The sequence below is a fragment of the Ascaphus truei genome, chromosome 9, assembly GCF_040206685.1.
Source record: "Ascaphus truei isolate aAscTru1 chromosome 9, aAscTru1.hap1, whole genome shotgun sequence".
Lineage (NCBI taxonomy): Eukaryota > Metazoa > Chordata > Amphibia > Anura > Ascaphidae > Ascaphus > Ascaphus truei.
The window spans coordinates 41,953,019-42,025,107 of NC_134491.1; the positions used below are offsets into that span (position 1 = coordinate 41,953,019).

A 72,089-nucleotide genomic window follows, 5' to 3' on the forward strand; every position below is an offset into this window, starting at 1 on the left:
CAAATGACGGCTCATATGATGTAAAACCACAATTTAGTAACTGGTATTAATAGTGGTAATTCCAGTATACCAGTAATACCAGCAATTTCAGTACGCCAGTAATACCAGTAATACCAGTACACAAATAGCTTGGTTCAGCTCTGGGACCCCCTGGATCCCATTCTATAAAAAAAGGGGGAATGAAATGGGTGGGATTGCTGTTTTGTTATATGAACGTACTTCTCAATCAGCCATTAGAGAACAGTTACAGCTCCTACTGGGTACGAGGCATCACACCCCCTACTCCCTCCTCTGTTACTACATGAAACAAAGGACCGGACCGGCAACCCACCCTCCTTTGGCTCCTACTGTTAAACTACCAGTGCCTCTAGGAAGTTACACGACCGGCACATGTCAAACATTGAGACAATGCGGCAAAGTATCAAACAAAAAAAAGTGTGTTTTGCTCATAACCATATAAAATGTAAGAATGTGACTAGTAAAGTCAGGTTGTTTACCAGGAAGGGTTTAGCACAAGGGCAGAAGGATGAAATAATGCAACAAAGACACAGAATTCAGTACGTTCCATTATAATATGTGCGCAGAGTAACTGTACACACCCCCCACATCACAAACGGGTGCCCATATAGGTAGGCACTGTAACAAAGTACAGTACCGTGGCACATCTGCACAAACACATGCCAGGCGAATGTCTCTCTTTGCATCAGGTCTGTTCTAAAATGACTTTGCTACCTGAAACGATTCACATATAACAAGGTAATTTTATGCATGTTCTTCATAATAAGCAAAATACTAGTAAGTACTGTAGATTAGATTTCAATAGTGTTTCTGATGACTTTTATTAATTATTGAATCATTTAATAAATTATTCAGCTACATCCTGCAGTTTGCCGCATCACCCCGAACACCTAGGATTGAGTCTGTTGCATTGGTTTCTTGTTCTCCGTTATTAGTATATTGGCATGAACGATATGCTTGTTAGGTTGAATTCACGTGTTGATCTGCCTGGAAGTAGAATAGTTACAACGTTATCTCGCCCTTTGTACCATATCTGTTGTGATGCTTTATCAGACATCCTTCTTGTCTCGTGTGACTTTTCACAATTGGATTTAAGAACTTCAGAGAACATTTTAATTCCAAAATTAGGCAAAGTAACTCCAAACAAAGCGTTTCCATACACCCATCAGATATCACCAGAGATGGATGTAGAACTGGACAGCAGATAAGAACCATTTGGCCCACTTACTATTGTCCACTCAGTGATGACACCTCGGAACCCTACAGAGCCATCGGTTTGTCATACTTAGAAGAGACTTGTGTCTATCCCAAGCAGTTTTTCATTCCCTTACTGTACGGGTACTCAAGCTCCCCCCCCCCCCACCAAGTCAGGTTGTCAGGCTATCCCTGCTTCAGCACGGGTGGCTCAATCAGTCCCTGCTTCAGCACAGGTGGCTCAGAGGTTTAGTCTTTGACCTGTTGGGGGGCGGGGCTTGAGTGCCGGAGTGGAACACACCTGCCTTACTGTATTGGCCTCACTAACTCTGCCGGTTCCATGAATACACCACCCTCCCCTCTCACTCACGCCACCCTCCCACTGCCGCCACCCTCCCCCTCCCTCCCACTCCCGCCACCCTCCCCTCTCAGGGTGTTCTTGACGCCCTCTGTAATTTTAATACAGACATACAGACACCTCACATAATAGTACAGAATTGGGTTCCCACATTTTGGATGGCTTCCTCTGAAAAGGGCTTAATATCAGATGTATTTTGTTTATATAATGTGTGATTGATTTGAGTTTATCAGGCAATAGGTTGTGTTTATTTATAAACGTATAGTTTCCAGAGCACGAGAGAATAATGGATAGAAAGAGCTAGGGGAAAATGCATAAACGGTGTAAGCTCCGGCTGAGGATTCAGCTGATTACATTTTAGTCACTATCGTGTCCTTCATGAGATTAAAACATGTTTTTTATTTTCTTTTAGTTAGTATTACAGAACACAAATAAGTTTGAAGGTCACAACTTAAAGTCAATTCCTCCGAAGTACAGTCATACACAGCACAATCCCACAGTCCCCATTTCATTCCCAAAGCCAGATACGGCTTATGTTGTCACAACATTTGTCATTGAAGAGTGACAACAATCTGTTCCACCCCCGTTCAGCAGAGCCCCACAGTATCATTCTCAGCCACCAGGCCGGGGAGACCCGCTGCCAGCTGTCTGCATGTAGGATCTGTCAGTCGGTGCCTAAACGTAACTATTTTCCTTATTTATGCTCCGCAGTTTTACTGTTCTTAAAACACATTTTTGTATTTACGTGAATACTGTTATTTCCGTAGTACACCCCATGTTACTCTTTAACCTGAGCCAGAGTCATAATCTTCTGCTTGAGAATAATCTGCTGCTGGGGAATGAGAAATCACAAGCAGAGGATAACAACGTCTTGAAATGAGGATAAGACGCAGCAAATTAATTCTGAAAGGCAAATATTCTTGTCCCCGAAGGAAATGTATTGTAGGGAGAGCGCCAGCCGGGTCAGAACACTGAACACATGGATGTTCCTGGGCTCAAGTAGCGAATTATAGGAACATTTAGACGACCAACATCACTCTTATCAAGAACAGAAAGGTACAGTGATTCCAATAGTGCCCGACATACTCCACTGCCATAGAGGGATTAAGGTCCCTATTCCATGTACTGTGAAACCGTCTTCCTAATGCTGGGAAAGATGTCAGCTCCATTCAGTTGGAAGAAGAGGAAATCTGAAATCTTCCTGAGCAAGGGGAGACAGTCACCGCCCATTGGATATGGGAGTAAGGCGGAGATTCAGTATCCGGTGCGGATTTACACATTGCAATCCCACATGAATGGCAGATAACACAGCGCGTTAATCCGTGCTGCAGGTCTGAGTCTCTCGCAGAGCATGGACACTTCCAGTATCACAGAAATATGGCCCAGACTGGCTTCTGCTCCTAGTCTTTTTCAATTGTGTACATGAGATAGACTGGAACAAGTATTGCTAGACCTGGTGATTATTGTAGCTGCAGAGAAGTTAAAGCTGCAGTTCTAACGGCCATTAAAAAAAAAATCCCTTTAATATGTGCATACAATCCACACAATGATAAGTAATGAGCTAAATTGCCAATCGATCCATTCTGTGATCGAAGATTCGGCTCGGGGGTTCTCTAAATGGCTGTCAGTGCAGCAGAAGAGGACCAAAAATGCAAAGTTCTGTGTGGAAGATCATGTGACCAGGCAGTCACTAGATACAATTGGTGAACTGCTAGAGAGAGCAGGGCTCAAAAAGGGGTGTGCCAGAGCCTGTTTCAGAAGAGGAAGGGGGTGTGACTTTGTAAATGGTTGCTACAGAAACAAAAAATGTTTCTTACATTATAATACATAAAAAATGTAATTCAGAGTTGTTTAAAAATAAAAAAAAAAGCTACAAGTATTTTCTCACAAAAAAACCCCAAAACCCCACACTTAGGATATTGCTCGGTCTGCAGCTTTAATGGTGCTGATGGATAACTTTGGCCATTTCCAGCATCATTTGTAAACAGGCAGAGCAGATTAGGGTTGCATCAAGTGGTATACACACTGATGAAACAAATTAAATCACTCTTAAATTGAGATAATTGATGGATGCGTATAAATGTAATTACCAATCAAGTCGATGGTAGGTTACAAACCTCGGTAATCACAGAGGATGTCCTTGGGAAGTGGTCGTTTTCGTTATTTCTGATGTGTCCTTGTGCTAAACGCACCATAAAACCGTCTAGATCTAGAGTGACAGGCTCTGCTGTTCAAACCCATTCATTCCAACAACTGGGAAAAATATGAATGATGGTATTATTTCTGTTCATAAGGCTTCTAGTATACATAGCACTGTACACAGCTGAACAATACAACAGACACACAGTAATTTATGTTGCAAACATCTTCTAATCTGCACCTGAGGAACACAGAGAATAAAGAGGCTTGCCCAAGGTCAGACAGAGGCAGCACAGGGCTTTAAGACACGTTTCCCACTTGACATGCAAATACATTAAAGAAACAGTCCAAATTTCCAGGGTAACATGTTTCTATTATGCTGAGTGTCTCAGCACAGCTGTAATTATTGGAGCTGCCCTGATATGTAAACAGAAGAAGCATGTTGGACTCATAGTCGTGGTTACTCATAATACATTTGCTTTATATTACAGCGTGTTCATTTTCATGCCAGCTGCTTCAACCACAAGGCTCCACACATTCGTACACGGTGATAATCACCTTGGTTCCAGCAATGGCTTCACACACAAAAAATGGACATACAGCAATAGCATTCCAAGAGTGATATTTAAAAGGTCACTGTCTCTTATTAATATGTGAAATGTTTATTAGAGCCATTATGTACAGTTATGAATAATGCTGAAATTAACAGTTTGTTGCCTGTCTCATTAATCCCAATAGAGTAAGAAACGCCTGCTTTGCAATGTCTGGCAATGACATGGTTAACCATTAAATAGTGGCCAGGAATATATTGATAGTGTTATGTTATATCAAGAAGTAATTGTGTAGTGTGAGTGCTAGGAGTGTAATGGAACAGATTCTTACCTAAAACGTCCTCATTGATTCACACAGAACATGCATATGCTAATAACTGAAAAAGTATAGCCCATTAGACATGAACTCATTGTGGTCCTTGAATGAAAAGAGAACTGGCTGGAATATTTTGGCTTGGAAAGCCCTTCAGCCACGTTTCCTTTCATACAGAGCCACGTATTCAGATGGTGCATACTATTATCATCTGTGTCGTGAACAATTGCTGAAATACCTCCAGGAAATCACCAGCAAGCATGAAAAGCGTTCACATCTCGTGTCCACCCTGTAATAAAAAAACCTATGTAACCGAACAATCAAGATACATTAAGGCGATTGCACAAAATCCTTAAGAAATTAGGCAATTTGAACGTGTATTTTAATTGACTAAAAAACATAACCTTAATATTCCTGTTTCTCACCAAACAGAATTCTCACTTAGTAAATACAGAAATACACTATTCATTTGGAAAGCTTACAAAATGGTTTATAAGCTGTGTTGTAGAACAGAAATGTTGCCTGACGTGGATTAAACACGGCCCGTGGCATTCTTGAACCATGAAATATGAAGGATAATCAGGGAAGAAAGATAACGGTAAGCAACACTGCATCCAGAGACCCGCAAAGCATTAGACTAAGGCCCTGCACCCTCAGTCAGCGTGCCCGCACTGCAGACAGGCGGCGCGCTGACAGGCAATTGACCGCTACTTGCGGTCTGTAGGGAGCGGAAGATACAAATTTTCTGCCTCTCGCGCATCACCCCTTCCTCCTCCCGAGCCGGCCAAAAGTTAACAAAAAAAACCGGGACACACACCTGCAGCTCCTTCCCTGCTCCCCTCCACTCACACACACAGGCACTCACTCACACACAGGCACTCACGCACACACAGGCACTCACACACACACTCAGGCACTCACCCACACAGGCAAATACACACGGGGGGGAGTGAATCGGAGCAAGGGGGAAATCGGAACGGGGATTGGGCAGAGGGGGGAAATCGGAGCGGGGGGGAGCAGAGGGGGAACTCGGATTGGCTCCCTTGCGTGTCACGTGACGCGACACTCGCCGAAAACACAAGCTCCTTGTAGCTCAAGCCGGAAGGAGCCAGCGGGGACATCCAAAATGGAGGCAAGCATCTGGTGGCCCGCGGCCGCAGCGGGACCAAGGCCTTACTGTCACCTCCCAGGGACAGAGCCTGTTTATCCGTATCCAGCGTTTCGTGGCTGTCTGCCACGCATCCGATATGCAATGCTGTGTATTATCATTACAATGCCATTTGTTGGATGGATGAGGTAGATATATTAGTCAATCTAGTGACATTTACACTACATGGAGATTACGTTAATTGCCCAAACAGGAAGTGGCATTGCTTCTAATTGGAGAACCTGGTCCAATATAAGCCCGATACCAGCTCCTTGTGACCTTGAGCAAGACGCGGCGTGGCCTAACTTAAATGGGCCTGCGGGTTAGTGACGCTTGGCCATGTGTCTATTTGGGGTTCAGGCATTCCATATTATTGGGGGTGTACTGGGCAGCACCCTGAATATGGATATATGATACAACAAGCTGCCTCAGTTGCATGGAGTGTATGATTCTAACCCGGGGTGCAAGTGGCACATCCTAAAAAAACAAAACATTTATGGGGTTTATGAAGCTCGAATTGTTGCGCGAGAGAGTAAAATACCGACAAACATTAAACACACAGTATTCCCATTAGAGGTATTTTAGGTACAATCAGTGTCAGACTTCCCGTTATGCCCGGGCCTAAAACAGGAAAATTTGGGGGCGGCAAAAATTTCCACTCCATATAATTTTGCCGTGCTCTCGGGCTTAATGGGAAGGTACTTGCCTGTGTCGGCTTCCACCTTTCTGCCGCTCCTGCAGACACCCCCACTCTGGCGTCACTGACGCAATGCAGCAACCCGTCTGCATACATTGACACAAAGGGGCGCAAAGAGATACAATTGCCTCCTGTATTTGAAGCAGTGCCCCAATTTGCGAGTTGCCACACTTAGTAGATATCTCCCATACAACTCTAATAAATGTAAGTAAATATCTCCCTGATTGTTAGAAACATGTTCCTCAGAATGTCCCTGACTACAACACATCACTGACCCTCAATGAGTCCTCCCCCCCACCAACCTGCATGTGCCCCCTCCCCTCCACCAACCTGCATGTGCCCCCTCCCCTCCACCAACCTGCATGTGCCCCCTCCCCCCCACCAACAGCCATGTGCCCCCTCCCCTCCACCAACCTGCATGTGCCCCCTCCCCTCCACCAACCTGCATGTGCCCCCTCCCCCCCACCAACAGCCATGTGCCCCCTCCCCTCCACCAACCTGCATGTGCCCCCTCCCCTCCACCAACCTGCATGTGCTCCCTCCCCCCCACCAACCTGCATGTGCCCCCTCCCTCCACCAACCTGCATGTGCCCCCTCCCTCCACCAACCTGCAAGAACCCCCTCCCTCCACCAACCTGCATGTGCCCCCTCCACTCCACCAACCTGCATGTGCCCCATCCCCCTCACCACCCTGCAAGTACCCCCTCCCTCCACCAACCTGCATGCGCCCCCCCCCTCCACCAACCTGCATGTGCTCCCTCCCCCCGACCAACCTGCATTTGCCCCCTCCCTCCACCAACAGCCACGTGCTCCCTCCCCTCCAACAGCCATGTGGTCTCTCCCCTCCACCAACAGCCATGTGCCTCCCCCCACCAACCTACATGTGCCCCCTCCCTGTGACGATAGAGAGGATTTGGCCCGGGATTAAAGGGGTTACACCCCCATTTGGTCACCCTCTACTCTCATCAGGGAAGGAAGGGGTTAACTGGACTGAGGTCCAGTAATGTGTTTTGCCTTGCTTCAATATCCAAATGTTTATTCCCCTGTATAAATGTATTGTTTCTGGGCCAGTGTGTGCACCACACACTGTGGCTTATGGGGTTAATGAGCTACAGTTTAAGAAAATAGAAATGTGGTGTGTCTTTTCAGAAATATCTGGGCTTCAAAAGGTTTGATTGAAGTTTGGGTGTGAAAAGGTACAGAGGGGGTTTGGTGTATGTTAACATATATTGCTGTGAGACAGCTAGGACAGGAGGTCTGGGGCATTGGGTGTGAAATCTAACACCAGGTGACAAATGTCCACTACCCAGGGGTCCCTGCTTCAAAGGATGTATTGATGGGGGCCAGGGGTGCGGTTACGCAAGCAGATATCAGAATGAGTGACCTTATTAAATATAAGAATATTATGAGATGTCCTCGGCTGAACGTGCTAAAAGCTACATATGTGTATTCGTGGGACTGATTCGCACATAACGATTACAAACACATGATGTGTAGCAGGTCCTAAGTGACAGATATTAATATCTCTCTTAATTTTAGTATTACACGGTAATATTTAGTCTCATTGGGAGCGTCATGCGTGCCGGAATGTATTAATATGTCTCACGTGCCAGTAAGTATTACTGAACTGAAGTTATGAAGTTATTTAGATAGGAAAAGCAGTTTTTAAACGTCCTGGGTGGGAGGAGTTTTACTCTGAGGAAAACTCTCAACCTCACCACAGATTTATGAGAGGGGCTGGGTTTAGGTTGTGTTCAATGGGAAATAACTGTATAAGAACCAGGCTCAGCCTACGGCTATTGTCTTTTCGTGTCTTGGGATTATGAAGATTGCTGTATGAACTGCCAGTCTAGATTTGACTGTTTCATCATTCCATCTTAAGTGAGTGTCCATATTTTGTCTGTTATTTGTATATCTTGTGTGTTCACCTTTTTCAAGAAATGATATTGAACACACAGTGTACAACATATAACACAAGATATGGCACCTCCTCACTGTTCCCCTATTTGTGAGAAGCATTGCCTCCAGAACCAAAGTGCCGGCCATCCGTCTGACTGGAGCCAGGCACCGAGACCGGAGGAGTGCATCAAGTCGGCGCGGGGACCAGCAGCCGGCAAGGCTGAGAGAGAGGCAGCGATCGGCGAGCATGAAACCCGGCAGGCTGAGCAAAGATCCACAGCTGCAGCCACTGTAACCATCAAACCGCCCGGAGAGCAGGGAATGGACCCAGCTCCGGGACGGCAGAGACTTGTGGAGGGAGCGGGTAGTCTCGGAGACCACAGAAGTCTTGCACCAGGAGAGGTAACGGCCGTTGCGGTGGCCCGTCCATTTTCCCTGAAAGAGCTAGCACTGGTGTGTGTGTTGGGCAAAACATGGTTCCCGGCGAAGTGGACCCAGGTCCTGGCGTCGGTACCACACCGACCCGCTTATCCCCTCCCAGAGCCCGGTGCTCAAGCATCTCCACTCTGGACTCCGTTGCCCCTTACTGGGGTTAGTCCACCGGTGGCGGAGAAGCTCCAGCAGGCGCTGCGGCACTTCCAACAAATGGGCCACAATAATGCCCGGTGCCCGGACCGTGCGTGGTCGGGCAAAAAAGCCCCTCAGGGCCAGCGCTCATGAGCTGCGGAACAGATGACCCAGTTAGCGGCATCTTCTGATGGCTCCCGCCCAGCCAGGGCGACAACCCTCCTCGGGACGTCTCCTGGAGAACCTGGATGGGCTGCATCGGCAACAGCGGCGGAGAGTGGCGGCCATCCACCTGATCCCGGCAGAGAACCGGCGGCGGCGGAGAAGAAGCCGCCACTCCGGCATCCTGCCGGCGGCAATTTTATTTGGGGGGAGGGTTGGGGTGTGTGGGAGGTGGGTGTTTCACATTGTTTGGCAGAGTCGGCGATTCCCCGCGATGACCGGAGCCCCACAATCCACGCCGGCAACCCTGCATCAAAGCCAGGTACTGCTGCAGCAGCTACCCGGGGCTCGCCCATGGCGGCGGCGGCGGAAGAGCTGCGATTCTGGCAAAGTGCCGGAGCCCTTTCTGAGTGGGGGGAGGGACAGGGATTGCGGGAGGGGGTTATGTTACCTGGTTTGCATGGAGCTGTGTTTCTCCACAAAGACCTGGGACCCCGGTCCTGCATCGTTCCCCCTGTGCCAACCCCGGGCGCTGCTGCGGCGGCAACCCGTTGCTTCCCGGCCCAGATGATGCCGGTGGCGGCCACTCTGGTCCCCCTGCAATCGGGACCAATGAAGGCGGCGGTCTCTGCGGGGACCAGCGAGGTAAGCCAGACCAAGTCGCAGACTCACCCTGACTCCAGGGAGGAGAGTCAGGGGTATAGCAGAGCAGCAACAGGTGGGCACAGGGCCAGGGCAGGTAGGGTCCCTACAGGATAGTGACATAGCTCTTTCCCAGACTTGGTTGACAGGAAAGCGACGGTCTGTGCTTGATAGCTGGTCTCTTACTGGTGCAGAGACATGCCAGCCTCTGGGCAGTGTGCAGCCTGGTCTGCAAAGGGGCCCCTTCACCATGGACTTGGTTCACCAGGCACTGGGTGGGGGGCAGAGGGAGGCAAAGGAGAATACCCGGCGGCCACGGTGGAGCCCTGCTCCGCAGGATCTGGACTTCACTATCCACTGTGGCCAGGACAATGTACTGGACAATGCCGGAGGACAATTTTGCCAGGCCAACCCCTCAGGACTTATTGAGTGCTTCAAGGGTGCCAGTGGTGTCCCAGTGCCAGGGAAGGCAGCTGGGGCACCAGGCACCCATTGAGCAGGGGAGGTGTGACGATAGAGAGGATTTGGCCCGGGATTAAAGGGGTTACACCCCCATTTGGCCACCCTCTACTCTCATCAGGGAAGCAAGGGGTTAACTGGACTGAGGTCCAGTAATGTGTTTTGCCTTGCTTCAATATCCAAATGTTTATTCCCCTGTATAAATGTATTGTTTCTGGGTCAGTGTCTGCACCAAACACACACTGGGGCTTAAGGGGTTAATGAGCTACAGTTTAAGAAAATACAAATGTGGTGTGTCTTTTCAGAAATATCTGAGCTTCAAAAGGCTTGATTGAAGTTTGGGTGTGAAAAGGTACAGAGGGGGTTTGGTGTATGTTAACATATATTGCTGGGAGACAGCAAGGACAGGAGGTCTGGGGCATTGAGTGTGAAATCTAACACCAGGTGACAAATGTTCACTACCCAGGGGTCCCTGCTTCAAAGGATGTATTGATGGGGGCCAGGGGTGCGGTTACGCAAGCAAATATCAGAATGAGTGACCTTATTAAATATAAGAATATTATGAGATGTCCTCGGCTGAACGTGCTAAAAGCTACATATGTGTATTCGTGGGACTGATTCGCACATAACGATTACAAACACATGATGTGTAGCAGGTCCTAAGCGACAGATATTAATATCTCTCTTAATTTTAGTATTACACGGTAATATTTAGTCTCATTGGGAGCGTCATGCGTGCCGGAATGTATTAATATGTCTCGCGTGCCGGAATGTATTAATATGTCTCGCGTGCCAGTAAGTATTACTGAACTGAAGTTATGAAGTTATTTAGATAGGAAAAGCAGTTTTTAAACGTCCTTGGGTGGGAGGAGTTTTACTCTGAGGAAAACTGTCAACCTCACCACTGATTTATGAGAGGAGCTGGGTTTAGGTTGTGTTCAATGGGAAATAATTGTATAAGACCCAGGCTCAGCCTATGGCTATCGTCTTTCGTGTCTTGGGATTATGAAGATTGCTGTATGAATTGCCAGTCTAGATTTGACTGTTTCATCAATCCATCTTAAGTGAGTGTCCATATTTTGTCTGTTATTTGTATAATCTCGTGTGTTCACCTTTTTCAAGGAATAAATTATATTTTATCATATCTAAGTCTCGCACCAGTTCAACCCAGGTATATTTGGTGTAAATTACAACCTGTCATAAATTACCCTGACACTCCCCTCCACCAACCTGCATGTGCCCCTCCCCCCACCAACCTGCATGTGCTCCCTCCCCCCCACCAACCTGCATGTGCTCCCTACCCCCAACCAACAGAAATGTGCCCCTCCCCCCCCACCAACCTGCATGTGCTCCCTCCCCCCCACCAACCTGCATGTGCTCCCTCCTCCCCACCAACCTGCATGTGCTCCCTCCCCCCCACCAACCTGCATGTGCCCCCCCCCACAAACCTGCATGTGCTCCCTCCCCCCCACCAACAGGCTTGTGCCCCCTCCCCCCCACCAACCTGCATGTGCTCCCTCCCCCCCACCAACCTGCATGTGCTCCCTCCCCCACCAACCTGCATGTACTCCCTCCCCCCCACCAACCTGCATGTGCTTCCCCCCCCCACAAACCTGCATGTGCCACCTCCCCCCCACAAACCTGCATGTGCCCCCTCCCCCCCACCAACCTGCATGTGCCCCCTCCCCCCACAATGTGCATGTTCCCCTCCCCTCCACCAACCTGCATGTGCCCCTGCCCCCACCAACCTGCATGTGCCCCTGCTCCCCACCAACCTGCATGTGCCCCTGCCCCCCACCAACCTGCATGTGCCCCCTCCCCCACAAACCTGCATGTGCTCCCCCCCCACAAACCTGCATGTGCTCCCTCCCCCCCACCAACAGGCATGTGCCCCCTCCCCCCCACCAACCTGCATGTGCTCCCTCCCCCCTACCAACCTGCATGTGCTCCCTCCCCCACCAACCTGCATGTGCTCCCTCCCCCCCACCAACCTGCATGTGCTTCCCGGCCCACAAACCTGCATGTGCCCCCTACCCCCCACAAACCTGCATGTGCCCCCTCCCCCCCACCAATCTGCATGTGCCCCCTCCCCTCCACCAACCTGCATGTGCCCCTGCCCCCACCAACCTGCATGTGCCCCCGCCCCCCACCAACCTGCATGTGCCCCCGCCCCCCACCAACCTGCATGTGCCCCTGCCCCCCACCAACCTGCATGTGCCCCCTCCCCCACCAACCTGCATGTGCCCCTCCCCCCCACCAACCTGCATATGCTCCCTCCCCCCCACCAACCTGCATGTGCTCCCCCCCCCACAAACCTGCATGTGCTCCCTCCCCCCCACCAACAGGCATGTGCCCCCTCCCCCCCACCAACCTGCATGTGCCCCTGCCCCCCACCAACCTGCATGTGCTCCCTCCCCCACCAACCTGCATGTGCTCCCTCCCCCCACCAACCTGCATGTGCTTCCCCCCCCCCACAAACCTGCATGTGCCCCCTCCCCCCCACAAACCTGCATGTGCCCCCTCCCCCCACCAACCTGCATGTGCCCCCTCCCCCACCAACCTGCATGTGCCCCTCCCCTCCACCAACCTGCATGTGCCCCTGCCCCCCCCAACCTGCATGTGCCCCTACCCCCCACCAACCTGCATGTGCCCCTGCCCCCCACCAACCTGCATGTGCCCCCTCCCCCACCAACCTGCATGTGCTCCCCCCCCACAAACCTGCATGTGCTCCCTCCCCCCCACCAACAGGCATGTGCCCCATCCCCACCAACCTGCATGTGCTCCCTCCCCCCCACCAACAGGCATGTGCCCCCTCCCCACCAACCTGCATGTGCTCCCTCCCCCCCACCAACCTGCATGTGCTCCCTCCCCCACCAACCTGCATGTGCTCCCTCCCCCCCACCAACCTGCATGTGCTTTCCCCCCCCACAAACCTGCATGTGCCCCCTCCCCCCCACCAACCTGCATGTGCCCCCTCCCCCCACCAACCTGCATGTGCCCCTCCCCTCCCCCAACCTGCATGTGCCCCTGCCCCCACCAACCTGCATGTGCCCCCGCCCCCCACCAACCTGCATGTGCCCCTGCCCCCCACCAACCTGCATGTGCCCGCTCCCCCACCAACCTGCATGTGCCCCTCCCCTCCATCAACCTGCATGTGCCCCTGCCCCCCACCAACCTGCATGTGCCCCCGCCCCCCACCAACCTGCATGTGCCCCCTCCCCCCCACCAACCTGCATGTGCCCCCTCCCCCCACCAAACTGCATGTGCCCCCTCCCCCCCACCAACCTGCATGTGCTCCCTCCCCCCACCAACCTGCATGTGCCCCTCCCCCCCACCACCAACCTGCATGTGCTCCCTCCCCCCCACCAACCTGCATGTGCTCCCTCCCCCCACCAACCTGCATGTGCTCCCTCCCCCCCACCAACCTGCATGTGCTCCCTCCCCCCCACCAACCTGCATGTGCTCCCTCCCCCCCCAACCTGCATGTGCTCCCTCCCCCCCACCAACCTGCATGTGCTCCCTCCCCCCCCACCAACCTGCATGTGCTCCCTCCCCCCACCACCAACCTGCATGTGCTCCCCCCCTCCTGCATGTGCCCCCTCCACCCCACCAACCTGCACGTGCCCCCTCCCCCCCCCCGCCAACCTGCACGTGCCCCCTCCTGCATGAAGGGAGCAGCCCCTCCTCTCCTCCTCCCCTCTCCCCTCCACCTATCTAGGGACATGTGGCATTGGAGAAATGGAATAATAAACTCACAGTGAGGGGCAGGCACACGGTGCGCTCGCTGGGCTGAGGACTGGCTGCAGCGCGCAGGGGACAGCGCACAGGGAGGAGGTTGCGATCACGCTTTGCGCCCTGGTGCTGATTCTGCGCTTTATTTAACCTGCACTTTTTGTTTTGTGTTTGCCCTTTTTCGCAGTTTTCAGGGTGCAAGGGGTGCTGTTACCTTGCTGCGAGGAATCCCACCTTGGCTTTGCCCTGGAGGTCTGTGCTGGGGACTGTTGAAGGCTCACGTTGGGTGCAGACACCTCAGGGTGCATGTGCGTCTGGGGCGCTAGTTGTGCAGCAGAGCGGCAGGGAGAAGTGCACGGGCTGTAGCGCAATGCAGCCCAGCTCGGGTGAGGCTGAGATATGAGACATGGGAGCCCACCCGAGCCCCCTCCTCACTGCAAACTCCCCCTGGGGACAGGAGCCTGGAGTAGTATGTACCCGGAGAGGCAGCATGTGAGCGGACGCCAGGAGCACCCCTGAGGGTAAGGCGCACACAGCAAACACTTTGGGGGTAAGGTGCACACAGCAAACACTTTGGGGGTAAGGTGGGGGTAAGATGCACACAGCAAACACTTTGGGGGTAAGGTGCACACAGCAAACACTTTGGGGGTAAGATGCGGGTAAGGTGCACACAGCAAACACTTTGGGGGTAAGGTGCGGGTAAGATGCACACAGCAAACACTTTTGGGGGTAAGATGGGGGTAAGATGCACACAGCAAACACTTTGGGGGTAAGATGGGGGTAAGGTGCACACAGCAAACACTTTGGGGGTAAGGTGCGGGTAAGATGCACACAGCAAACACTTTGGGGGTCAGATGGGGGTAAGGTGCACACAGCAAACACTTTGGGGGTAAGATGGGGGTAAGATGCACACAGCAAACACTTTGGGGGTAAGATGCGGGTAAGATGCACACAGCAAACACTTTGGGGGTAAGATGGGGGTAAGGTGCACACAGCAAACACTTTGGGGGTAAGATGGGGGTAAGATGCACACAGCAAACACTTTGGGGGTAAGATGGGGGTAAGGTGCACACAGCAAACACTTTGGGGGTAAGATGGGGGTAAGGTGCACACAGCAAACACTTTGGGGGTAAGATGGGGGTAAGGTGCACACATCAAACACTTTGGGGGTAAGATGGGGGTAAGGTGCACACATCAAACACTTTGGGGGTAAGATGGGGGTAAGGTGCACACAGCAAACACTTTGGGGGTAAGATGGGGGTAAGATGCACACAGCAAACACTTTGGGGGTAAGATACAGCAAACACTTTGGGGGTTTGGGTTCGTTGCCCAAAAAAACAAACGCCAATTTGTCTATTTTTGCTGCATTACCAAATAACACATATTTCTATCTATTTTACCCTTTTCAGGTGATTTTCTGTTTTGAAAATCATCACTTTTTGTTTTCTGATGTTTTTTTAATGGTATCCGCCGTGAATCTGACCTTCTTTTTGATGCTGTGACAGAGCACAGATACATGTCATTTTTAAAATTGATTTATGGAAACATGGCACTGACTGGAAGGAATATTGCTTTTGATGCCCGACAATTAAAAAAAAATTAAAAAAACAACTCATTCTTATTCAATTAGCTGAACGTGGATGATAGTGAGTGGTGCGGAGTATCACCAGTTTCGCTTACGGTGAATGTAATGAGTATGATAAGTTTGCCACGCACTAAACCAGCTTCAACCTCACAGTAACTGCCAAACTTCTCCTCAACATATTGTCAGTGAAATGGTTAACAAACTTCTAAACGCACTTTATATGGAATGATTCTACTGTATATGTTACTGATGGCTTAGTTAGCGCACTGCGGGCGGGGGGGGGGGGGCGCCTCTGCATACACCCCTGCGTGTACCCCTGTGTACACCTCTTACCCCATTTACATTATTGCATATAAAGTAATCAAGGAGTGGCTAGGTACAGTATGTGCCAGCATCTCACAGCATTATTACATCCCATCAGGCACATGAACGCACATTTAAGTCACTTGCCATGATGTTTGCCAGCACCTCTTGTTTTGGCACTGCTAAATAGTCTTCTTTTTAAAAGAAAAATTACATTAGAAATCGGTGATATTTTTCAATATGATGTTTCTTCCTCACTTGGAGCAAAAACTTTAATTGATCCCAAAGTTTCATATTACTCCCTGTCACTAATATAGCGAGAGAAATATTGAACAGTGTGCGGGTATCCTGGATGCAGTCCAGTCAAATGTATTTATTTAGTGTCATTGAGTTACTGTATGCAATTATATAGCTTTTCCCTATATATCCTAATTGTGGAGGAAATGCAAGTGTATGGGCTATGTACATTCTGCACTAAAACAACAAATACTGTACAATCATTGTCGTGTATGCAGGACCACTTATAGCATGATATATATATTTTATATATATATACACATATATGTGTGTGTGTGTGTGTGCGTGCGTGCGTGCGTGTGTGTGTGTGTGTGTATAGCATGACATACTTATTTTATAAATATATATATATATAAATATATATATATACTGTATATATATATATATATATATATATACCTATACAAACATACATACATACACTGTTAGCATGACACACACACACACATATATATATTGGCAAATACATTATAACCAATAAATATGACTTTATGACTCCAATCTGATCACTGTAAGTTTGGAACCGTAATCTTTCATTAGGTGAGTAAAAGCCTTTTACTAGCTTCAGTGAATAGTACATTGTGTCGTATTTGTCACTGCGAGACATCCACACAAAACTAGGAAACATGTAAATAAAAAAAAACAATTCTGATCATGCTTAACAAATGGTAGCAACGGTGTTACATGTCTGAGTGCTTTCATTGTATTTAGTTAAAGTGGTAATGGGGTGAGTGGAACCAGCAACATACAGCTTTCCAACTGCATTACCGGCCCACTGGAAATCAAAGAGTTAATGGAGCACCATCCTGTTTCTGCTAGGTGATGGGTATTACTTCCAATGTTACCCCTCCCCCAATATTAAGCACTAGTTTCCCAAACAAATGCTGTTAATAGAAACAATTTTCTAATGATCCCTAGAGATACTCTGCTAATTGCTAATAACCCCTAGAGATACTCTGCTAATAACCCCTAGAGATACTCTGCTAATAACCCCAAGAGATACTCTGCTAATAACCCCTAGAGATACTATTCTAATAACCCCTAGAGATACTCTTCTAGTAACCCTTAGAGATACTCTGCTAATAACCCCTAGAGATACTCTGCTAATAACCCCTAGAGATACTCTGCTAATAACCCCTAGAGATACTCTGCTAATAACCCCTAGAGATACTCTTCTAGTAACCCTTAGAGATACTCTTCTAATAACCCCTAGAGATACTCTTCTAATAACCCCTAGAGATACTCTGCTAATAACCCATAGAGATACTCTGCTAATAACCCCTAGAGATACTCTGCTAATAACCCATAGAGATACTCTACTAATAACCCCTAGAGATACTATTCTAATAACCCTTAGAGATACTCTTCTAATAACCCCTAGAGATACTCTTCTAATAACCCCTAGAGATACTCTGCTAATAACCCCTAGAGATACTCTTCTAATAACCCCTAGAGATACTCTGCTAATAACCCATAGAGATACTCTGCTAATAACCCCTAGAGATACTCTTCTAATAACCCCTAGAGATACTCTGCTAATAACCCCTAGAGATACTCTGCTAATAACCCCTAGAGATACTCTACTAATAACCTCTAGAGATACTATTCTAATAACCCTTAGAGATACTCTTCTAATAACCCCTAGAGATACTCTGCTAATAACCCCTAGAGCTGTTGATAGATAATATTCTAGTAATAACACCACACATGTTTTGGGGCCACATCAATAAGTAAGCGTGGAGTTTGCATGGGAAAGATTGGTGTCACTCAGAGACACCCAAGCACCCACACACAATGGGACTTGTGTCCCTATCTGGCGGAGGATTCTGTTTGCATTATGCATCTCAGTCTGGGAGGGGATGTGCTTACACTGTATTTACCAGCGGAGTTTGGGAACGATTTTGCAGCATCATCTGAAAGAAATCACTTAAGAAGGTGTGGGGAAGGGCAGAACATCCGAGCAGGTGAAGTTTGTGCAATATGATGTTATCCGCTCACAAGCCGATACAGCCATCATTCCCCGGCAGGTCAGCAGCACTCAGCATCTTGTGACAGCATTGCATAGAAATAGGGATCCCTGAGGCAGGAAGGACTTGGCTCCCCAGCATGTGTATTTGTATGGAACTTGATATCTGTGTAATTATTGTTTTTGTCTACGAATATTTATAGGCTGACTAATGCGTGTTTTTTTCATGCTACATTTTTATTGTATAAATAAACAGCAGACACATGCATACAGTGTATATATATATATATATATATATATTTATATATACACAGTTTTTTTCATACAAAATATATATACAATTGTGTATTTGAACTTATTTCTTTAAGTATTTGATGGCCCGTCAATAAGTCTAAAATATTCAAATAGGTCTTTTGTACGTGTGTTTGTCTTGTGTATTGGGTTTATCAGTATATACATACATAATGTATAGCAGTGTAGATATTTCTGTGTATCTGATTAGCTTTGTTTCCCGTGTATAATATATCCCCGTATTTATGTTTAGTTCCATAGGGTGTGAGCAGAGCTAAGAGGAGTTATGCAGATCAGGGATGTGTTCCTGCCCTGCTCTGTCTGGCCGTCTCTCCTGCTTCACTCTCTGACAGTACCCCTCTTTGGATTCCTCCAGGTAAGGCACAGATGTGTATTTGTTTATTATAGCGCTATAAAATATTCATTTGCAATGTTTGCGGTGTAGAAATGGATTGAGTCTGCTCTTGTGAGCGTGTTGCATTATTTAAATTGAAAGTTTCTGCAGTGTAAGCAGTGCAGCAGAGGGATGGGGGGTGCATGCTCTGGGTATAGGTCTGTTACTGTCTCTCTTATCTAAACTGGCCACAAGTTTAACCCCTTCAGCACCTGTCTCTGTAATATGTTGCCTCTCCAGGCATTAAAAGGATTCAAAAGATCGTTTAAGAGACAAACCTGTAGGAAAAGAGTAAGTGACTCTTAATTATTTGAGCCACACTTGCAAAGATTAATCATTCAAAATAGTTATTTTCAATATATGCAGAATTTCTTTTGACAATACAAATGACTGTACACAATGTTACGCTCACAAACACATTGTGGAATACTCAGCACATAAGCAAGAAACTATAACCATGGAAGTGATAAGAATCCATAGATGAAGTACCCTTTTGGTATCAGAATAACAAGGCAATCTCACATATAATCAATTCACCCACTTGGCACTGTAGTAAGGTACAGGCATACCCCGGTTTAAGGACACTCACTTTAAGTACACTCGCGAGTAAGTACATATCGCTCAATAGGCAAACGGCAGCTCGCGCATGCGCCTGTCAGCACGTCCTGAACAGCAATACCTGCTCCCTACCTGTACCGAAGCTGTGCGCAAGCGGGGAGACTATAGAGCATGTTACACATGCGTTATTTACATCAGTTATGCACGTATATGACGATTGCAGTACAGTGCATGCATCGATAAGTGGGAAAAAGGTAGTGCTTCACTTTAAGTACATTTTCGCTTAACATACATGCTCCGGTCCCATTGCGTACGTTAATGCGGGGTATGCCTGTATACACACAATAAAGTGTCCAGACACATACAGTACAGTATATAATATAGCGTGATGAAATGATGAATGAGATATATCTCAAGGACTCACGTATAGTGCAGCATCCTTGGGTGGTATTCCACGTCCTCAGGTACAGGTGTGCTTCCGTCTTTCCTCGAGTACAAAAACAGGAACAAAAAGACACAGCACTACTTCACAATAGGATAGATCAAAAAAGGAGAGCGTTCCCAAAGTGGAAAAAAGCTAATTTATTAGAATCATGGAGAAAAAAACAGCATACACAGGCAGGAGGCTCACACCTACACGTTTCAAGCGTTAGCTCTTTATCAAGGTGGAACCTTGACCTTTTTGACCTTTTTTGATCTATTCTATTGGGAAGTAGTGCTGTGTCTTTTTGTTCCTGCTTTTGTACACAATGTTAACCTGACAATAACTGTTCTATGTAATATGTATGTGTATGAGTATCTGTATGTGTATCAGTATGAGTACAGGTAGTCCTCGTTATCCAGCGTTTCACTTTACAACGAATGGCACATCCAACGCTTTACAATGCCTCCCTATGGGCCGTTATCCGATGCCGGAATGCGTTATCCAACGCTCACCGCCACTGATTAACATGGGACTCGCTTTACAACGGTTTCACTATCCCACGCTACTCCCAGAACGGATTCATGTGTATGTGTATCAGTATGTGTATGTGTATCAGTATGTGTATGTGTATCAGTATGTGTATGGGTATGAGTATGTGTATGTGTATCAGTATGTGTATGTGCATCAGTATGTGTATGGGTATGAGTATGTGTATCAGTATGTGTATGGGTATGAGTATGTGTATGTGTATCGGTATGTGTATGGGTATGAGTATGTGTATCAGTATTTGTATGGGTATGTGTATCGGTATGAGTATATGTACGTGTATCGGTATAAGTATATGTATGAGTATGTATGTGTATCAGTTTGTGTATGTGTATCAGTATGTGTATGGGTATGAGTATGTATATGTGTATCGGTATGAGTATGTGTATGAGTATGAGTATGTGTATCAGTTTGTGTATGAGTATGTGTATGAGTATGTGTTTGTGTATCGGTATGTGTATGGGTATCGGTATGAGTATATGTATGAGTATGTTTGTGTATGAGTATGTGTATGAGTATTAGTTTGTCCATGTGTAGGAGTATGTCTGTGTGTACATTTATGTGTATGAGGACACAATGCTGTTGAAATAAATAAAAATGCTATAGCCGGTACACCTTGTATTAATAACCAAACCCTGTCTTTTTGTTTCTCTGCCATACATGCATTGCAGACCCCTCTGGCAGCAAAAGGTCTAAGAACATTTGTAAATATTAAAAAATATATATTATTTTCAACCACTCATGGGAAAAAAAACTAAGATGGATTGTTTCCGTAAAGCTCTGAAAATGAACAGAAACAAATTACCTTGAAGCTGTTAGATAAGGGGCAGCCGACTCCGGTCCTCAGGGGCCACCAACAGGTCAGGTTTTCAGGATATTCCTGCTTCAGCAGAGGTGGTCCTTGAGAACGAGTTGGCCACCCCTGTGTTAGATGGTCAGTTTATGATATACATATGAGATTATCCACAAAGCTTCCAGATATATTGTACACGGTACAGTGGTCTAGTGTCACATGGGTATTGTTCCCAGACGCTCTGTATATACGGGATTGTCCCTTATTTCATTGACGTGTCCCTTTGTCCCGGAAAGGTCGGTCAGGACGCATAATGATCCGTATTTTAGCGCGTTGACGTGAAATGCATGAACTTAAAATAACTGTAATGAAATCAGTGATAGAAATGTAATAGAATTGTACTCGGGTGTCATAATTACCTTTCCCGACAGATGACGCCTTACTAAATGATTAAAATAATAAAGTTAGGACACTTTACGCCTGTAGGCGTTTCTTTTTCTCCCACCGCTACTTGTTAGTTCAGTGGGCTTTTCCGTGCCCAGCCAAGCGCAAAGATGATAAAAAACAAAGCGGGAGATTTCCAGCTGGAAGCGCCAGTCATTGTGATGTCACACATTCATACGGGATTTCTACGTCCCGCATTATAACTAAATGGCGCGTACCCCCATGTAACACGCTGCGGAATGTGCTGGCACGTCACAAATAAACGATAATTGTAAAGTTATGGCGACCACGGGATTCGTGAAGGTGTATTCTCATAGCACCAAATCCGAACGCAATGAGAGATTTAAATATTGTGCGTTTTGTTGTGTAACGGTAACATATACATTCTATACCTTACATTTGTATTTTAAATATAATTTTAGTCAATTTATGCGGGAAGCCGTAAAAATGGCCGACTCAGTAGGGTGTCGGTTTCCTTTTAAGTTATAAGGTAAAAACGAAGGGGTAATTCCCGAAAGTGTGAGGCGCTGGGTCTTGTGAGAAAGACTGTTCAGATGAATGGTCTCACCTGAGTCCGATGGTTATAATACATATTCGTGCATGGAATATTCCAGGAATCGGCATACTTTCTACCTCACGTAACTGTTAGATAAATAAATAAAACATTCCCGTTAGGAAGGTGAGTGCTCTCATTGTCTCTCCCTATTTTTAAGAGTGGCGATTCTGATTCAGATTTTCTTTGCTCATCAAACTCTTCTTTCTGCTTCGATAAAGAAATGTTTATGCAGCTCACTGAAGAAACCTTCCCGTACTTTCTATATTTAACACGCAGTGTACACTTGGTCAGTATTTATATTGTAGCCTGTTATTTTTAACTATCGTCTTTTTTTTTTATTTGCCAAGCCTGCACTATTAAGAGCCAATAAAACAGGATCATTTGTTTAAATTCTCATTAAACATGTACTAAAAACAGCATTTAAAATATATACTCCCAGCACACCATAAATTGTGATAGAGACATAGAAATGCAGAGTTTGGCTATAGCCAGACGCACGCACACGCGCACATACACACACACACACACACACAACAGCTGTGAAGATGCATTGATTGTTATCACAGTTGTGTAGTTTGGGTTTTACAAAGCAACTTAGAGTGTCAGCTCTTCGGGGGAGGGACTCCTAATGTTACTTTTATGTCTGAAGCGCTTGGTCTTATTATGTGTTATATTATTATTTTCTGTGTATTACTGCCGCGGCGCGCTGTGTACAGGGATGGGCGTCTGGGCTGCCAACAGCTTTCCTATGGGGTCCTCTGGACAGCCTGCGAGGCCCCCACTCTCACCCCTCTATTTCTCTTCCCTCTCTCTCGCTCACTCTCCCCATCTTACACTCTTCCTCTCCTTACACCCCCGCGCCCCTCTCTTTTACTCCCTCCCCTCACCCCGCGCTCTCTTTCAAGCTCCACCTCTCTCTCTCACTCATCCCCCCTCTTTCTCCCTCCCCCTTCTCTCGCTCACACACTCTCCGCCACTCCTCTCACACTCTCCCTCTCCTCTATCACTCAATGCCCCACCCCCTCCTATCACTCAATCCCCCACTGCCCCCGCACACCTCCCTCCCCCCCCCCCCACACACATCCACACACCTCTCCCCCAGACACACAAACCTCTCCTCCACACACACACGCATCACCCCCCTCCCCACACACACACGCCTATTGCACGACTCACACACACCTCTCCCCCACACACACATGCCTCTCCCCACACACACACCTCCCCCCACACACACGCTTTTCTCTCCCCCGCCACACACACACGCCTTTTTCCCAACACACACACAAACCTCTCCCCGACACACACATGCCTCTTCCCCGACACACACACCTCTCCCCCAAACACACATGCCTCTCCCCACACACACACCTCCCCCCACACACACGCCTCTCCCCCGCCACACACACATGCCTCTCCCCCACACACACCTCTCCCCCTCACACACACACACCTCCCCCCACACACACGTGCCTCCCCCCCACACACATACACCTGCCCCCCACACACACATACACCTCCCCCCCCCACACACACCCACAATTCAACCCCCCCCCCAAACACAACTCCCCACACACATACAATACACACCCACACACACATTTACTTTGGAGGTGGAAGGCCTCCGGTGCCACGCCTGTCCCGCACGTGGATGCGGAAGTTGAGCCCGATGTCCAGGCAGGTCCAACTTCCGGTTTTGACTGGCTAGGGAAGGAGACCCAATTCAGCAGCAGCAACTGGGGCCTGGCATCAGAGGCCAAGCAGCTGGGCACAGAAGTTGGCCTGACCTCTGACCAGGCCCAACTTCCATAGTCACTGTGCCCAGGACAGTTGTCCTGGCTCTCCCCCTGTTGGCATCCCTGGATGGCGCTATACACACAAAGATATACGTACATACATTATGCTGCATGCTTCCATGACACTGAAGGACGTTATACAGTATATACATCCCTTACGCTGGCATCGGCCCTCTTCCCAAATCTTCACCAGTGCAGCTGGATCTTAGCCAGATAACCACAGTAGTTCACCATCAATCTGCTCTATTACACGGAGCTGGGACCTCTAATTGTAGTAAGTGGCCAGAGAGGTCTAACATTTAGCGTTTGCTTGTGACCCAGATGCAAGGAAAGGGAGTAAAAAGGATGGTCAGAATCGTGTACATGGCATTATAACATGAACCTGCCTTATTGACACGCACCCACATCTCAAGGGTACAGGTATAGGTCATATACCCCGCGATACATTGATGCAACGGAATGCACGGCCATTTGACACAATGAACTAACTATATATCTCGCATATTTAAGGTTTGCATTAGTACTTCCTACAAATATACAATAGTGTGTTATTAGGGGCATGTCTGGCCTGAGGGCCCTTCTAGAAACAGGACACAGTGATAAGCGGCTTCTCCTTTCTAGATCGCTCAGGCTGAGCTCCAGAAAACTTGCTCCAGATCCCCAGCTGAAAACCTGCCCAGCGGATGTCAACAAGTGTGTGAGTGCAGGCTGCCCCCGCTGCTGCCCCCTCCGCCCCCGCCTCCTCCTCCTCCTCCTCCTCCAAGGCTTCCAGCTCCCCGTGAGTACACCGGTTATCACTCTGCTTTATCTCTGATGTGTAATGCAACATAATCCAGGCCATGTTTACCAAGCAGCGCTCTGCGCTGAGAGATGCATTCGAGTCCTTCACTTGCATTTTGCAAACACCGCTTCTAATACACTGGAAGGGGTTTACACAGCGTCTTACCCCTGTATGTAACCTTATTGTGTTAGCATTCCTCTTTAAAATCATATACAGCCACATAGTTATTATTCTCATTGCCATTATTTGTAAGGTGCCAACATGTTCCTTAGCGCAGTACAATGGGAAATACATAATGATACAATAAATTCAATACAAATAAGTGTACAAAAGTAGACTAACCCATTATAGTATATAAGGCACGCCCTGTTCCACAGAGCTTACACTCCAGGATTACCAAAACATGCTTATATTTCTTTCTATACATGTTTTATTAAAAAATATATATAATTACACTTTATTTTAGGTGAAACACATTTAGTCATTGTTATTTTGTTAGTTCATGGTAAATGTTGACGTATGCAATACCTGGGGTAATAAATACATGCTATTGTCTGACTTCAAGCAGCCGTATATTTCATGTATTCATTAAATGTATAGCAATGACAGGAATTTGCAAACATATTACTACATTTATTATGTGTTCACTACAGAAATAATCCAGTTCCAAGCCTAACATTTATTGTCAATTAGTGCGCATGCAAAATCGTGCCTAATGCATCTCGTAATAAATGTTTTTATCTGCATATGTCCCAGGCAGCACTGGGAACAATGTGCTGAGTGTTCCCTAGTGGCTGCAGTGAGTATTACAGGATAATAACGCGAGGAGCACGGATTTTGCTCTGATACTAGTCCAGCACACAGTTACCATATGTCAGTTAGGAGCCATTGGCTATAAATTATTCATCAATTTCATCAGAATTCCTACTCGGCAGCTTAAAAGATATTTCACAGAAATATCCAGAGAATTATTTAAAAATCAGGTTGTAGACTGTAGAGGACACTTATAACCGTTGTTGCATTGAAACAGTAGATAACCTATCTTGGGTGCGTGTCAGGCGGTCATTTTCCACCTCAGGTGACCATGGGATCAGAAGAACGTTATCCACAGCCCTACAATTGTGTTCAAAAAGAAAAGTTCTTTATTTCATCCATAAAGATACGAAAAATATAACAAAATGGGCCATGTTTCGAGCCAAAGAGGCTCTTTCTCAAGCTTCAGAGTTTTATTTAATGCATAGAACAATTTAAATACATATTGTTTGTTGTAATTGTCACGTAGCATTCAGGAAATGTGCAGAAACAGCGACTCCCTTACCTAATCTCTGAGGTACAATGATACTCACAGTCACGCTGACACTGTTTCAGCGGTAAGGCAGTAGCCACAGCGCCAGTACTGCTTCCACTGACCCATGGAACCAAATTCTGCTATTTATTTCAATGTTCTTTTATCTGAAGCCGTTGATGCATAAAAATAAGGTAACGCGTCCTCTGATTTCAGGGGCTTTTATCTCACGGGGAATGTAAACATTACAGATACTAAAATATACAGTTTTGAAAGAATAGGAAAATACTTATGATTGCTTCTTGGAAGTGACGGAATTATGAAACTTCAGAGTCCAAGCCAGATGGGTTCTCTTGTGCTTGGAAAGTGCTGCTTTCTGGATCAGAGCATTGAACTATTTCATTTTGTTCAGAGGTTATCAGGTAGCAATAAAGGTTCTGGTGCTATAGAAATATCTAAGGAGCATAAAAATATCTTTAGTAGCTTAACAGCTTTCTGAGCATGTAAAATAATACGGGTGTGAATGTCTTCTTTCTTATTCTGTAATGAAGACACATTGGTTTCCATTGCGCCAGTTGTAAAGTTAGAGCAAATTTATTAAGCCCAGAAAACCTTGCAGTATCTAGTGGGGAGTGGGGTTTATCAAGATTAATCACAGTTAAATCTACTTTGCCCAAAATATCCTTTCTAAGTGGGACCTTAACCTTCCAGTTTCCAAAGCATGAACATACTGTACCATAAACCTTTAATAAATTGCATTTAAAGCTGCAGACCAAGCAATATCCTACGTGTGTTTAAAAAAATAAAATCAGTTCTGTACTATGAGAAAAAACTTGTAGCATTTTTTTAAACGGCTATGAATTCCATTTTTAATGTATTATAATGTAACAAGCATTGTTTGTTTCTATAGCAACCATTCACATCCCCTTCCTCTTCTGAAACAGGCTCTGGCACACCCCTTTTTGAGCTCTGCCCTCTCTCTAGCAGTGCATCAATTGTATCTAGTGACTGCCTGGTCACATGATCTTCCACACAGAACTTTGCTTTGGTCCTCTTCTGTTGCACTGACAGCCATTTAGAGAACCCCCGAGCCGAATCTTCGCTGATCGATCACAGGACAACGGATCAATTGGCAATTTAGCTAATTACTTATCATTGTGTGGATTGTATTGATGCACATATTAAAGGGGGAAATGAAAAAACATTTTTTTTTTAAACAGCAGCTTGGACGGCTGAATGAAAGCGTTTGTTGCCCCCTCTCTACCCACCTTTAAGACACACCTGCTTAAAGAAGCATATGAGTAGCGCTGTGGCTAATACTATACACCTGATACATAAATCTTGTCCCCTGCAGACGCACTTACCAGAATGCCCTCCTATTGTCTTTGTACGTTCTCCCTACCTACCAATTAGATTGTAAGCTCTTCGGAGCAGGGACTCCTCTTCCACAATGTTTCTTTTACGCCAGAAGCACTTATTCCCATGATCTGTTATTTGTATTATTTGCTATTTATATGATTGTCACGTGTATTACTGCTGTGAAGCGCTATGTACATCAATGGCGCTATATAAATAAAGACATACATACATACATACATACATACACACACATACATACACACATACACACACATACACACATACACACACATACATACATATACACACACACATACATACATACACACACATACATACACACACATACACACATACACAAACACACACACACACACTGTACATACACACATACACACGTACACACACTGTCCTCTCCTGAATTACAAGTACAGTCAAATGTTACATTGTTCTTCCTCTGTGATTAGTGTGAGGGCAGAGCGTAGTCATTTTGCATGGAGATGGTCAATTATAAATCAAGTTGTGGTAATCTACCCAGTACAAACAGGTTAATATTAATTCCTATAGTGATCGAAGGGTTTTATATTAAAGTCTGCAAATCTTGGATAAAAATCAGCACCAGATTTATTAAGAAATCCAATTTCTTTGAATGGTTAGTTTTAGCTTTGGTGCTTATTTTTGCACCAGTTTTGCAGCCAGGGGAGTTGAATAAATAGTCCCACTAATGATATCAAATGATTATTTCCTTAAATCTGGAATATTTTTAAGTCATGGTTTGAAGCCGAAGCAACATGTCCCCGATTGGGAGAGATCTGTAACTAAATGTTTTCTATGTGCAGCTGAAATGTTTGAAATGGGAAAGTTTGTGTATTGTGCGGAAGAATGATTGCTTAATTACAGCAGTTTATTTAATAAAGGGAAAGCTTCTTAAGCAGGTCTAAAAATAGCACAGAATGAAAACAAAGCATTTGGCCTATTTCCTACATACTGTAGCATACACCAGACTTGGACATTAATACTTTGTCTGCACAGTGACAACATTGAATTATGTTAAAGCTACAAATAATTCCGTCTTTTAGCCCGTGTAATTTGGAAACTCATTAAATTGCTGAATTGAATCATTGCAATAATTGCTTCTTGTAAGCAATAATAAACATACTTTTTATGCAACCCAATGGTCACATACATGTCTTGAAGAGAATAAAGAGTTAATCCAGTCATTTCTAAACAAATATCAAAAAAGATTGATCATGTTTTTGAATATTTGTAATTTCCCATCACTTGCTATTTATTAAGAGGTAGATTCATGTTCTGCGTTACATTATATATCCTTGTTAATCTATGTGACAGTTTGATCCGGATTCTTATTGTTACATTCACTGAGGCATGTGCATTGTAAGGCCTCGTTCAGGGTGCAGGCTTCGGAGGGAGGGCGTGCTGACGTGCGAGCTGCCGTGGGACACAATGTATTCAAATTGAATACTGGTTGTCAGGGTAGCAGCTGCCCTGTCTCCGAAGTACGGAGTTGACGCTGGCTACAGTTTCAATAAACAAAGAATTCGTTTTTTGAAGCTGCAGCAACGTCACTGGGACCTCGGCAGCCAATGAAATCATTCTTGAGAATGATTTCAAGACTGCAACTTGGATCCCTAACCTCACGTCTGTAGCCCCGCCCCCTCCCCGCCTCCTCAACTCCTGAAAAAGTCTGCTGGGAGGATGAACACACATCGCCCAGCAGACTGCCGCCCGCCCTCCCGAACGCCCGCCTTCCAACTCCTGCCTCTGGTACCCTGAACAAGGCCTAAAGATGGACCGGTGGATCCCAATGGGCAGAGCAGTATGCTGAACAGGACGGGCGTAGGAAGACTGCATGATACCGGGGTTATGCTCAGCAGAAAAGTCAGATGGTTCTAGGTCAGGGGTGAGCAAACTTTTTATGCCGAGCCCCCCTTTTCATCCATAAAATTTCTCGGGCCCCCCCTGCCTGATGTAATCAAAATCACATGAAAACACCCCCCCCCCCCTTTATTAAACGGTATACAATATAAATCCAAATATGTTTAAAAACTTACATATTTCAACATCTCGCGCTTGCAAAATTAGGCTGCGTCCATTTCTGTACATTCATAGTACGATTGATATAGTGGCAGCCGACCCTTTCACTTGCAGAGGATCGCAGCGAAGCAGGTTGCCAGCGGAGGAGAACAGGAACACAGCGCTATTGCAGGGCAGACACCGAAGGAGGGGCGTTTGACTTCCCCGTGCTTGGGCGTGCTCCTCCCCGTACCTCCGAAGCCCCTGCGCGTGCGCTCACACACCATCACGTTGCCGCCGCCTGCACTATCCTGTTCAGCTACCCGCACACATCTTCGGCTGCCCGCCCGTGCGCATCTTCTTGGCCGCCCCTCGCGCACAGCTTTTGCGTCCTCCCGCGCACAGCGTCTGCCGGCCCGCACACCCAGTTTTTGTCGCACGCTGCCTGCGCCCCCTTAAATAACCTCCGCCTCATTGCCCCCCCAGTTTGCGCACCACTGCATTACAACACATACTCAATCAATCAATCACCACATACAGTCAATCAATCACCACACACACTCACCACATACAGTCAATCAATCACCACACACACACTCAATCTCCCCCCACACACTCAATCCCCACACACTAACACACTCAATCCTCACACACTAACACACTCAATTCCCACACACTCACACACTCAATCCCCACACACTCACACACTCAATCCCCCCACACACACTCAATCCCCCCCCACACACACTCAATCCCCCCACACACACACTCAATCCCCCCACACACAATCCCCCACACACACTCAATCCCCCCCCACACACACAAACTCAATTACCACACACACACACACAATTTCCCCCCCCACACACACACTCAAATCCCCCCCCCACACACACACACTCAAATCCCCCCCCACACACACACACACTCAAATCCCCCCCACACACACTCAAATCACCCCCCCACACACACACACACACTCACATCCCCCCCCCCCCCACACACTCTTTCACCTGGGGGTGCGACATGCTCCGATCCCCCAACCCCCCATGCTGCTGAAAACTGGTGCGGGAAGCAGACAGGAAGAGAAGGGGGGGCTGTGTGTGTGCAGAGAGAAGCCCCGCCCCCTCTGCAAGACACAGACAGAAGCAGCAGCACGGAGCTTCTGGCCCCGCCCCCTCTGCAAGACACAGACACATAGAAGCAGCAGCACGGAGCTTCTGGACGCCCGTGCACAGCTCTGCCCGCCCCCAGGTTTCCCTGCAAGTAGCCCGCGCCCCCCTACATAATCGTGCGCCCCCCCAAGGGTGCGCGCCCCACAGTTTGCGCACCGCTGTTCTAGGTTATATCGAAGGCAGATAAGATGCCAAGTACCAGAGTAATAGGCAGCAGACAGGTCCGACAGTCCAGGGTCAAGACTGGCATCATAGAAGGCAATGGTTCAGAACAAGCCAGAATCAGTTTGGACTCTGGGACCAGAGCCAAGCAGCTAACCCACCTGTGCTCAGGTTTTCTTTGCTGCGATTTTACCACCTTTCTTTGCGAGTGCGCATTTTTCAGATTACTCCAACCTAGCTATTGTAATAAACTGTATTACACTATGGGGCATGCGCTTCTGGTTTTTGTTTTATATATATGTAGCCGAGTCCCCCCACCCTGCCTCTGGTGTGGGGGAGCTGTGTAGTGGTTCCACGGAGCTCCGCGCGATCGGGAGGTGGGGGCGGCCATTTTGTGAGTCGCACATGCACATAGCTGTGAGGGCACATGTGCAGGGTAAGGAGTGCAGCAACCATCTTATGTGAGCTCCGCACAGGCCACCGCGGGACTACATGTCCCAGAATCCCTAGAAGGAGGGACTGCCCACGTGGGGTTGCCCTACCCAATGGCAGTCTGGCATCAGGAGAAAAACAGGATATCCTTTGGGTGTCAGTCGGACGGAGGGCTGCAAGACAGAAGGTAGTGCACTGGGAGCAGTGCTTCCTGGGCTAGGCCTAGACCTTGCCCCTGAGGCCCCAGCTAGGCCCTGAGCCACCCCAGCGGAGTGTTCAGGGAAGGCCCCAGATAGGGACTCTTCCCCTTTAGCACCATAGTAGTACAGTTGATCCAGTGACCGGACGCACAAGCGGTGCCCTGCGGCCTGGGACCAGGTCACAGGACCCATAGACATTTTTGTGAGACCCTCCAGCTGGAGCTCACACGGCGAGGAGGATCAGGACCCTTTAGGAGAGAGGGGATTTGTGTTAGAGATCCTGCTAAGTGGGACCCGTTCCAACTCACTACACCAAGCAACACCTGGGTACTGGAGTACCCAGGCAGGTACCCAACGTGCACCTACAACCACAGGGGGTAGTGCTACCTCACTTGGGTGGGAATTGCTGGGACAAGACACAAGGAGTATTGGTGCTACGGCACCCTCAGTACTTAGGGGGAACCGCCCCGTGTTGGGGTTACTGCACCATACTGTTGGTACCTATGTGTGTTTAGTATGGTGTACAGTAAAGCTTAGTTATATACATTGTGTGGTGTATTGCTTGCTACTGTGTATTGGTTCCTGTGAGGGGTTATCCCACCAACGCTAGGATCCCTCATAGGTGGAGGCGCTGCACGTAAAGGAGAAAGAGCTCACCCCAGGTTCCCAGAGGTGGAGGCTTAGCCCTCCTGTGAGCAGCAGGTACAGCAGAACGCGTAGTCCCCTTAGGCATAGGGAAAGGGGGCTACGTGTATAATTAGCAGCACGGGCTGTAATATGCAGCCCCTGAGCCAGATCCAGAGTAGCGAGCGGCAGAGCTAGCGACTCTGCTCACCCTGTACGAGGCCGGGGGGCTGCAGGAGGGAGATGCAGCCGCATTACCTGTGTATCCACAAAACCAACGACCTTTAACTCTTTCAAACCCAGAAGGGCAGCAGAGTGCACGGCCCCTCCGGCAAATTGCAGTCACGTGATTGCCCTTAACCGCGGTGGCTGTAAGCCGGAAGAGGAAGGGTCCTCCCATTCCCCGTCACTGGAGATCGCGTCCTGTGCTGCATGAGAATGCAGGACGCAATGTAAGCTGAGAAGGGCTGTGACACTCTATATCTGCCGAAGCGTCCGATCAGGACGTTTCCAGGCGGCATTTCCCGGACCGGTGCGATCAGCTGCTTCAGACGGCATAGAATAACAGGGTCCCTGAAGGATGTGGGACTGCTTTTGTTAGCCTGTGTGATATACGGACCTTTTGTTGTTTTTTCCCATGTTTCCATAGTAAAACGGTTTGGTCTTTATCTGAGCCTGGCGTCCAGCCTCTAATGACCATAAGTATGTAGAATTTAATCAGACATTTATCTTGTCAAGTACAAAAAGCTGAAAGAATAAAACAGCCCAAAACAATGACGGAGTTGGGGAGCATTGAGTCCTGCACATGCTTAGCTCTTGCAGCTGCATAGACTCGGTAATAGTCTCAGTTAAGATTACAATATAATCAAGTTAATGCAAAGCCAAAGCATATTACATCATCACATCGAACCCCACATCTCCAGGCGAGAGCCGTACTTTGTTTTCAAGGGAAAATTGGTTTCTTTATCTGCGGAGCACACAGAACAGGGAAAGTATATTGAATCAAATGTACTAATTTGCTCAGCTGGTGCGGAGCCCAGAAACGACCAATAATACCCAGGAGAATATTTACAGTGTAACTTGTTTGGTTCACACTGACATTGGGTTTGTACATTAGTAGTGACACTAAGACGAGAAGGTTTGTAGATTCATCTTTAAGGCAAACCGTTCCGTAATCAGCAGGGAAAACGTTGAAAAGAGCCGGAAAAGAAAGTAAGTTTGGGTTTGCCGCAGAGCCCAGTAACAGCAGTGTATACCAAGACAGAGTTGGCAGATAATTGTGACGCATTTGAAAGAAATGCCCCAGATGCAGATTTCTATACATCTCGTTATATTATGTCCATCTGGTGACTGTCCTCTAATAACCCCCACAACTCGCGGGGACACTTGCGGATCACACGTCAAGCTTACACATATGATCCACTTCAAGGATGCATCCCTATTAGGCCAGTCCACAATCCACATTTTATCCAATACATACAGTAGTAATACAAAACCCTTATCATTTCTGTGGGAGTACTGTGGCTGTGTCATCTGGTCTTTAAGAGCAAACGTTAAAAAATTACCAATGCACATGCCTTGGCATCCACAACTTTCTTATACTTAATGCTGCTTAGAAGCCCCGTAAGCAAGGTAACATGTAATATTAGTGTAGGAGCTGCCGTTTGGGGATTGCATTGGTGGGGTGGCAGGTTTATTAAGTATTGGCCAAAATTTGCAACTAAAGGTCCCATTTTTAAAATGGACGAAATATAGAATGGTTAATTCTATTTGTATTGCGGGCTTTTAAGCAGCATTAAGTGTAAGAAAGTTGGGCACTTCAGTATTTTTGCTCTATCAGGCCAATCAGTTTCATTTCCCCATCCATTGGAAATTATCCAATAGAGATTATCCTTTGCACCATTTTGCCTACAAATGTTAGCAGATTTTCTTGCCTGATTAGAACAGGCTATACAGTAGCAACGAAAGGACAGATTCCGGGCACCTTTGTATTGTAAATGCAAATACTTTGGTTAGCGCCATGTATTCACATTCACTGAATACAAGTATCTGCAGCAATAGTTTTAAAGATGTACTGTAGACCAAGAGTGGCCAAGTCCAGTCCTCAGGGGCCAACAACAGGTCAGGTTTTGAGGATATCTTTGCTTCCGCACAGGTGGCTCAATCAGTGATTAAGCCACCCGTGCTGAAGCAGGGATATCACTACAACCTGACCTGTTGGTGGCCCTTGAGGACTAGAGTTGGCCCTCCTGATGTAGACAATACATACCGCGGGCTAATACCAAGAACATCCTTCTATAGATACAATCTGAATGGTCAACACTTGCGGCTGTGTGATTTATTATAATTAGATTCAGAGCCCGATGTACGGCGTTTTTTTAAGGAGTATTCATTAGAAAATTCTTCTTTTCCCGGAGCACAGGATCAATATCTTCTGCAGCAGTGGAACTTACCTATATGCAATTAATCTGGTCCTCTGACAGAAGAGCTAAGTGGCTTCCTCTTGCACTCTTCAATTAACGTTTGCTCAGATACTAATCCTAACGGCTGCTGGAAAATCCTGGAATAGAATCGGACTGGCTGGGTTATTGGTTTCAACTACAGTACTACAAAATCTGATTTATTTTCCTGGGTCCTGTACCTCCGATGCATCTTCTGTGTTCTCAGAGTCATAAACAAATTATTTCAAAATGTGAAATAATACTTTGCGGGCTCCCAGGCCAGGAAAGTAATCTTTATTATTGTTATGTTTTTGTTTAGTTTTTTTATCATTTGTTTATAAGGCACAAAACATATTCCACCATGCATTACAGACATGAAAGCAGCTACTGTATGCAACATACAGCCATATAACACAGCTCAACATAATGCCTGCGGACATCCTGGGGCACAGAAGGAAGAGGTCCCTGCACAGATACACTAACAGGGGGGGGGGGGGGGTGAGGGATTAGGGGAGAGATGTGTGTGTAGGTCACAGGTTACTGCGAAGAATGAGGATATTAGGGAGGAGTTGGGTAGGCCGCCTTAAACAGGGCGGGTTTTATAGGGAGGTTTTAAATGTTAGGCGGGAAAGAGCTCGTCTGATGGGAGAAGGCAGGACATTTCGGTGAATATGCACAGCCCAACCAAATGCTTGGAAGTGGCCTTAGCAGGGGGTAATGGGGGAAGATGAGAGTAACAGGGTAATTAGGGGAGAGGAGAGTAATAGGAGGTAATGAAGGGAGAGGAGAATAACGGGGTAATGAGGGGAGAGGAGAGTGACGGGGTAATGAGGGGAGAGGACAGTAACATGGTAAGGAAGGGAGAGGAGAGTGACGGGGTAATTAGGGGAGAGGACGGTAATGAGGGTAGATGAGAGTAATGGGGTAATGGGGGCAGACAAGAGTAACGGGGTAATGAGGGGAGACAAGCATAACGGGTAATTAGGGGAGATGAGAGTAACAATGTAAGGAGGGGAGAGGAGAGTAACAGAGTAAGGAAGGGAGAGTAACTGAATAATGAGGGGAGAGGAGAGTAACAGGGTAAGGAAGGGAGAGTAACGGAATAATGAGGGGAGAGGAGAGTAACGGGGTAATGTGGGGAGAGGAGAGTAACGGGTAATGTGGGGAGAGGAGAGTAACGGGGTAATGAGAGGAGAGGAGAGTAACAGGGTAATGAGGGGAGAGGAGAGTAACGGGGTAATGAGAGGAGAGTAACGGGGTAATGGGGGAGAGGTAATAGCATGAGTATCATTTTTACCATTATTTTTTTCTTTTAAAACCGCTTTCTTCTCACTTTGAGGCTTGTTCGAAACGTATCATTAATGGAAAATATTTCCTTTTATACTTCAAACACACGTTAAAAGATAATATAAATGAAGGAGCTATGGGGGGTGAGCTCAGCCTCTCCTAGAATGGCAGAATTGCTCTGATAGTTCCCATCTAGCACTGGAGTGATGAGGGTTAATATGGATTTGTGGGAGGGAATTATTCAAACACCTTCTAAATAAAGTTCAACGTTGCAGACACTGATTATTCTAAGTGAAAAATCTCTGGAACTTGGAAATTCAGCTCCCTTTGCTTCTTGGGCAAAATGTAACCCCCTACGACCATATGTTTTACGAGTAATGTGTATAAAGATGGATGTACTGCCCAGTAGTCTGAAAAGTAGTTAATATTTCCTGTTTGTACAATTTTAATACATTTAATATGTTAACCTGTGTCTCAAGCAGCGGGAGTTTGAGCCAGTTCAGACCTTGTGTATTAAAATGATTTAAAAAAAGAGGAGAAAACTATACTAATAAATGTAAAAAGTGCTATGTACTATTGTAAGTGTGTCAACAATTGTCTTCCCTAGTTCCTCAGGTTGTTCCATAAAACGATAAGGCGTCTCCGTATTGGAAAGCTAGCTCAAAAAATGGAGCAAAAGAAAATTGGAGATTTTCCTATGATAAGTCTGGTTTAACTGGGAGACTGTGATAAAAAGTACCCATAAGAATCCATTCAAACGACCTTCAAGCCTATATGTACTGTATATGTAAAGCCTATACAGTATGTACTGTATATGTAAAGCCTATATGTACTGTAGATGTAAAGCCTATACAGTATGTACTGTATATGTAAAGCCTATATGTACTGTATATGTAAAGCCTATATGTACTGTATATGTAAAGCCTATACAGTATGTACTGTATATCTAAAGCCTATATGTGCCGTATATGTAAAGCCTATATGTACTGTGTATGTAACGCCTATACAGTATGTACTGTATATGTAAAGCCTATATGTACTGTATATGTAAAGCCTATATGTACTGTATATGTAAAGCCTATATGTACTGTATATGTAAAGCCTATATGCACTGTATATGTAAAGCCTATATGTACTGTATATGTAAAGCCTATACAGTATGTACTGTATATGTAAAGCCTATATGCACTGTATATGTAAAGCCTATATGTACTGTATATGTAAAGCCTATACAGTATGTACTGTATATCTAAAGCCTATATGTACCGTATATGTAAAGCCTATATGTACTGTATATGTAACGCCTATATCTAATAAGAAGTGCTATTCCATAACACACATTCCAGCATCAGAATACATCACATGACCTATTTATGTGAATGGGCCATAAAGTATCTTCCAGAGATAGAAACTGTATTATGAAATCGTCGCCAAGTAAATAGGGGCCTAATTGACGTAACTGCCTGAGCCGCACCGGCGCATGCGCTCACCTCCTTGTGCCGTTTAATGAATGAGGCTGGTAGTATATTCATTAGATGAGCCACATCCTGTGAGTGAGTAACAGCGAGACTTGGACAGCTCCCGCCCTTCTGCTCCGCTCCACCGCCTTCTGATTGGCAGCTTGTCCTAAGCAGTGAATACACACCGTCAGATCATTTACATTCACTCAACCACACTGCACCAGTGCTCCGCTGAAGCAGTGACCAGCGTGGGGTGAGGGAAGAGATTCATTACTACCACAATGCCAGTGGCATGGGCAGCGGATCGTGCTTGCGGATACATTCACAAGTAGATAAATGAGAAGCTTGGGCCCCTGTTTTATCACAAGTTCTTTTATGAATTAAAGGGCACTCCTCCATTATGTTCCATATTATGTATCCAGGTCGGGGGGCCTGATATTCCTAATAGTCGAGTAAATGTATCATCAGAGACGAAGGGGCTGTGGTTTTTGTAGATTACACTAACTACACAGGATCCACTGACATTACACCAGCATTGCACTAGCATTGCAATAACTACACTGGATGCACTAGCCAAAATATCAATTATTTTGGAGAAATTAGGGTCCTCTTTGTTCCTTTTGCACCCTGTATTCGGTTCATTGTCATTTTGAGTGCGGTCTATGCCTGTTGTTACTAGCATTGCACTAACTACACTTGCTCCACTAGCATTGCACTAACTACACTTGCTGCACTAGCATTGCACTAACTACACTTGCTGCACTCGCATTGCACTAGCTTCACTAGCTACAATAGCTGCACTAGCATTACACTAAATACACTAGCTGCACTAACTGCACTAGCATTACTTTATTATTGGACTAGGTGCACTAGCATTACACTAACTGCACTAGCATTGCACTAACTACACTAGCAGGGTACTAGAATTACACTAGCTGCACTAGCATTACACTAGCTGCACTAGCATTGTACTCGCTGCACTAGAATTACACTAGCTGCACTAGCATTGCACTAACTACACTAGCAGGGTACTAGAATTACACTAGCTGCACTAGCATTGCACTCGCTGCACTAGAATTACACTAGCATTGCACTAACTACACTAGCAGGGTACTAGAATTACACTAGCTGCACTAGCAGTGCACTCGCTGCACTAGAATTACACTAGCTGCACTAGCATTGCACTAACTACACTAGCAGGGTACTAGAATTACACTAGCTGCACTAGCATTGTACTCGCTGCACTAGAATTACACTAGCTGCACTAGCATTGCACTAACTACACTAGCAGGGTACTAGAATTACACTAGCTGCACTAGCATTGCACTCGCTGCACTAGAATTACACTAGCTGCACTAGCATTGCACTCGCTGCACTAGAATTACACTAGCTGCACTAGCATTGCACTAACTACACTAGCAGGGTACTAGAATTACACTAGCTGCACTAGCATTGCACTCGCTGCACTAGAATTACACTAGCTGCACTAGCATTGCACTAACTACACTAGCAGGGTACTAGAATTACACTAGCTGCACTAGCATTACACTAGCTGCACTAGAATTACACTAGCTGCACTAGCATTGCACTAACTATACTAGCAGGGTACTAGAATTACACTAGCTGCACTAGCATTGCACTCGCCACACTAGAATTACACTAGCTGCACTAGCATTACACTAGCTGCACTAGAATTACACGAGGAGAAACTGTAATGAAAAAAACCCCACTTAGGTGGTAATTCAATATACTCCGGAGCAGCCGGTCGCTAATACCCCTATTGACTCCAGAGTATATTAAATGATCCCTCTAGGGATTTATTGGGTGGAATTTGGAGCCTCCCTGTAAGGTTCATGTGGTTTAAATAATGCTTGTGCTGGATTCAGCATGTGGCCTTGTATTTGTCTGTTTTACACAACACACATCCTCTCAGGCTGTGCTAGACACGTGCGTGCAAACTTAGTGCTGTACCGTTCTTTACAGCATCCAAACAAAATGGCGCGCTGCTTGGAGATATCGCCCACACTTTAGTGACATGCATTGAGGGACTATATGTCCGAGTGGCTTACAATCTCACTACAGCCCTAGAGGTTTTTGTTCTGGCTTATTGGAAATGTATTTTCAGTCATGCTGTATTTTTACTCCTGCGATTCTCAGCATTAATACCTTGGGGAATGTTTAGGAAGGATACACAGATCCCTTCACCACTGATGATATCAGGTACAGAAAAGCCAAAGACTACAGTGAATGCTGCCGGAAGTGAATCTTTATGGGTTTCAGGGACCCCTGACTTAAATGGTGTAACCCTGCATGATTTCAAGCCATTATAAAGCAAACAGAAGTGTAGAGCAAAGCACTTCAGACCTCACTTTGGAATGGTTTGTAAAGTCATTTTGCGCACAAAACAGAGAGAACATTTAATGAACCCCTTAAAAAAGAAATGCATGGAATGTAGAAGTTTATAAATGCAGTGGTAGTGGTATTCCAGGGTTGGAAACAAGAAGCACTATCACACCTTGAACACTTATCAGCGTGTTATTCCATGCACCTGTACCTTGTGGCGAGTCTGGGCTAATTTGGGAGTGCTTCCCTTTGTGATACTTTGCTGTTGGGTTTCATACATATTTGTTTCTTTGCAGGTATCGATCCACCATGCTCCGAGGAAGAGACCTGGTGGCACTTTCTGCTTATTATCATTGCAGCAGTGTTTCTCTTTGTAGTTGTTATCATGTGCTACAAAGCAATAAAAAGGTAAGCCGGGGGTTTTAATGAACAGCTGTACTATTATACCAACTAACTACAACTGCGGTCTAACCCTAATATGCAAATGATCTCGTACTTCTCCTTTCATTTAATACGTTGTAAATGTCCTCGTGTTCTCCTAATGTGTCAGGAACAATTAGAAGACTATAGTATAGACTGGCGTCATCCTCCGACCTTATGCCCTATGTGTTATTCTGCAGTGGGTGTAATATAGTGCAAAAGAACGGTAACCTCTCTATCAGATAAAGGAATAAGGGAATAGTGTTACACTTCTATTGCTGCAGGAATCAGATGCCACTTTCTGAGCCTCGGGCCCACGGCTCCAACAGGATAAAAATCATTTAACCAAATGAACGTAATCAGCGTGTTTTGTCTGTAAAGTAAATGGAAGAAATGTTTCAAATCCTTAATTACTGTAGTAGTTATGTCATTGAAAACAGCCCTTAAATATTAACACAAACATTGCAGATAGGTTTTTTAAACTTCTTTGCCAGTCCAGCACAAAGTCCGAGTTTCCTCGCAGCCGGATCTTACCTTAGTTGGTTATTGCTGTTCTCCAACTCACGGGTCACCTTTTTTGTCTATATCCCCGTAGCATAGTGAGCATGCTTTTGCCGCCATTGTGCATGCTGCCATTGTTACTTGTGTTACCCGGGTTACTCAGCTGTAGCAGTCATGCCCACTCATTTCATGCCATATTGTGGTATATTTTTGCTGTTACAAGCTGATGTGAGCTAAATGTACCTTTTTTAGCGTTAATACGTAAGCCACTAGAAGAGTGTGGTGTGTGAATATTCTTAGGGGGTCATGTATTAACATTAAAAACTAAAAGAAGTCGGGTACGTTTGATTGCCTTTGGATAACAGTTCGCACCTTCGCTGTACTCTCTCTGTTCTCTGCATGCATATTTTTTTTTAACATACAAACTTTGACAAAATGAGGTATATTTTGAGGTCCTTCCCCAACAGATAAATTAAGAGGAAATGTAGAAAACAACATTTGCAATCAGTTTATCAGTAAATACAAGGAGAGGCTGCACTGCCCAACAGTACTGTTATCTGAAGATAGATAAATTGCCTGATTGACTGACAGGATATTATAAGGGGGCTACCTACGCAAACAAGGTCATTCCAATGCTAGAAGGGAGGACTGTGCAGGGATCACAAACCATCCCAAAGACTAGCGTTATACTGTAGGTGCACACCTAAAGAAATGATAACATAACCTGTAATGAGTATATTAAAATGGCAAAGAAAATTGGGATTTTCCCCTGCACGGAGCCCCCTTCTAGTATTGCAGTTTGTCACTGAGTAGTTTCCCAGCTCCTGTGCTTGTGATAGAACCTGTAACTGTCACCTCCGGTAAAGAACTGGTGAAGGACACTTCCTGCCTGTGTTAGCAGAACTGGCATGCGTAGGGTGACCAGGACCGGCACCAGAACTGGTATGGGTAGGGTGACCAGAACAGGTATGGGTAGGGTGTCCAGAACAGGTATGGGTAGGGTGACCAGAACAGGTATGGGTAGGGTGTCCAGAACAGGCATGGGTAGGGTGACCAGAACAGGCACCAGAACAGGTATGGGTAGGGTGACCAGAACAGGCACCAGAACAGGTATGGGTAGGGTGACCAGAACAGGTATGGGTAGGGTGACCAGAACAGGTATGGGTAGGGTGACCAGAACAGGCACCAGAACAGGTATGGGTAGGGTGACCAGAACAGGCACCAGAACAGGTATGGGTAGGGTGACCAGATTTCCAAAGGTAAAAACCGGGACACATTACAAAATGATTTCTGAAACAACTTACATCACTTAAAAATAAATATTATAATGGTATTTGTCTAACAGCGTCCCCAATTATACTGTATTATTGATATATTTCTCTCTCTCCCTCTACCCATCCTCTCTCTCTCTTTTCTCCCATCTCCCCCTTCTCTCTCCCTCTCTCTTCCCTCACACTCTCCATTTTCTCTCTTCTCTCTCTCCCCTTCTCTAATTCCCTTTTTCTCCCCACCCTTTTTACCTCTCTACTCCTCCCACTCTCTCTTCTCCCCTCCCTTCTGCCATTTCCTTCTCTCCCTCTCCCCTCCTATTTTCCCTCTCCCCTCCTCCCCTCTCTTATATCTCTTCTCCCTCTCTCTTTGCTCTCCCTGCTCTCTCTCTCTCCCATACACACACTTATCCACACACACACACATACACTTACCCAACCCCCCTGCACACACTTACCCATACACACTTACCCATACACACACTTATCTACAAACTTACCCAACCCCCCCACCTACCCCCCCCCCACCTCCCGCCCCCCCACACACACACACTTACCCACAATTACACACACATGTACACACACCCCCTTACCTTATCAGTGACAGCACACTGCAGCCAGGCAGAGGTGGAGCTGCGTGACCCGTGCAGCACCACTGGCCCGAGGAGTCATTGTAACAGAGTATACACCCGATATCTTCAGAGTAACAGAGTAATATACATAGCAACGTTGGGTTATCCTGTGGTCACATAGTTCTCTATTTTTATGTTTAGCAAACACATTTTGCAAATAGACTCACATTTGTAAGAAACACATTCAAATACACCGTAGTCACCCCGGTGCCGCACGTCACGCGGTGTCCGCACTTCACGCGGTGCCACACATCACGCGGTGCCCTCACTTCACGCGGTGCCGCACTTCACGCGGTGCCCGCACGTCACGCGGTGCCCTCACTTCACGCGGTGCCCGCACTCACATTACTGCTGATGGAATGAATTTGTTTGCCGCGTTCAGGTAAATGTGCTCGGGCCTCAGTGAATAAATCCCTGCATTGCGGTTTCATTGGTATAATAGCGGGGAAAGAGCTTTCAGGTCTTCACCGGGTTATTCTTCATGTGAACTGCTGGACTTGCTATTCTCGTGCACACGATGAAGAGACCTGTGAAGTTCTAACGCTTTGTACTGTACGCACTGGTGCAGCTATGAAGAACTCTCTTACCTGTCCATTAAAAGATATCACAACGCATAAGCAATCTGCACTATACACAGGGCTGCCGGCAGGGGGGAGAGCGGGGACTGATATCCTGGGGCCTGGCGACTGAGCAGGGTCCAGCTGGCCCATCCTGGAGGTTGTGCCCGTTCAACTGGAAGTCAGATGCAACTCCAATGATTGACAGCCCCAGGCCCCTCCCTCTGCTAGACCCACGCTGCACAGGTGGGCTGCATAGTTACTGTGCACAGGTGGGCTGCACAGCTGCGCTGCTCAGGCAGGCTGCATAGTAACGCTGCACAGGTGGGCTGCATATTAACACTGCACAGGTGGGGTGCCTAGTAACGCTGCACAGGTGGGCTGCATAGTAATGCTGCACAGGTGGGCTGCAAAGGTGCGGTGCACAAAGGGGGCTGCATAGTTACTGTGCACAGCTGCGCTGCTCAGGCGGGCTGCATGGTAACGCTGCACAGGTGGGCTGCATAGTTACTGTGCATAGGTGGGCTGCATAGTAACGCTGCATAGGTGCGGTGCACTCGTGGGATGCCCCCGTGGACTGCACAGGTGGAATTCCCGCTCTAATTGCCCGCACAGCCTCGCTCAAAAACCCAAGACCCTGATCCAGACTGTAGTCCACTCCTGGGCCCTGGGAGAGCTGTCGGCAGCCCTGCTCCTCCAATTCCCATACAACTGGTAGGGATTTACACTCCTACATATTATTTCTGCCTTTGTATTACGTGGCACAATGCAGATATAAAAGATTTACATTTTTGTGGCTTACAACTAATTAATAGACCAGGAGAATGGGTTTATTATGTATAGAAACGAATGGATCATTCCGTGTAATACTAAGATGATGATTAAATGGGAAAATATATATTATTCACCTTTTTTGTACAACCTTAAAATGTCTCTGAGCTTCATTAGGCCTCGGTTACAGTAGAGACGCACTCGTGACGTCACGCACGCCTGTACATGCCGAGAGCTGTGTCCTGTAGGGTTGAATGATGGGGGTCATGGCAAGGGCATGCTGAAGGCGTGCTGGGGTGCGTGCCCGTGACATCACGTGAGCGGTTTGCCCTCATTGGCTGAACCGCACTTGTGACCCGGCCGTCGCACGGCAAAGACAAACAAGTTTGTCTCGCCAAGCATCAGCAGCCTCGGCGCACACTATGGACACGCGCATTGGCCTCTTTTGGTTTGGATTTGGTGCGAGCGACGTCGGATCTACAATGGATGCGGCTTTAGATATATTGCTTATGAATACTTTAATATTTGTTGTCAGTATTTTTTGTATATCGCTATAGTCACCAGATGAGACTGAATTCATTATGATGGGTATATATTGTGTAGTGTGGGGGTGCTTTCTGAGAAGCACGCCCTCCTCAGGAGAGAGAGGCGAAACGTACGTCGGTGTTGAGCTATTGTAATTGTTTTAATATGCTATAATAAATAATATTGTTTTTATTTACCTGCTTCTCCGCTTCCTGCCTGAGTTCCTGGCCTGGAATTTGGAGTTTCACATGGGCAGCACGAGGGCGTGGCATTTCATTTCAATATTCAAATTTTGCATACGTTCTAATGAGTGGCCCAGTTATGGTTCTGTCCATTGTTACCGGAAGTACAGATCACATTCCAAAAGACAGGTCTGATATTAATTTTAGCACCAATGAGAATAGTCAGATGTCGATTTTCTATTAACAGTTTTTACAAAGTATTCAGTTGTTCTGATAAATGCGCTCAGCCCTTTCATAGTTTGGCAACACTAAAGTGCATGGATGTATTGGGATCTTACATCTTATCTTTAGTACATTCCACTCCACAAAGAGTGTAAGTGACTTAGGCTGGAACGGAACCCGCACGCTTCAAAACCCGTACCATAAATAATACCATAAATACTGTGCTACCATCCTTCTTCACCTTTTCAATATACTGTGAAGCAACCGTCCCCTTGCTCTAGAAGATTTAGGCACCATTCATTTGAAGAGGATTCATATCTTCCTGGGCAAGGGGAAGAAGGCTACATTATATATGGAATAGAAGAAAACAAATATAAAAATACCCTTACAAGAAGTCCAGTTTCCCAGCGCTGCTGCAGCACGGAGATTTTGATAAACGACCCCCGGGAGTCGGCACTTTCTGCAATGGCACGGAAAGTGTTAACGTGAAGGAAAAGTTAAACAATGATTCTTTATTTAGCTACAGTAACTCAGCTCCAGGAAACGGGCACTATTTTAGCTGATTAAATTACAATGACAATCTTCATATCTTTGCTCTGCTTGCATTCAACATGAAGCCAAAGTGGGGATTAGCAGGGAAATGGGGCTCATTTGCAGAGAACGGTACTTGTCTTTGTCAATGTGGCTAACTTATTTATGGGATTTTCATCATATTTCATGCACAGCTACATGCATTTTTCATGCTACGCAGTGAGTACCAAATACAAGAGGTTCGTGTAGTATTATGCATATAACTACTGTATGCTGAGGACATATGCAGAATCGCCCGCAGAATACATCACTGTAGGTGTCATGTACTACTGAAAGCATAAACTAATAATATTATTAAGAGATATTTATATTGGCAAAGTAAGCTTACAGTACAGGTAAATGAGTTGAAAATATACCATGTGAAAGAGTGCTTGATTTCTCTGACGGGGACTGTGCAGCATGTTGGTCATGAGATAAGGTAGCGTGCAGGTCTCCATCCTCTTCAAAGGTTGTTAATACAACATGAGTTTGAATTGTTGAACTGGTATTCTGCCCCTGGATTTCCAGCGTTAAACCCCTTATCCCTGGCCAGCCTGACGTTCCCTTTAGCTGCAGCCCCAGGACAATCTCGAATCAGTACTTGTTTATAGTAACGGGATGTTGACTTTTTGTCTCTATAGAACATGGAACAATATTTAGAGTCGTTCAGCAGAAGTACAAAGCTCGGGAGAATAACGTACTCGAGATCTTGGCTAAGTTCAAGTGTCAAAAGTAATTTATTTTTTAACCTCTTCATCGCTGAAGGTCTTAATGGTTCTCAGAAACAGACTAAGTATTGTAATTATGTATCCGTCTGCTCAGAGTATTTTTCTCTTTTTAGAAGAAATTCCGCCTACTTGCCATAGATCAGTATTTACTGTATAATGGTGGCATGTTGGAGTTACTTACTGACCTGCAGTAGTGCTGATCGTGGCCCTATCGCATGGAAACTCCTATTGAAGTCAATGAGAGTTTCCATGCTATAGTGACACGAACGGCACTATTGCAGTTTATTGAATAACCCTCTTTAAGTTTGGCACAGCTGTAAAATAATATCATTCAAACAGGGTGGTGAAGGCAGAAAAATATCACAGATTCCCAAATGATGCTCCCGCTGTTGAATGGGTGAGAATGCCATGTTCATATGTAACAGGTTTGAAGTATATAATATATACTTCTCTATATAATATATACTGCATACTGGTCAACCCCCCCCAAGTTATCGGGGAGCCCTGATATTTTGAATGTATAATTTTTCAACTGTTTCCTGACAAATAATTCCTTTCCAATGCAGTTTAGAAAGATTTACTGAAATGTATTAAAGGCCCATTTTGGCACAGAAAGGGTTACTAATAGCAGCCATTGTTTAGAGCAGCGTTTTTCAACAGTAGTTCTTAAGAATCCTTGGGTTCCCCAGGCATCCATAAAATGCATCTGATCTCAGACGTGCTATTAGAGAGGGCTGGGGTTCCTTAAAATGCATCTGATCCCAGGCGCACTGTTAGAGAGGGTTGGGGTTCCAAACAATGGATATGATCCCAGACGTGCTATTAGAGAGGGTTAGGCTGCGTCCAGGGTTGCAACAGCCGTGCGGAGGCGCGCTGAGGCTGAGGAAAAGCGGGTGCTTTCCTTGGCCTTGGTTAGCGCGCCATCCGGGGGCGTGTCAGGGGGGCGGGCCAATGATGTCATGGAGCTGGTTCGCCCTCATTGGGCAACCCGCTCACGTGACCGGCCCTGCGCTCCCTTGAGCACTTGAAACTAAAAATTGAATAAGACCTACGCTTACGCACGCTTGCGGAAGCGTGCGTGAGCCCCTGCAAAAGCTGCTCTCATTGCGGCTGCAGGGGCTCACTGGTAAGTGAGAGCGCGCCTCAGACGCGTTATTAGAGAGGGTTGGGGTTACTTACAATGCATCTGATCTCAGACGCGCTATTAGAGAGGGTTGGGGTTCCTTACAATGCATCTGATCTCAGACGCGTTGTTAGAGAGGGTTGGGGTTACTTACAATGCATCTGATCTCAGACGCGCTATTAGAGACGGTTGGGGTTCCTTACAATGTATCTGATCTCAGACGCGCTATTAGAGACGGTTGGGGTTCCTTACAATGTATCTGATCTCAGACGCGCTATTAGAGAGGGTTGGGGTTCCTTACAATGCATCTGATCTCAGACGCGCTATTAGAGAGGGTTGGGGTTCCACAGAATTTCACCATATAATTACAGAGTTACGTAACAAAAAAAAAAGGTTAACGTACACTGGGTTAGGGCATACAGTAAAATAAGATAAAACACATCTAATGCATCTTGGAAGTGCAGAGCTTACACCCTGTTTTGATCCATGTATCCACTCTACGCGCAAGCCTTGAAACCACTGGCAGATACGCAGTGACCAGCCTACACCTCACTACAGATAACTTCATTGTTTTGTGTCTTTTTTTATTCCTTTCAGTCAAATACAAATAAGCCTTTCCTACTTGTTCACCAGCATGCTTTTTTAACCCCTTCACTGCCCAGCGGCCCTGAAATGATTGCATAGAGAGACAGCTGCATGGAATGGATGTTTTTCTATCATTTCTGCGAGATAATTATGGTTTCTCTGCATGGGGACTTTGTAAGAGCTGCCTGATTATTTGAGCTTTATTAGGGCTGTGTGCTGGATACTATAACAGTATCCACTATATACTGTAGCAATGTGAGGCGGCACAGACACAATCAGTTCTCCTTGCAGTGAAAATGTGTTTTCCATTGTACTTTCCTTGTGAAGTACCCTTTCCATCTCTGCACGTAGGTATAGAAATAAAGATATACGTAGATATCAGCACTATTACGTACACTGAAGTCTCTGTAAAGAAAACATTCATAGTGAGAATTATTATTGGTCTTCGTGTTACAAAAACAGCAACAAAACCCCACACAATGGGAGCAATTCTGCACCCTCTTTCTGCAAATCTGGTGCGTTAGAAGCAGACACCCCGCACATTTCTCAGTCGGATAGTTCCTTTGTAGGAAGACGTTTACCCCGCACATTGGGTATCGCTGCTTTGTTACTGCACGGTTATATAGGGGAATGCGACCGGCATTTCTTATTTATCTAAGTGAAAGGGAACACAAAGTCTTAGCAAATGTGCCACTGCAGTTTTAGCTCTTAACCTGTGAGGAAGACAATGTGTTGTAGGGCCCTGTGGCACTGACGTGGTTAATGGGAGAGTCTTGCATCTCATTCCCGTTGCCCCTCTGGCGCTTAAGCTGTTAACACGTTGCCCACCTCTCCAGCGATGGGTTAAAGTGCCCTTGTATTTTTTCCAAAGTAGTAAAAATGAGAGTTTTTATCTGTTTTTCCCCCTTTTCTATTTATCACCAATCCAAGGAAACCACAGCGGAAAGAAGAGAACGGAGCGAGCCGGACCGAATATGCAATGACCTCTGAAAACACCAAGCCGCTGGACGCCAACAACGCGGTCGTATAACCCCAGAGAGACCCTCCGAGGCACGGGAGGCGCTGAGCGTTTATTTGAAAAACCACTCGCAAAAGGCGGTGGGGAGAAGGCGGTGGGGAGAAGGCGGTGGAAGGGGCCGCGCGGACTTCATTTGGAAACTAGGTCCCGCTCCAGTTAGTCCAGGGGCGGCCAACTCCAGTCCTCAAGGGCCACCAACAGGTCAGGTTTTAAGGATATCCCTGCTTCAGCACAGGTGGCTCCGTTAATAACTGCATCACCTGTGCTGAAGCAGGGATATCCTTAAAACCTGACCTGTTGGTGGCCCTTGAGGACTGGAGTTGGCCGCCCCTGGGTTACTCCAAGAGGAGAAAGTGAGTGAGGACTCGGGGCTTCGCTGATTGTCCAGCACCGGATAAAACGGCCAATCAGAGTAACTAGGAGAAGAGGCCTCAGAAGGCGCAATCACTGCATGCAGCACCTGCTGGAAATATAGGTACTCCCATTACTGAGTGACTGCCCACAAAGGACTGCTTCAATAAAACTGTGATATGAAGGGACATAGTAACCTGGTTTCAAACAGAGAAGGTGGAAGGCGTCAACTGCATGTGCAGCGTTTCCATACAGAAGGTCGGATGTTCGTATTATTATTAAGGGGGGGCAAGCACCAAACACAGAAATAATGCATGCACTGAATACGTTAACCCAGGAAACCGCTTCTGTATCACCACTATGCAATACCCAGGGACTGGAGACACGGAGCCAGGAGGAAAACGTATGATGAATACTGACTGACATAAGCAGTAACCCTTTGGTTGCCAGAAGGGCCTGTATGGCATTGTCCAGCAGTGTGTCGCAGCCCCTCCCTCGGCATCACAGGGGGGAAGGATGCAGGTGATGGTTCAAGGTGCTTTGAACAATACTCCTTTCCTTTTGAGCCTCTTTTTATACAGACGTTTTATTTTTTAGGATTAATGCGTAGCTGCGCTTTTTTCCTTGGTATTTTAGTGCACTCAGACGCGGAATATACTGCGGACGCGTGCACTTCCCCTTCCGCAGAATATACACACTTTCCATGCTAGGGTGCGATTTCCACGCTCTGTAAAAGCGACAGAACGGCAGCTGGGGGTGGCACCGGATAATCTGACCCCAGGCTTGGGGTCGCACCGGATAGTCTGACCCCAGGCTGGGGGTGGCACTGGATAATCTGACCCCAGGCTGGGGGTGGCACTGGATAATCTGACCCCAGGCTGGGGGTGGCACCGGATAATCTGACCACACTGGGGGTGGCACCGGATAATCTGACCCCAGGCTGGGGGTGGCACCAGATAGTCTGACCCCAGGCTGGGGGTGGCACCGGATAATCTGACCCCAGGCTGGGGGTGGCACCGGATAATCTGACCCCAGGCTGGGGGTGGCACCGGATAATCTGACCCCAGGCTGGGGGTGAGGGATATGCAGTAACTGTGCAGTCACAACTCCAGGGTATTTGTGCTTTGATGACATCACAGATATATGAAGTGATATCTCTTTTTAGTGTCACTTGTAACTGTATCTGAATGCGTGTGACCCTCATTCTGCCTGCGGTGCCAACAGGCTGTTCATTTGTAATGCATAATGACAATATAGTGTCGCTGTTCATTGCTTACAGAATTTTTCCAGCACTGAAAGGGTTGTTTTTATTTGATGTTGGCTCCTTAAGGCAGGGTGCTCAACGCCAGTCCTCAAGACCCCCAACAGGTCACGCTTTCAAGATGTCCCTGCTTCCTCACAGGGGTCTCAATCAGTGTTTCAGTCTTTGACTGCACCACCTGACCTGTGCTGAAGCAGGGATATCCTGCAAACCTGACCTGTTGAGGGTCCTTCAGGACTGGGGTTAAGCACCTCTGCCTTAGGGGAAAATCCATAATACTAAAATAAAAATGAAACACTCCCTTTATTTCTCTGCAGTAGCATTCCAAGCATAGTGTATCTGGTGAGATGTGGCTGCAATTTACAATCAAATGGTTTTACTTCTCCAAACAACTGAAGGGCAGTTACCTTTAGGGCAGTTACAGAGCACTGTGTGTATTTTCTATTCAGTACTCGATCCCAATATTGTAGCATCGTTGGGTAAGTTCAGTAACTTTCCAGGGCGACCTCATTACAGGTGCACACATTCTGAGTAAACAGTTAATTGCGTTCAAAAGGAAGAACATCAAAATGTGATGTCAGAGGAGGATGGGTTTCCATGTCAGAAATGTATACTTCTTTTCCTATTCTGTGTTTCCATGTAATGTATATGTATGTACGTATGAATGTATACATTACTCTGTATGTACGTACGTATGAATGTATACATTACTCTGTATGTACGTACGTATGTATTTATTCATTACTCTGTATGTACGTACGTATGAATGTATACATTACTCTGTATGTACGTACGTATGAATGTATACATTACTCTGTATGTACGTACGTATGTATTTATTCATTACTCTGTATGTACGTTCGTATGAATGTATACATTACTCTGTATGTACGTACGTATGTATTTATTCATTACTCTGTATGTACGTATGTATGTATTTATTCATTACTCTGTATGTATGTACGTATGTATTTATTCATTACTCTGTATCTATGTATGTATTCATTACTCTGTATGTATGTATGTATTCATTACTCTGTATGTATGTGTGTATGTATTCATTACTCTGTATCTATGTATGTATGTATGTATACATTATTCTGTATGTATGTATGTATGTATTCATTACTCTGTATGTATGTATGTATACATTACTCTGTATGTATGTATACATTACTCTGTATGTATGTATGTATTCATTACTCTGTATGTATGTATTCATTACTCTGTATGTATGTATCTATGTACAGGCATACCCCGCATTAACGTACGCAATGGGACCGGAGCATGTATGTAAAGCGAAAATGTACTTAAAGTGAAGCACTACCTTATCCCCACTTATCGATACATGTACTGTACTGCAATTGTTATATACGTGCATAACTGATGTAAATAACGCATTTGTAACAGGCTCTATAGTCTCCCTGCTTGCGCACAGCTTCGGTACAGGTATTGCTGTTCAGGACGTGATGACAGGCGCATGCGTGATCTGCCGTTTGCCTATAGGGTGATATGTACTTACTCGCGAGTGTACTTAAAGTGAGTGTACTTAAAGCGGGGTATGCCTGTATTCATTACTATGTATGTATGTATGTATACATTACTCTGTATGTATGTATGTATTCATTACTCTGTATGTATGTATGTATTCATTACTCTGTATGTATGTATGTGTGTATGTATTCATTACTCTGTATGTATGTATGTATGTATGTATGTATTCATTACTCTGTATGTATGTATTCATTACTCTGTATGTATGTATACAGTACTCTGTATGTTGTCTGTGAGTGCTACTGTTTAAGTGTGAGTGCAGGGGAAATGTGGAATCAGTGCCATGTGGAGAAGGCAGATGTGAATTGGTCTAATATTCTCCTTTAACACATTCACTGCCCCGAAAAGCCTGCTGTGCACTGTACAATGTCTTGTTGGATCCTCTGGTACTGATTGGGTAAATGATGCTTTAAAGAAATTGGTTTTAATCATATTTCCAATATTTGGTTAGGATTCAACACCTGTGCATATCATTTAAGGGGAAATAGGATGTACAGTATGTACAGTATTTGTTATTGTACAAATGATCAAACACGTACGTACCCAGCCATATCCCCAAAACAAAACATAATCAATAACATTTATTGATGATGTAACATATGCAAGCATCAGAAAAGAACATGTACATACTGTATACGTCCATTCTGCAGGTGCCCACACACCTTTTTATATTAATCCCCCCAAATGATAAGAAGTAAATATGGCTGATACCGTCCTAAATGCAGCATATGTGCAAGCGGTTTGTGCGTTACTACCTGGAATGGAGAGGTGATTGCGAGCAGCAAGCCGGACTAGAGAAGCAGAATTCTCTCCATTTCTGGTTTGAATTTAGAATTAAATCCTTGTTAAAAATGTCAGCCTCACGTCGCACAAAGTGAACTAAGGATAATGACGTCTTGTAGGATACATTTGGTGATTGATGGGATTACAAACAATATCATAAAAATCAGTTTTACACTCTTTTCAGTTTGAAAGGGTGATATTGTTTTCAGGGATGGGACAGAAAATACTCCACATATTGCAAAGTTAATCAGATGTATGAACACTCCTAATTAGCGGACCAGTTGGCAAAAGGCCACTCCGGTATACAACACAAATTGACCTTAGTAGCCACCCTAAAACTTACAAAAAAGATTGAAAATGACGTGATTTTTGTGGAAGGTTTTAATCGCCCAGTGTTCACTGACGAGACAGATTTGGTATTGGGTCGCTTTGCTTATACATTGGGCTGGGGATATCATGCTGCTGATGAGTTGGCAGAGTCCGGATTCTTCCACTGACCAACAAAACATTGTAACCAGTGGAACATTCTATTCTCTTCTAAACCATAACTCCCATTTTAGACCCAGATGCAATATGCTCTGACATTAAACTCATTGTATGCTAAAAAGGGGCCCAATTGGATGACGGATTCTGATTAGAGTTAGGCAAAAAATATTGTGAGGATTTTAATCCGACCCGGATTGGCGGATTCCTTTGTGTCGCGGATTTCTGCTGATCAGTGTCAAAAAGTGAAATCCGTCGTTTTTTTCTGTCACTGAAAATCCGCACGGCGGATCACGAATCCTACGGGTTGAGAGAGATTCAATCCTACGGTGGGAGAGAGATTTAATCCTAGGGGGGGGGGAAGAGTTTTAATCCTAGGGGGGAGAGATATTTAATGCTAGAGGGGGGGGGGGAGATTTAATCCCAGTGTGGATTTTTAACAATCTGACCGGGGGATTTTGAATTCCATATAGAAGTGCGGATTTCTAAAAATCCACTGGATCGTATCCAGTGCTGGATTAATCCACTCGCATTTTGGTGAAAGGATCAGATTTTATCTAAAAAAAAAATCTGGGAAAGGGATTTAGACCAGTTCTCTTATTCCTACTTCTAACGCTGCAACATCGTGCCGGATTCTGTGACTGTGCAGAGCGATGCAGAATACCTCTCAAATCCAGGGCCGGATTCACTAAACGGTGATAGTGGTTATAAAGCATTATCCCCAGTGTTAGTATTAGGTCATCAGGGGTGACCAACTCCAGTCTTCAAGACCCCCCCAATAGGTCAGGTTTTCAGAATATCTCTGCTTCAGCACAGGTGATCGCCATTGACTGAGCCACTGATTGTCACCTGTGCGGAAGCAGGGATATCCTGAAAACCTGACTTGTTGGTGGCCCTTGAGAACTGCAATTGGCGGCCCCTGTACTAGGTACTAATTCTCTATTGGGTTTAATTTATTTATGAGTTATTCGCACCTGCAAATATGCTAATGTGAGGTTTTGAGAAAGGCGTTTCAGCCAACGCTGCGGAAGCTATTCGCTAAACACCGTAGACTAGTTTATAAACCTGTTAATACTAGTTAGCAGCCATTTAGGTGGTATACCATGGATAACCCCTACTAGAGAGTACACCATGATCCAGATATTTACTGGGGCATCATTTTAAGAATTGCCACTGTAACGGTTAGACTCTGGCTGCCATTCCCTTTCCCAGAATCCTCTGTCTCATCATCACATTGGCTCTTCCTCCCAAGTGAAGGCAATGACATCATCAGCGGTTAAATCCCCTCTTCAGTGCCACAGGTTCAGCAGAGCGCTACTGACACAATCACATGACCGCTCCGCCCGCTGGTGCAAACGGAGATGGTGGGGGCCACAACCATCGTGATCGGGCCAACTGCTGGCTTACCCACTGGAAAATAAGCATTTCTGCATGACACACTCGATACATCAATAGGGCCTCTGGGGGCAGGTACTGTACGTGAATAGGACGCTAGAAAGATTAAAGCTTCATTACATTGAGTGGTGGAGAGAATTGCGCCTTTACGTTTTTTAAGAACAAGCAACATTGAGCATTTTCTCCAGTTTTCAGCAGAAGATTGCTTTATTCACCACGAATTCTCTGCACGATCAACACGAAAACCTAGTGAATTATCTTATTTACGGAAACATTTCCAAAGTGTGTTGCATCTGTACTATGGACGGTAGCTTCCCAATCCTTCAATCAATACATTGCTGGGTAGTTCAGCTCTAAAGGTTTTAAATGCAAATTACACATAATATTTTCTTTCATGAGCATTGTGCAATATGTTTAATTTCTAAAATGCTTCCAATATTGAAGTGTGAAAAACAAATTCTTTCATCGTGCCCAGAAATCAGGAGAATAAGGAGGTATTACAGAGTGCCAAAAAGCATAAGTTCTGCCCTGGAAGGACAGTACCCGGAGGAGAGTTAGAAGCCATCACAATAAGACAGGTCGCCCAGGAGCAGGCTCGCAAAATCACTGTCCCTTTCATACGGTGTAAATGACAGTTTCAGCTCTGCATAATGTGCTTGCGTGATACCACTTAATATGGATTTATGAAATGGCGGGAGACTTGTGTTGGCTCCTATTCATATCTCGCATGATGGGATGAGTGTTTTTGTATGTATGTATGTATGTGTATCTGCACCTGCCCCGTTCATTTTATCCCATTTGCATACTATTAAAGTGTCGTTTTTAAAGCGTCCATCGATGCGCATAAGCTCATTACCTGGGGACACCCAATTACTCCCTACACAGAATGATATGGCTGTCTCTCTAAGTAGTCTCTGTATCATACTTTCACGTTCCAATACTTCATACAGTCCAGAGGGTGCATGACATTGGGTTTTCTCTGTCTCTGACACTCTGAGGATAGAGACACCTCTTCCTAGTAATATGGATTTAGACGTAAGAGGGATCTATAAAAACATTACATTTTACATGGCATATTTATTTTATAGGATTTGGTGTGGTAACCTTACTTTTTTTTTTTTAACAACACCCCTCAGTTTTCATCCCAGAATTTCTTAAACTATGTTTGTATGGGCTTTGTGTTCTTGAATATTTATTTTTTGTTGCATATTAATCATCAGTTCTTTTTATAAGGATGCTGCCTGTTCGTATGATTTGTAAACCTGCAGGAATCACGGAATACAAAAAGAAATCTTTATTTTTAAGCCGAAGTTTCATTTGGTAATCTGAGAATTTCTTTTCTCATTTTCCTGTGTATTATTTAGTAAAATCTGGCCCAGATGCACAAAGCTCCATGAAGTCGCCCAACGTGGCGTTTGTACTAACGGTGTATCTGCAGCGGACAATAACGTATCGTTAAGTCATGTTCTGTCTCGTAAAGAGCAAGTTACATAGTTACATAGTAGATGAGGTTGAAAAAAGACATAGGTCCATCAAGTTCAACCTATGCTAAATTCAGACAACAGATACTTTATCCTATATCTATACTTACTTATTGATCCAGAGGAAGGCAAACAAAAAACCCCATTAAGGGGAAAAATTAATTCCTTCCTGACTCCAAGAATTGGCAATCCGATTAATCCCTGGATCAACATCCTTCCCATGTATACTTATTTGGTATATCCCTGTATACCTTTCCCATCTAAAAAGATGTCCAACCTTTTTTTGAACAAATCTATTGTAGCTGCCATCACAGTCTCCATGGGTAATGAATTCCACATTTTAACTGCCCTTACTGTAAAGAACCCTTTCCTTTGTTGCTGGTGAAATTTCCTTTCCTCCAACCTTAAGGGATGGCCCCGAGTCCTTTTGTACTGCCCGTGGGATGAATAGTTCTGTTGAAAGCTCCTTGTATTGTCCCTGAATATATTTGTATATAGTTATCATATCCCCTCTTAGACGCCTCTTTTCTAATGTAAATAAATCTAATTTAGCTAGCCTCTCCTCATAAGTTAGAATGTCCATCCCCTTTATTAATTTGGTGGCTCTTCTCTGCACTCTCTCTAGTTGCAAGTGTTAACGATGACAGCCGTTAGTGGTGATGAGATGCAAATGATACGCGGGTATATAGCGGTATTTCTAGTTATGTTACTGAGATAGGGCTTTCACAGGCCTGGGTGGGAGAAGACCACACTGGGGTATGACATATCTAGCATAGCATTATTTCTGTCTCCTCTCAACTTGCGTTAAAGACCTATTCAGGGTCTGGATGGGAGTAACACAAAGACATACTTACCGTCATGTTATTGGAAGGGAATGCAACGTTATCCTACAATAACGTGACAGTAACCCTATGATAATGGTGGTTGGTTTTGCATATAATTCGCTTTGGGGATACGCGTCAACCTCAGGGAACAGAACGTGCATTCATTTGTTAGGTAACGTGACGTTATCAGCTCAGATGTAACGGAACTTTGTTATGTATGAGTTGTTCTAGCTGTATTTTGTTATGAATCTAGAATGGATTTGCCATCATTCACCTAACCCCCCCCCCCCCAACAGGTACAAAAACTGGTTTAATTATTTTCTGAAAGAATCTCAAGACCTACTGATTTACAGCAGTTTTCGTTTTAAGGATTGCTGCGGTGTCGGCAAGACTTCTGTTTTCCCGGAATCCTTTGTCTCGTCCTCACTTTTTATTGGTTCTCTCTTCCAACTGAGAGTAGTGAAATCAACATCACTTTAAGTAAAGCTTCATCTGCCATGTTCTAAACCAAACCCCAGGGATTGTCATGGGGAATTCCTCCTGTGACAGGACAGTACTGCAGGAATGTGGGGGGATGCTATTCTTTTTATGGGGTCAATTTGTCTTTTTACCCTTTCTCTGCTAATTGAGACGCTCTGGTAGAGGGATAGTTACGTGTATGTAGTAATTATGGCTTCATGACCTCCAGGAAGTGCTGAATTGAGGGATGATGAATGTAAGAGAAATGATAACAGAGCCTCCTTTCCCATGAAATATTGTATATTACCAGACACAAGCTCACCACATCTAAGGTTGTACTGGGTTGATTTTATTTTTAAAGCTGTTGTTTTACAGCTTTTACAATGTTTCATCCCAATGTACAGTAATGGCACAACAGGACAGCAAGATATCACTGGCATACCGTTCCCTGCCAGTGTCTCACTAATAGACACTGTTTCACAAGCAAAACAATGAGTGTGAGTTCTCCCAGCCATGCCGTGTATGAAGGGGATCAGCAAAAAGGCCAAGACTGCTAGAAGCGGCCCACGCAATCTGAACATACAGCTTTAAGACATATATGAACATACGTATTTACTATACTCCCAGCAGATGTACAAATCAAACATAAGATTTCAACTATAAAGATTGTGTTATTGCTAATGCATGAATTTAAATATCCTGAGATCTGCCTTTTTGATGGTGTCACGTGTACAGGAAACATTGATTGCTGTTTATAGAAATGCTGTATCTGTCTAAATACATACAAACAAATATTCACTGTAATGTTGCAATGTCCAAGAACAACAAGCCATTCATGTATATTCAGTATTTCAGGGTACCGATAAGTATTACATGTACCAAAAAAGTGAAACTTGCATATTGTGCAGTACTCTAAAAGACACTATAATATTTTTTATTTTCAATAAAAATGTACTTTAAAAATCCAGGTTGTCTGATTTGTGTAAATGCTGCATGCAGGTGTAACCGTTTGTAACATCAACGCAAAAAGGAAAGTCTTATCTAACGCAATCCTGCTGGATTACCGGCTGCAAAGATGGGTGGGGTAAAAGCCCCCCAATATTACACACTACTCACCATCACTAAATAATAATAATAATAACTTTATTCCACATAAGCTTCACAATTACAGTATAGCGCACGGGGTGCGCAGAACGTAGGAAGTTTATAGACACAAAGAGGTTAACATTATTTGTATTAACATGATATCTAGCTAGGCAACATTGAAATATACTTTACATATAACTTTACGTATAACTACATACGAAGTTATTTTCCAAAATCACAAGAAATAAGTGGTTCTGGATGAACCCACAAGCGTGTGTATGGAAATCATGTACCCTAACCTGTACTATACAGTACACCTCTCACCCAAAGCTGTCTCCATTCATTTCATCATACATGAAACCGTATCTAAAATATATGCACGCAACATAAAATATTTAATTTGATAATCAATTATTTGACTCCTTATCATCTTCAATGTATTGGAGCTAAAGCAATTGCTTATTTTATTTAGCTTTTAAGTGTTTACCAACATGACCAATGAAGAGGAAAGTGGCTCTACTGTAACGGGGATACAAGGATTACAGCATCTGAACCTTCTTTGATCTGTAATCTGAGTATAATTCAATTAGACATTTCAAGCAATTTATACATTCATGTATTGTCCAGCACCGAGGCATGAGCTGTTCAACAGCAAACTAGACCTGACAGCTTTAACAGGCCAAGTAAAAGTTGTAATGTGAAAGAAAATCCTTATTTCATCAATGCCTCTTGGACAAACACGTAAACAGTTGTATTTATCCTAAAGTCCTCAAAAGCAGCTTCACCCCTCTTTCTATAGTATTGTGTTTCATTAGGATCTAACCCAGGGCTGCTCAACACCAGGCCTCAAGGGCCACCAACAGGTCAGGTTTTAACTTGAAATGATTTCAAACAAAATGTTAAACTATTAAGATGGATGGGAGGAGGAATTGGGTCATACGTTAGAGGATGGGGATTGGATGGACATATGCCTAGCAGCATGTACGAGCTCAATATACGCCTTCGTCAAGGAAAATGCGGACAAACTATTGTTTTGTTGGTACTTACACCGGGACGACTTCATGTCATTAATAGGTCACACTCGGCGGCCTGCTTCAGGCTGCGCTTATAGTGCCGGTGACGCGACATCGCGGAAAATCAGATGTATTGCCGCCGTCGCGTGTGCTTATAGTAAGTGTGACGCGACGTTGTCGGCGTGAATTTCTTAAGACGGTCAAATTTGATTTTTCAGAGGCTGTCGCCACATGTGACAGCCTCTGAACCAATCAAAGACCTGGTCGCCCGCGACGTCGGCAGAAAGCGAATTACAACATTCGCTGACGGCGACGGGTGACGTCATCTGTCGCCGTCGCGTGCACTATAAGTGCGCCTTAGAGGGTGTGGGCAAAATGGCTCCTTATCCTATATCTGGTGGTCTTGCCCCATAATAATCCTACTCTAGAACCAAATATTCAACCTTATCAAAGTCATCCTGAGAACATCGCTTGTACCAGAACCCTGGGCTCTCTTGGGTAGTCCAATCCCTCATCTCACTAGCCCCAAGGCCAAGCTCCTCACCCATATATTAACGGCAGCTAGATGTTGTGTGGCGGCTTCTTGGCAAAAACCCAACGCCCCTGATCTGAACAGGGTCAAACATAGAACTTGGCACGTTTTGTCCATGGAAAGAATCACGGCTTTTTTTAAAGAGCAATGTTCCCAGTTCACCAAGGTCTGGGGTCTATGGTTTGATCTTGAGGGCCGAGGCAGTGGCAGTATAGCGTAGGGACTCCTGTAGGGGACTCTGGTGGTCTGTGGATCGGTACAGGCTCTTTCTCCCCTGGTGAGGGCTGACAGGCCCCCTCTCCCCCTTCCTCTCCCCCTGTATATCTCTCCCCCACCCCATTTACTATCAGTATGTCTCTTACTAGGTATGTAGCAATATGATCTTATCTGGGGTATTGCCGCCCACTCATCTGAATGTATGTTCCCCTCCCCCATTTTTTTCTGTACCCCATGAAAACTGATAAATAAAAAGTTATTTAAAAAAACTGTTAAGATGGATTATTATGTTAACTAAAGTTAATTAAAGTTTATAAAAAAAGGAAAATAAAATCATAATGATGATGTCACAGATGAAAAGGGAACGGCCGTGTATATGAGGCGTGTACATGAGGCGTGTACCTGTGGCGTGTACGTGCCACGAGACACATATAAAAATGTAACCAGTGTATACAAGGTCCAACCACTAATGCTGATTATTAAGATATGGAAATGTGATCTCTTAAAATGTATAAACTCGTTAAAAAAAAAGCATATTGTACAATAAAGATTTATGTGAAATTTTCCAATAAAAAAATAAATACATAAAAACGAAGAGATCTGTGAGGCTTTAACATGCTCTGTATTTTATATTTAGTCTATGAATAATGTTCATGTTGGTCTAATACAAGGTTTTCCAATGTACAGCACTTATTTGAGAGTAACAATGATATTGTAGCATTAAATCACTTTATATACAGTATCTGTAAATTCAACTTTGATGTGTAACCAAACCAATGGCAGAATAAGGGGGAGCTATGGATTCTGGTTCATGATGTGTCCTTGCCTCGCAGTAATGGATCGCAGCTGAGCAGTGAAATGATGCCCCCCAGAGCCCATAAGGGCAGCACCATGAGACCCACCAAGGAAAATGTATTATGTAAAAAGCCATCAACACAGGGGCACAGGGACTTGCTATGGCAATCCGGCATCACCAGGAATCATACCAAAGCAAGCACATGTTCTATTCACTGTGTGTATTTTCCTCTAGCGCAGGGGCGGCTAACTCCAGTCCTCAAAGGCCATCAACAGGTCAGGTTTTCAGGATATCCCTGCTTCAGCACAGGTCATTGTCTGAGCCACTGATTAAGCCACTTGTGCTTTAAGTCATACAAGCCAAAAAGCCACTGTATTGATCAGGAAGGTAGTGCATGGTTTATTGCCATTCATTGAAAGTCTGAAAAAAATTTAAGTCTGAACTATCAAAGAAGTTTACAGTGATAATCTTTCAGTGCCGTCACGTGCTCAGCGACCTCTAGGAACACATTATTAACTCAGTGGCAGCTTAGAACGAGAGTTGATTAATAATATTATGTGTAAAAGGAAACATTATTTTCCCTGAAACATAGATCAGAGGTTGTTTCAATGTTCTTCATTGTTTGCATAGTTCCACAATGTCATGTGCTGTGGGATCCACCAGCCGCTTAGGAGGTAAAGTACTGTACTTACCCCTGGGGGGAACAGTGGCACAATGGGGTTACAGTACTGTATGTATCAAATTCTCCTAGTGGCAAAATTAAGGCAAAAAAATCCCATTGAAAACAATCTCTACAAACAGATGAAAAGAGCCGTAGCTGGCTGGTTCCAAGACGCCACTGTATCAGCACTTATGTAATCATCGTTATCGACTGGATCTTTCTGCGGCCAAAATTCACTTACATTCTAATTCTGGGTTAGTAAATAATGTCCTTTACATCCTAGTCGTGTTTTCACTTGCTTGCTAATGATAAATTACATGGGAGTAATGAAATTATTGATAAGTAGGAGAATTTGTTTAATTTATGATGACAAAATGGTTTGTTTGTGTATAATAGCGGAGAGAAGTACACACACACCCAGGATAACCTACCCACTGAAGTATCAGAAGTCAGTGAAAATGCTTGGAATTGAACTACTTTTTATCAAACCTGATTTTGATTGGATCCTTTTCCATGTGCAGTTCTCTGCCCTGTTTGCCTTTGTTGTGGGAATGTAAGGAAAGGGCCACGTTATTATTTGCCCAAAGATACCACGTGCGAGATGGAAACCTGGTCATCAACGGGAATCCAGTGTATTGAAAATAAGAGAAATCTTAGAATAAAATGGACATGTGTGTATAGATAATAACAAATATGAATGTATATGGTAAAACATATGGTAAAAGATGAGTCATGTGTCATAGTGACTCACAAGAGGGAATATCGGCTGATCTGGTGACTGTGGCATTTTCCCATTTATTGGCCACATGTCTTAGTCTGGTTATTATAGTTTACAGGGTTGCCAGCAGGGAAGAAGGATCGGGACAACTGTCCTGGACCAAGCGGCAGCGTGACTCCCACCCTACCGGTCCCAACCCAGAAGTTAGGTCCCACCCTACCGTCCCAACCCAGAAGTTAGGTCCCACCCTACCGGTCCCAACCCAGAAGTTAGGTCCCACCCTACCGGTCCCAACCCAGAAGTTAGGTCCCACCCTACCGGTCCCAACCCAGAAGTTAGGTCCCACCCTACCGGTCCCAACCCAGAAGTTAGGTCCCACCCTACCGGTCCCAACCCAGAAGTTAGGTCCCACCCTACCGGTCCCAACCCAGAAGTTAGGTCCCACCCTAACGGTCCCAACCCAGAAGTTAGATCCCACCAGAAGTGAGAGGGGGGTGTCTGAGTGAGAAAGGGCGGAGGAGTTGGTGAAAGGGGGGAAACTGTAAGAGAGAGGGGGGAAACTAAGAGAGAGGGGGGAAACTTTAAGAGAGAGGGGAATATAAGAGATGAAGGGAGAGTGAGAAAGGGGAGAGTGAGAAAGAGGGGAGAGTCACAGCGAGAGGGGGGTGGAGTGAGCGAGGGGAAATAGTGGTGAAGATAGAGGAGAGAAATAGAGAGGGCAGAGTGAGCGAGAGAGAGAAGAGGGAGAGAGTGGGGAAGGGAGGGAGTAATATTTTGGCCTGAGTTTTGAAGTTAAGAGACAATAAACAATCCGTAATGTTGGTTGAGAGGTTTCCAGATGTTAATTGTTTACAAACAAGTACCATGAGTAAACCATCCTTTACAACATAACATGATACTAAACATTTGAGAATAGAGTTTATTGATCTTTTTCACAGGTTGTGCTCTTAGATTGACGTACAACAGCATTATTGCTTAAATGTCAATTCACAATATGATTGGCAATATCTTTATACCACGGTATAACGCTTTCCTTCTTAGTTAACGATTGTTTTGTGTGGATCGGAATGTCCGGCATCATTATAAAAACCCTTAGGATAATTCTGATTCAGCAAACTCTCTGGGTGAAAGAATTCCCCCACTTCTAATATGTACTGTAATGCATTCACTGTGATACATTCTTCCCTTTCAATTCCCTCCTTAATTATTCATCTCTATCCCAATTCAATTGTTGGGCTTTTATCCTTGGAAACTCCATTACCTGACTGGGCAGTGGTCCACAAAGCTCTCTGTGGCTTCGCCGGAGTAACTGCAGGGACGTTATTGCACCTTGTCCATAGAAAGCCACTCGCGTCTCCCAACTCGGGAGTTTATAGCATTCAAAAGGGGGGACAATGCAAAGGTGAATGAGGTGGCTAGTACTGCAGGCCTGAGCCACGGGCGGTGCAGGGAACACTACATACTGTATGTCGGTATTTCCATATAATGAGGGCAGCTGCTCTGGAGTTTACCTCGTTCCCTGATCGATACTGGTTGCTTCTCTCTGCATCTTCCTAGGAACACTGTCTCCTTTTTGTCATTTACAATGGGCAGTGAATACTTTACCCCTCTGAATATCTCCCTCCTATTAACCGGGAGCAGCACTGACTATCACAGGAAAATCCCCCCGATGCTGTTAATAGGATTTTTTCCTTTGATAAACCTGGCCCCAGTTTTTCGGCCAATTGTGCCCTAGTTTTGCACCCAGGAGATTGTGATACCTACAGTAACTCCCTTAATGCCAACATTTCCCTGTGTTTTGTGATATACCTAATAAAATGTAATAAATTACAATATATAATCATCATTTATTACAGAATTTACTACTTTGTGTGATGTGGTGTCATATATTAGAATGTAACATTGTTAGTCAACTCTGCCTGTCTCTTCTCCCTGCCACGTAAGGGCTTAGTAGTCTAGACTGCGACAGGCCATTCTGTGGGCTTTTACCCCCCCCCCCCCATGCTCCTCTATGAGTGTCAGAAGTGTGGTGGTGACTCATGGCCTGTATATAGCCTCAGAGAGGCAGTGCCAAATTGAAGGAGTGGGAGGTCGAGCTTGTCCTCCCGGCTGGGAGAGAGAGAGGCCAGCCAGGGCCTCATGGCTGGCTGGGCCTATAAGAGCTGATGCTCCAGACTCAGAGAGCAAGCACCATCCATAGGCCTGGGATCCTCTGATGACCCTATGCGCCGCTGTACGGAAGATCTGCAGTGACTGCTGAATAAAGACCCTTTTACTTTCATCATGCTCCTGTCTGAGTGTCAGTCCCTGGGCAGGAGGAAAGAAATGCGCTTTAGTGGGGACTGATCTCTGGGCACCTGGAGCCCACTACAGCTGGAGGCGCTAAGCACCGAGTAAAGAACGTCATAGGAAACCCTATAAGGACAGTGACGGTCAGGCTGCGGTATGGGAAACCCTATAAGGACAGTGGCGGTCAGGCTGCAGTATGGGAAACCCTATGAGGACAGTAGCGGTCAGGCTGCGGTATAAGAAACCCTATAAGGACAGTGGCAGTCAGGCTGCGGTATAAGAAACCCTATAAGGACAGTGACGGTCAGGCTGCAGTATGGGAAACCCTATAAGTACAGTGGCGGTCAGGCTGCAGTATGGGAAACCCTATAAGGACAGTGGCGGTCAGGCTGCGGTATGGGAAACCCTATGAGGACAGTGACGGTCAGGCTGCAGTATGGGAAACCCTATAAGCACAGTGACGGTCAGGCTGCAGTATGGGAAACCCTATAAGGACAGTAGCGGTCAGGCTGCAATATGGGAAACCCTATAAGGACAGTGACGGTCAGGCTGCAGTATGGGAAACCCTATAAGCACAGTGACGGTCAGGCTGCAGTATGGGAAACCCTATAAGGACAGTAGCGGTCAGGCTGCGGTATAAGAAACCCTATAAGGACAGTGGTGGTCAGGCTGTGGTATGGGAAACTATAAGGACAGTGGCGGTCAGGCTGCAGTATGGGAAACCCTATTAGGACAGTGACGGTCAGGCGGCGGCTTGGGTAAACCTATAAGGACAGTGGCGGTCAGGCTGCGGTATGGGAAACCCTATTAAGACAGTGACGGTTAGGCGGCGGCTTGGGTAACCCTATGAGACCAGGACAATTTGCATCTCTCTCCCACAAACTTAGGCTTCCTGTTCCTTTAACAGGCGCTGGCTTAGAAAAGGCGCATTACTAACTGGAAAACAATAAAGGCTGACAGGACATCTTAATACATATTACTATACGCAGATCCAAGTATGTACAGGACTCACAGTGAGGACCCGTCAGAACCTCCTTCTAAAACACGAAGGGTGGCTATATATACCCTTACAATGACATCATACATCACATGATGGGGAGGGGAGGTGAGTAACCCGAGTTAGTCCCCTAAAGGTGAGAGGTACATACAGGAATCTGATCGTTTCTTGTTGCACCTCAGTATGTTTCTTTGTATCTATTTTGTTGCAAACACCTCGTTTTAATGCAATCCATAAACCATTAAAAACAATCTAAAGTAATTTCCTTTTTTTTTTAATTATCAACATAAAACATTTAAGATTGATGCCTGTGAAATGTAAAATGTTAAAAGTTCTATTCATCACAATTATCAAAAATGTTCCAATGCCAATTAAAACACCAACCAACAGTTGAAATCATAATTATTTCACCCCAAAAAATCACCGGACAAAATATGACATCTACAATGCTTGTGTTATATATTTTACTGGATATGGGGCAATTTTCCTCAATCTCCAGTCTCAACAAAGGCTGAGAAACTGAGCATTGTGCAGCCAGACACTTCCACGTGACTGGCCCCGTGTCCCTGCTACTCACACATTTTCAGTATACTGTATAAGTGGAGATGTCATACAAATTTCAACTGGCAGGACACTGTAATTGACAGATTTTAGAAGTGACAAAAAATGCAGTTGTCGAGTTAAATGTCCTTTCACACTGTTTAACAAGATGATGACTTTGAATAAATACACATAGAACTCCTGCTTGGCCTTTATTTGATTTGCTAACTACCCACCACATATTTTTACCTCTAGGGTAAGTACATTCTCTCACCCACTGTTGGCATCCCCGTCATCATCTCTTCCATCTAGCTGAGTGCTTCTCCACAGAGTAATTCTTTCCTGCCACAGGATATTCTCCAGCTGTCTTATCCAATGAATCTAATCAACCTGCTGGAGTGAGCTAAATTATTAAAAATGTAAGGCTGATTGAAATGAGTCAGTCCACACACTTGACCCTGCAATGAGATGATGCTCTGAATATTTAACCACAAAGCAATCTGATCAACACTTCAAAGAATAATAGCTGTAGGTAAGATTAGTGCATTTAGTGTGGAATGGTTTAAGACAGGGAAATGGAAGGCAATTTAGAGCTCTACTGGAAACAGAGCGATCTTCATCTTGTTAATACAAATTGCTGCTACTTCGTATTCATTTGAATAATATTCACAGTGATTTCACTTTAGCCCTACGAGTCCCGAGTGGAGGAGGGGCGAGGTATATGGCTTCATTTAATGGTACAATAGAATATTCCTTAGTTCTGTCATAGAGCCCATTTCCTATTAATGCGGTTACGCATTGACAGAAAAAGACCATTTGCTCTGCTAAGTGACCCTAATTATTCGAAAACTTTAGACCAGGGCTAGTCTTCAACTTTCTTAAAGGGGCGAGCACAGAAAGGGTTAACATTCTTTAGATAGCTTGGACCTCAATTATATAGACAACTGGTGCAGAGAACGAAGAGCAGGTAAAGGAACAGCATGAGATAGAGGTGCCCAGTGCTACATCCAAAGTGACAAAATACATAGTGACACAATATATATGCTCTATATACGATGCTGTGGGTTTTGTTTTTTGGGGGGGTTCTTGAGCTTGCTGGGATGGTGTGTTTATTAAATTAACAACATGGCAGCACAGCTCTGTTTTATGAAGACCAAGGTAAAGTGTATTGTAGTTGTCCACGGGTCCAATGGCATGAACCAGCGTAGGAAGACCCTCTGGCTATGTTCCTTGGGTGAAATAATGAGGATATCATCAGGTTATACAGGCATACCCCGCATTAACGTACGCAATGGGACCGGAGCATGTATGTAAAGCGAAAATGTACTTAAAGTGAAGCACTACCTTTTCCCCACTTATCGATGCATGTACTGTACTGCAATCGTCATATATGTGCATTACTGATGTAAATAACGCATGTGTAACAGGCTCTATAGTCTCCCCGCTTGCGCACAGCTTCAGTACAGGTAGGGAGCCGGTATAGCTGTTCAGGACGTGCTGACCGGCGCATGCGTGCGATGCCGTTTGCCTATTGGGCGATATGTACTTACTCGCGAGTGTACTTAAAGTGAGTGTACTTAAAGTGTGTGTCCTTAAACCGGGGTATGCCTGTATACAGTACTAACTCACAGGTCTCATACTACATGGAGGATAGAAAGAATATGAGATAAGGAACGGTTTCTTGAACCCCTTTAATGCCAGAGAAACCAGCAAATACAAAGCAATGTGACACTGGCCTGACAGTAAAGAGAACATTTTGCCATTTATCACATGTCAAGTTGGATCACAATGTGAAACATGATATGGACATTCTCAGGGAAGCTGTAAATGAATTATCTATGAAACCTCCATGGAAAAACACAATTAATTTGTGCAGGATCCCCCAGGGAAATCAGCAGTAGCTTAAATCCCCCTGGCATAATCCATTTATATTGGCAATCAATAGCAATCCATCAAAATATTAATCAACCCTCCTACGGGAGACAAAGCGCTGACTCCTCAGGAGCACATGCTTTCATTTAGTTTGTGGTTGTGCCTGTACAGAATTCCAGTACCTGGGGACTTGTATCTCTCTCCCCATGTGTTAGGGAGAAAGGGTGCATGAAAGGATTCAAGTTTTCAGGGTTTATTTACTTGTTTGTTTTGTACAAATCAGTGCTTATTGTTTTTGTTTTTCCATTCAGTACTAAAAAAAATAATCTGTATTTATCAGTGTTAACAATTAAACAGATTGAGACATATTTGAATGTAGTGTTTATCGTGGGACTTTTCTTTCGTATTGCGTTTGTCCCCTACCTGCGGCAGGCGCTGCTACATGAGGTAGAAGGCATTTATAGCATTAATAATTATTATAGCTCATTTATAGTTTCATCTATTTTAATCAGAGGTAATGACTGATCAGTTTGGGGTGTTATTCCCAGTGTAAAACTTGAATCCCTATACATAAATGGTTAAGACGAGACATCCTACAGCTAGTCTCAGCTGCTGCCTATTGTAAGTACTTCAATGTGCAATCTGTGATAATTAACTATAAAAACATGTTATTGAGATTGATACTTTATCATGCAGTCCAAGGAGAATCCTATCTCCGTGAATATGGAGTATAATTTTGGGCACCACTCCAGACATTATGGAACTAAAGAGAGTGCAGAGAAGAGCCACCAAATGAATTAAGGGGGTGGACAATGTAACTCAGGGGTGTACAATCTTTCCCCACTGCGCCCCCCTGCCTGCTTCCCTCTCTGCTCGCGCCCCCCCCCCCCCCAATCTTGTCCCCAGCTCTCGGCATCAAATGACGCCGCTGGGTCACGTGATCTCACGTTGCTATGGCAACGCGACGTCACATGACCCCGCTGCATCATTTGACGCCGTGTTGCCATGGCGACGCGTCACCGAAGACATAGTAAGGGAAGTTGCAGAGGCCTCAGGCGATCCCCCGGCATTCATTTAAATGCCTTGGGGAAAGAGCGCGGGGCCGCGACGACCGCCGCGTCCCACCTGAAAAAACTTGCGCCCCCCAGTTTGCGCTCCCCTGATTTAACTTATGAGGAGGGGCCAAATTAGATTCATTTACATTAGAAAAGAGGCGTCTAAGAGGGGATAGGATAACTATATACAAATATATTCAGGGACAATACAAGGAGCTTTCAACAGAACTATTCATCCCACAGGCAGTACTAAGGACTCGGGGCCATCCCTTAAGGTTGGAGGAAAGGAGATTTCACCAGCAATGAAGGAAAGGGTTCTTACAGTAAGGGCAGTTACAATGTGGAATTCATTACCCATGGAGACTGTGATGGCAGCTACAATAGATTTGTTCAAAAAAAGGTTGGACATCTTTTTAGAAAGGAAAGGTATACAGGGATATACCAAATAAGTATACATGGGAAGGATGTTGATCCAGGGATTAATCCGATTGCCAATTCTTGGACTCGGGAAGTAATTTATTTTTTCCCTTATGAGATATCATTGGATGATATGACACTGGGGATTTTTGTTTGCCTTCCTCTGGATAATATAAGTAAGTATAGATATAGGATAAAGTATCTGTTGTCTAAATGTAGCAAAGGTTGAACTTGATGGACATACGTCTTTTTTCAACCTCATCTACTATGTAACTATGTAACAAACTGTTTGTATGCTGCCAGTCTCTAAGTCTTTGTCTCTCTTTGTCTCTCTTTGTCTCCATTTGTCTCCATTTGTCTCTCTCTGACTCTCTTTGTCTCTCTCTCTTTGTCTCTCTCTTTTTGTCTCTCTCTCTCTCTTTGTCTCTCTCTCTTTGTCTCTCTCTCTCTGTCTCTCTCTCTCTGTCTCCCTGTCTCTCTCTCTCTGTCTCTCTCTCTCTGTCTCTCTCTGTCTCTCTGTCTCTGTCTCTCTGTCTCTGTCTCTCTGTCTCTGTCTCTGTCTCTCTCGGTGCACATTGAATAAAACCTATGGAGAAATTGTACAAGCTAAACATGGAATACTGATGTTATCAGACGGCTTCAGCTCATATATTATCTGCAGTGAAGACATCTTCCCTTTGCTGGAGAATAGTTCAGCTCCATGCAACTAGAGATACTAAAATCTTCTCAAGCCCGGGGAAGGCGACGCTGCAGAATATTAGAAAGGATTGGAACCATTTTCCTGGTTCTCAGGCTTGTATTCTCATGCCACCCTTGTGAAGAATCAGATTGGCATGGGAGAGTGATCACATCACTGGCTCAGAAAAGCTTGTACCTGTTTTGCTTTTTGAGATCTTCCATGCCAATAAAACTAAACAGGGCTTTCTGGGCTGTACCATTAATCTGGGGGTACAATGCTCTCTGTTGGTACAGTAACCCCCTGCTTCTCCGGCCTGCCCAAAGCTAGCAGCTAAAGTTCTGTTCTCAGCTGTAAACAATGACCTTTGGTGTTCTGTCTGCTTCAATATTATTTCAAACTCATCAGCACAAAATCAAATTTAAGGAGGAAAACCTAATTAGCAGCAGAGACCATGGATTAACGAGTCAGAAAGAAGCTCACACAGGAGGCCGGAGCATCCCAGCACAATCCGTAGTGTGCTGGGCCCGAGCTTCAGAAATTCAATTTAATATCATTCTGACTGGAAATATCAGCAGAGGGCTGTAGGATTTCATTTCTTTTTTGACAGGAACATTCATCTAAAAAAAATCCAGTAATGGTTCAAGCTCTAGTACAGTACCATGTCCCCGGGGGAACTTCCTGCAGTGACACACGGACAGCTGTCCTTGAGTGAAGGTTCCCAATAGCTATAACTGGACGGACTTGTGTGGTCGGTGAGGGAGGGCAGGTGACATGGTGCTTGGAGTATTGGATGATCTTGTTTGATGCCTCAGTGGTAGCCTGGTTACTTTAAGGAGACAGAGTGTAAACTCAGCAGGTAATTATTGTACCTGTATGATTATGGTACATGTACAGTGCACAATGCTAGGGGTTGCCAGGTGTCCAGTAACAAATTAGAGGTAATACTGGACATGTATGTGTATACCGGTATTACGTCTCTGGACAGGTAGGTATATACCGGTATAACCTCTCTGGACATGTAGGTGTATACCGGTGTTACCTCTCTGGTGTATACCAGTATTACCTCTCTGGACAGGTAGGTGTATACCGGTGTTACCTCTCTGGACAGGTAGGCATATACCGGTGTTACCTCTCTGGACGGGTAGGTGTATACCAGTGTTACCTCTCTGGACAGGTAGGCGTATACCGGTGTTACCTCTCTGGACGGGTAGGTGTATACCGGTGTTACCTCTCTGTACAGGTAGGTGTATACCGGTATTACCTCTCGGGACAGGTAGGCGTATACCGGTGTTACCTCTCTGTACAGGTAGGTGTATACCGGTGTTACCTCTCTGGACAGGTAGGCGTATACCGGTGTTACATCTCTGGACAGGTAGGTGTATACCGGTGTTACCTCTCTGGACAGGTAGGCGCATACCGGTATTACCTCTCTGGACAGGTAGGTGTATACCGGTATTACATCTCTGGACAGGTAGGTGTATACGGGTGTTACCTCTCTGGACAGGTAGGTGTATACCGGTGTTACCTCTCTGGACAGGTAGGTGTATACCGGTGTTACCTCTCTGGACAGGTAGGTGTATACCGGTGTTACATCTCTGGACAGGTAGGTGTATACCGGTGTTACCTCTCTGGACAGGTAGGTGTATACCGGTGTTACCTCTCTGGACAGGTAGGTGTATACCGGTGTTACCTCTCTGGACAGGTAGGTGTATACCGGTGTTACCTCTCTGGACAGGTAGGTGTATACCGGTGTTACCTCTCTGGACAGGTAGGTGTATACCGGTGTTACCTCTCTGGACAGGTAGGTGCATACCGGTGTTACCTCTCTGGACATACAGATGCAACTGTTCCTTATGGCCCAGATTCTGAGGAAATCTGTGAGTATGTTGGGGAAAATTCGCAGCACAGTCCACCGCCGGCTGTAATGGCCCATCGGTATTAACATAACGGAGGTCCCTGGGTTTGAATGGGGCTCACGCTGTGTGAATCCTACTGGGCTGCACCTGCCTGTAAGAGACGCGCACTAAGAGATAGGCTACGCTTATAGTGTCGGCGACGCGACGGTGACGTCACGCTGCGGTCGCTGGACAAATCAAATTGAGATGACTTCC

At 45.3% G+C, this 72,089-nt stretch overlaps 1 protein-coding gene and 1 long non-coding RNA gene across 6 annotated transcripts; one reads left to right on the forward strand and one right to left on the reverse strand.

Moving 5' to 3' along the window:
- Positions 1 to 885: 885 nt before the first annotated feature.
- LOC142502865 (uncharacterized) lies at positions 886 to 22,073 on the reverse strand. The gene is made up of 4 exons (XR_012803877.1): positions 22,048 to 22,073; positions 4,812 to 4,862; positions 3,688 to 3,823; positions 886 to 1,005 (listed from the first exon to the last, which is right to left on the reverse strand). It is a non-coding gene; the product is annotated as an uncharacterized LOC142502865 (long non-coding RNA).
- Positions 13,864 to 58,074, forward strand: PRIMA1 (proline rich membrane anchor 1). Of its 5 annotated transcripts, none has more exons than XM_075614468.1 (5): positions 13,864 to 14,399; positions 18,574 to 18,696; positions 24,453 to 24,609; positions 39,711 to 39,822; positions 57,512 to 58,074. In XM_075614468.1, exons 2-5 carry the CDS (start codon positions 18,607 to 18,609, stop codon positions 57,600 to 57,602), a joined length of 450 nt encoding a protein of 149 aa, XP_075470583.1. In that variant the 5' UTR covers positions 13,864 to 14,399; positions 18,574 to 18,606; the 3' UTR covers positions 57,603 to 58,074. The 5 variants fall into 5 exon arrangements, with proteins under 5 accessions (XP_075470583.1, XP_075470580.1, XP_075470584.1 ...); XM_075614465.1 differs by lacking the exon at positions 57,512 to 58,074 and adding an exon at positions 48,429 to 48,683; XM_075614469.1 differs by lacking the exon at positions 57,512 to 58,074 and adding an exon at positions 42,205 to 42,289.
- The last annotated feature ends 14,015 nt before the right edge of the window (positions 58,075 to 72,089 follow it).

Coding starts and splice junctions, on each gene's coding strand:
- PRIMA1 (XM_075614465.1), top strand. CDS start 18,607: ATGCAGATCAGGGATGTGTTCCTGCCCTGCTCTGTCTGGCCGTCTCTC. Junction 18,697..24,452: donor CCCTCTTTGGATTCCTCCAG/GTAAGGCACAGA, acceptor TCTCCTTTCTAG/ATCGCTCAGGCTGAGCTCCA. Junction 24,610..39,710: donor TCCAAGGCTTCCAGCTCCCC/GTGAGTACACCG, acceptor GTTTCTTTGCAG/GTATCGATCCACCATGCTCC.